General features: G+C 30.6%; 3 protein-coding genes across 3 annotated transcripts; 1 reads left to right on the forward strand and 2 right to left on the reverse strand.

Annotated features, from left to right (window-relative positions):
* Nucleotides 1-13297: 13297 nt before the first annotated feature.
* Nucleotides 13298-19339, reverse strand: LOC130954123 (meiosis-specific protein ASY1). The gene is made up of 22 exons (XM_057880861.1): nucleotides 19253-19339; nucleotides 19071-19127; nucleotides 18512-18608; nucleotides 18332-18400; nucleotides 18132-18224; nucleotides 17156-17282; nucleotides 16990-17059; nucleotides 16856-16897; nucleotides 16543-16671; nucleotides 16346-16456; nucleotides 16219-16261; nucleotides 16080-16121; nucleotides 15793-15917; nucleotides 15605-15617; nucleotides 15429-15505; nucleotides 15219-15314; nucleotides 14568-14718; nucleotides 14406-14485; nucleotides 14263-14320; nucleotides 14012-14175; nucleotides 13797-13922; nucleotides 13298-13670 (listed from the first exon to the last, which is right to left on the reverse strand). Exons 1-22 carry the CDS (start codon nucleotides 19253-19255, stop codon nucleotides 13617-13619), a joined length of 1827 nt encoding a protein of 608 aa, XP_057736844.1. The 5' UTR covers nucleotides 19256-19339; the 3' UTR covers nucleotides 13298-13616.
* An 8989-nt stretch (nucleotides 19340-28328) lies between these two features.
* Nucleotides 28329-33743, reverse strand: LOC130954125 (uncharacterized). Its single transcript, XM_057880862.1, has 7 exons — nucleotides 33447-33743; nucleotides 31989-32224; nucleotides 31521-31657; nucleotides 31002-31098; nucleotides 30380-30871; nucleotides 29046-29383; nucleotides 28329-28848 (listed from the first exon to the last, which is right to left on the reverse strand). Exons 2-7 carry the CDS (start codon nucleotides 32143-32145, stop codon nucleotides 28633-28635), a joined length of 1437 nt encoding a protein of 478 aa, XP_057736845.1. The 5' UTR covers nucleotides 32146-32224; nucleotides 33447-33743; the 3' UTR covers nucleotides 28329-28632.
* Nucleotides 33744-35490: 1747 nt separating this feature from the next.
* Nucleotides 35491-37984, forward strand: LOC130956704 (uncharacterized). Its single transcript, XM_057883713.1, has 4 exons — nucleotides 35491-36458; nucleotides 36644-37272; nucleotides 37362-37733; nucleotides 37830-37984. Exons 1-4 carry the CDS (start codon nucleotides 35491-35493, stop codon nucleotides 37982-37984), a joined length of 2124 nt encoding a protein of 707 aa, XP_057739696.1.
* Nucleotides 37985-72089: the final 34105 nt, after the last annotated feature.

Here is a 72089-nt window from a genome sequence, read left to right on the forward strand (position 1 = left end):
ATTCCCCCGAGCTCTATGGTGTGAACTTCCTTGCTCTTTCCTCGGAGGTTCAAGCTTTTATTGTAGCATTTCCTTGCCAACTTCTGATCTCCCCGTACCGTTGCTATTCCCTTAAGTGTTGGGAATTTCATGCAAAGGTGGGGGTTGACACCACCGCTCCGAGTTGATTTAGTGTAGTCCTGCCGATCAAGGCGTTATACGCCGACCCGACATCGATGACGATAAAGTCGATGCTCAGAGTTTTGGAATTTTCTCCCTTTTCGAAGGTCATGTGGAGGGGGATGTATCCCAGTGGCCTAATTGGCATATCTCATAGCCCATACAGGGTGTCCGGGTAAGCTTTTACCTCCCTTTCATCCAACCCTAACTTGTCTAATGCGGGCTTAAAGAGTATATCAGCCAAACTCCCTTGGTCCACCAAGGTCCGTGGAGGTTGGAATTTGCCAAGATTATGGTTATCACCACCGGATCGTCATGCCCGAGCATGATCCCTTGTCCATCCTCTTTGGTGAATGAGATGGTTGGGAGATCGGGGGATTCGTTCCCGACTTGGTATACTCGCTTTAGGTGTCGTTTGCGAGATGATTTAGTGAGTCCTTCTCCCGCGAATCCTCCAGAGATCATATGTATATGTCTCTAGGGGGTTTGTGGTGGTGGGTCTCTTCTGTCCTCATCATCTCGCTTTCTTTTTCCATGATTGTCCGACATTTCTACGAGATATCTATCAAGTCGGCCTTCCCTGGCCAACCTTTCTATCACATTTTTAAGGTCGTAGCAATCATTTGTTGAGTGGCCATACATCTTATGGTACTCGCAGTAGTCGCCGCGGCTTCCTCCCTTTTTATTTTTGATAGGTCTAGGGGGCGGCAATCTTTCAGTATTACAGATTTCTCTATATACGTCTACTATGAAAACTTTTAGAGGAGTATAGGAGTGATATCTCCTCGGCCTATCGGGACCGACTTCCTCTTTTTTCTTGGGCTCCCTCTTTTTCTCTTTCGCTGAGTGAGGGGGCCCCTGTCGCCAGCTTGGCTCCCGTAATCTGGCATTTTTCTCCATGTTGATGTACTTTTCTGCTCTCTCTTATACATTGCTCAAAGAGGTGGGTGCCTTTTCGATATGGACTGCGAGAAAGGGCCTTCTCTGAGTCCATTGACCAGCCCCATAATGACTGCCTCTGTGGGCAGGTCTTGAATCTCCAAGCACGCTTTGTTGAACATTTCCATGTAGTCTCGTAGGGGTTCTCCGACCTCCTGTTTAACTCCCAAGAGACTCGGTGCATACTTTACTTTATCCTTCTGGATGGAAAACCTCATTAAGAACTTTTTTGAGAGGTCCTCAAAGCTGGTAACCGACCTTGGAGGGAGGCTATCGAACCACTTCATTGCTGCTTTTGACAGGGTGGTCGGGAAAGTTTTGCAGCCAGTTGCATCAGAAGCATCAGCCAGATACATCCAACTTTTGAAATTGCTTAAATGATGTTTCGAGTCTGTGGTTCCGTCATAGAGGTTCATATCAGGTCTTTTGAAGTTTCTCGGGACTTTCGCCCTCATTATGTCCTCGCTGAACGGATCCTCTCCTCCTAGGGGTGACTCTTCTCGGTCGCCACAGGAGTTTCGACTTCTAAGGGAGGATTCCAGATTCAAGAGTTTTTCTTCTAACTCTTTTCATCGCTCTATCTCTTCCATGAGATTTCGCTCTGCCTCTCGTTGTCCTTCTAATTCTTGTTCCAGCTGTTCCAAACGACCTTGATGACCATGGACCAACCCCATTAGCTCGGCTGCATGGGGTGGCCCTTCCTTTCCTGATTTTCGTCCTTCCGAGGAGTTTACCTTTGGGTTTTTGAACCAGAGGTGCCTTCTCTATGCTGGTCATTGGCCTCCTGGTGAAGGGCCAGGTCCGCGTTGTTTCCGGTATCTAGATTTTCTTGTTCGGAATCAGACGCTGAATGACCATCCTGGGGTGAGTTATCCGCCATTAATGGTTGATCTCTCGGGTCCCCGGCAACGGCGCCAATATTACGATGGGTAACCGGAGATTAATGGGCTAGATTCGTTTGGTTGGCCCAATCGTCTGAGGAGGGAAGCCTTCGAGTGGGTTCGCACCTTTGCGGCCTCCGTCCGACTTGTAAGCGTGAGTGAATGGGGGGTGGTACCTGCAAAGACACTCCGATGCCTAAGTCAGCAAGGGTATGAGCAGGTCTAGAGAGTATTGGGACTTAGAGATACTTGAGGGGTGTCAGTGTATTTATAGTGGTGAACCAATAACCACCGTTGGAGTAGTTTCACCTTTTAAGGTGGATAACCGTCCCTTTATCTTAGGGAGGTTGCGATATGCCTCCTTGAAGTGGGTTGAGAGATTTTAGGGGCAGTTATTATCTGGCAGCTAATCTTCGCTTCCGACTTTCTTAGAGCAAGTCGTGGGGAGCACCGACTTCTTAGGGGAAGGTCGGTATACTGTAAGGCTCAACCCTGTGGGTTGGAACTGTCGTTTGGACCTGGGCCTTAGCGTTGGGCCAGGGTATGAACATGAGGTATTTAGAGAATTATTTTTAGTATATTTTAAATATAAATGACTTTAAATATTATAATTGATTTTTAGTTTAAAATTTTTTATTTGATTGAGATAAATTATATCAGTTGTATTTTAAAAAAGAAAAGTTCTGCAATCAACCAAAATATTTAATCAACTCCAACTAAATTGTTATACTTTTTATTAGTTACTTGTGCTATTGCTCTTTTTTCTTATTTTTCTCTTTCGTTATCATCGTCGTGGTCGTCACCACCACCTTATCTTCTTTCTTCTCCTTCTTTTTTCATTTAATTAATTCTTTCTCCTCCTTCATTTTCCTCATCATCATCATCAACATGATTATTGTTATTATTATCGTCGTCTTCTACTTATACGTAAATAATATTGTTCATTCTTTTTCGAATATTTGTACTTGTTCTGGTTAATTTTACTGCATTATCTACAGTTTTTTTCATTTATTTTCTTTTCTATTAATATTTGTAAATCTGCAACTCAAACCTTCACGAAATAAATTTTGAATTTCATCACATCATTAGTTAAAAATTTCAATAATAGAGTAAAGATATTTTGGTGTCATTTTTTAGAAACGTAAATGTCATGATTCATTCTCTTTCGAATTTTTGTATTTATTCTGTTTAATTTTGCTACATTATCTACAAATTTTTTTCTTATTCTCTTTTCTGTTAAAATTTGTGAATCTGTAACTCAAATTTTTGTGAAATAAGTTCTTAGTTCTATCATATCATTTAGTTAGAAATCGATGATAGAGTGAAGATATTTTAATGTTATTTTTTAGAAATTTATGTGTTGTTTTATATATGAGATAAGTATTCAATTCATTGAATGTATAATTTTTTTATAAAGATTTAATATTTTTTGTGTCGTATTACTGAATTTCTAGTGCAAATTTTAAGTAATTTTGGTACTATCTTATTTCATATTGTAGAGTCAATATGTTCTTTTAGTTCGATTTACTTTCCAAATTTTTTAACATTGTATTTAAATTTTGATTCACTTTAAACAAATTCTAGTGTTATTTTTGTTTTTGAAAAGAATTCAATCCAATAAGTATTCATTTATTCAACTAAATAAAATTGCAATATAATACATACATGGTTATTCAAGTCTAATATGAGAAATAATATATACTACTAGAAAAAAGAAATAAGAACAACAGCAATAGGGGAGGTAGAAGACTACTTCTACTAAAACCTCTAGAATAGGAATGTCTTTTGCTTCTACCATAAGCAAAACACACGTTTAGAGGAAAATTTTCTTTAGATTTCATTCTATTGTGTTTTATTGCCTCAATAGTGTCAGATGTTCTCTTTAAGAGTTTAGAAAAAATATTTATGTTGTTCATGAAAAAATAAAAAAAAAAGTATAGAGTATCAATATATTATCTATTAATTTATTACCAACAATAATTAATTATTATATTTTAAACACATATATAAAGAGACATATCCAGAAAATATATATAAAGACACTTTCATTAGACATAATCATAAAAATGATATTTTTATTAAACACATTCACAAAGACACTTCCATTAAATATAATTATAAACAAGAGTTGATAAAAGTTGACAGATATGCTATTAATAACGTAGCAGGATTGAAAAATAAGTGTGTGACCTTTATTCTTTATTCTACGTATATAATACATTTATACACCAATTGAAATTCTGTCCATACAAAGTAAGACTAGATCTCTATATCTTTTGATAAATACCATCAATTATTTTTCGTGCTTCTATTTCACTCTTACTAAGTTCATGACATGCATGGAAGGTTCCTCCTACAGAAAATACTTGTATAATTCTGTCACCAATTACTTCTAAATATTAATGCTATTGGTCTTTAGTTTGATATATTAGGTAAACACTCTTTTCATCAATGACTTTGAGGATTTCCGGATATTGAGTTCCTAATGGTTTCTGAACACCTCAGATCATCCAGTACCGATAGGATGTGTTTTTTTTTTACATTTTTTTGTACTATCAAACTTGCGAAAGATAGGTAATTGATACCGTAAAGGATACGATTTTATCAAAATATGATGTTCAAATAGTGAGTTTATCTTTTAAGTGGGTTTATTTGCTTCTTCTTTGTCTTTTAGAATGCATTGTAATTTCTTGCAAGTGACAAGAGTGTTTTCGTCTTCTTTCGTATGTGTACATCAGAATCTAGTAAAATTAACTACTAATATAAAATATATATTAAAATATTAAATATAAAATCTAAATAAAGAGATAGAAAATATGTAAAAAATAAGTTGTTCAACTTGTTTTTTCATTAATCATGAATATATATATATATATATATATATATATATATATATATATATAGTTTTATATCTTTTGATATAAAATTATATTGAATCTTTCTTATTTTAAAAGGTATAATTTATTATCCTAATAAATTAGAATGTATAATTTTCTTTCATAATAATAAATATACACGAGAGTACTCCTTGAGTACTGTATCTATATTTAATTATAGAAATATTATTGATATAATATTTTCATTAATAATAAAAATAGTATTTTATTTTATTCTTGTTTAATTCTAAATAAAAAATAATTATGATTTATTTTATTTAGCATTTATAACAATAAATAAAATTACCATTATATAAGTCATTTAATTTAAAATAACATAATTTATAATTATAATTAATTTATATATAATTCACAAATAAATTAAAAAATTAAATAATTTTTCAACAATGACCCCATTTCATGCATTATATAATTGATGTAGGCACATTTGGCACTTCAAAGTCACCAGAAGTTTGATTTTATGCAATATATTGAAAGAATTTTGGAAGAACTTTGGAAGAGGACTTCAAAGTTGTTCGTAGATATTAGCTTAATGTGATGATTACTAGATGTATTTTATCAATTAGTTATCAATACATTAATCAAGTGAATTTATAAGCAAGTGTTTTTGTTTTATTTCCAACTATTTGTTGGTCCAGTCCTTCAATTTGGTTCATCACAGTGTTGTTTCTCCTCTTTCACAGGCATGTAAGCCAATACAATAATAATACTACATCTTATTATAACTAATCAAAGCACACATATATTATATGTAACTCTACATTTATGCATGAACCTTATCACAGGTGGTACTCTTATTTGTGCATGTCTTTTGTTCCTTTGATTGTAAGCACATATTTTGTAATTATGATTTATTTAACAACAATGCTAGGGACCAAAAAACCAGCCAAATATCTCTAGGTGAATTTAAAATTTCTACGTGGATAGTGCTTATATTAGCCATTAGGATGTTTCTTCTACTAAATATCAGAGAGTTTTTTTTTTATACTAAATAAATATTCTTTTATATAAATTTTTTTATATACTAAGAATTGGAATTGTTGAAAGCAGAGTTCCGTGATTCTCGTCCCTAGTTCTCTAACGTATCATTCAAAATTTTAATTTAAAGTGAGAAGCAATTAATATCAAATATTATAAATTAAAAACAAATAAAATTAATTAAATATAATTATAAATTAATTAAGTTGTTTACTTTTTGGTTGATCACCTCTTGATTCCACATACTTTTCCTTTATTTAAAACATACATGTAACAATGTAAGGGGGAAAATTAATGAAATGAAATAAAATGCAGATAATTGTAGTAGTTGGAAGCAAGTTATAAGTGATAGTAACCAAGATGGATCTTAAAATTGAAGAGGACAGATAGTAAAAAACACATCTGTAGTGCAACCGATGATGACCTCTTTTGGTTTAAGAAGCCTCAATTTATGCTCTACTTCATCAATTTTGTATTCTTTCAGGTACTTATATACATACATATTTACTATATGTCAATTATTTTTTATCACCAATGTTTCTTTCTTTTTGATAATGTGTTTTTTTTTTTCATTTAAATTTGACTCTAGCTTGTATATGTTTAAATGAAATTTTATGAGAAAAAGGTAATTTTTGGCATAATGGTAAAGTACAAAAGACTTGTTTGGATGAATTTTAAAAAAATCTATTTTTAAATTATTTTTTTTAAAAGATTTTATAGAAAAATAAAAGTAATTTATGTTTAGATATCTCATGTAAAAATATCTTTTTATCTATCAATTATGTTTGGGTATAACAATATAAAAGTACTTTTTTGTTTATTTATTATATGAAAAATATTTTTTTAAGAAAAAAAAAAGATTTTATAAAAAAAGATGTAAATTACAATTTTTCAAAAAAGATGTTTTTTATTTTTCTAGTACTTTTACTTTTACTACTAGAAATTCGTCAAACACGTTAAAAAATTAAAAAAAAATCTTTTTTCATTGAAAAATATCTTTTTTATCAAGATAATGACGCTCCAATAATCACAAAGTCTTTAGTTTTAAATGAAAAAATATATATATATATATATATATTGTTCAAATTCATCATGAGAAAAATATGTATTTTATTTATTTATGTTTATTATTTATTTAATTTGATAACTTAACAAGTATATTAATTGACACTTGAAACACCTTTCTATATACATACAATATATATTATTAGCTTATTCTCCCAATATTGATTAAATTAAATTTAAATATTTAAATATTGTTAGTGTCTTCCGATATCATATAAATATAAGAAATGTAAAAAAAAATATTGTTTTAGATATAAAAAAAGAAAATCTAAGAAAATTCAATAAGGTGTTATTTTATGTATTAGAAAAAGACAATCACAAATAAACTTAGATAAATATTGTTTTACTTATATGAAAAGAAATTAGAAAAAACTTATACAAGTGATATGAAAAGGCAACTTAAAAAAATTTGAACAAGTGTTGCTTTATGTATTAAAAAATACAATTTATAAAAAGTGTTTCCATAGTCTTTATTAGTTGTGCTTGAATCCTCTAAAGCAACCTTTACATGAAGTTGCTTTTTTTAGTAGAAAAGACAACATTTTTTAAAAATTATCACACAAAGAATTTCCTTTGATACAAAAAAGTGTTATCTTAGTCAAAAAATGTTATTTTTTATCAAAAGCAATATTTTTTTTAATTATAGATAACATTTTTAAAAAATTGTCTCAACCTAAATTTGTTATAGTTATATATATTAAAAATAAATTAAATAATATATATATTTATGTAAAATACATAAATACAAAATGATTAATTTGTTGTATATATAATATTTTTGTAAGGACTAAGGAATTCAATAGAAAGATATCATATGTCATGAAAATAAGGAAAAGAGAAAAGAATTAAAACAACCATAATCAAACAAATTACACTATACCAAACACGATTGTTGCAAAATTTCTAAGGTTAAGATAAGATAGATTCAAGAAGTAATGTCACAAATTATAATGATGAACGCTTAAATTGTAGTTTAATTTGGTGATTGCTATATACTACTTAAAAAGATGGTACCTAATTTATTAAAATAAATTAAAAATTAATATTTAATTTAAAATGCATAAAAATAAATAATTTTTAAAAATTTAGAATTTATTATAAAATATAAATTAGAACTCCGCCTATGTTACACTTGCGGTACATAGCCGGTCCCAAGCCCGGATAAAGGAGGAGGGTTGTGTTAGGTCTTCGGCAACCAACATAAAAACATAGCCGAACCCCCATGACATGAACCAAAGACATTATTGCGTTAAAGCTAGGTCGTTGCCCGGAAGCAACGCGTCGTATGGCTCGAGTACGGTGTCAAAGCAAGAGCCGCTGCATCGGTGCCCGGATGTAGTGTTAAATGAGCAAGGGTTCTCGCGTTTTCGTGAACGGACGAGAGTAAATAAGCTAGTTCACAAAGTAAAAGGTAAAGGTCGAAGCGACAGAAGGTTGAGATTTGGGACATGGAACATAGGCACTCTAACAGGAAAGTCCATGGAGGTGGTAGACACCATGACAAGGAGGAAGATTAACATTATGTGCCTACAAGAAACGAAATGGGTTGGTGCAAAGGCTAGGGAGTTGGATACTTCTGGTTTCAAACTTTGGTATACAGGAAAGGTGAAGAATAGGAATGGGGTTGGAATAATTGTGGATAAGCAGTGGAAGAGGGACGTAGTGGATGTCAAGAGGGTGGGAGATCGGATCATCTCTATCAAACTTGTGGTGGAGGGAGGTGCTTTCCATGTGATTAGCGCCTATGCAACGCAAGTGGGTTCGGACGAACAACACAAGATACGGTTTTGGGAGGAACTAGAGAGTTTGGTTCAAGGCATACCTTTGGGAGATAAGATTTTCTTAGGAGGAGATTTAAATGGCCATGTTGGGAGAGAAGTGACTGGATATGGGAGTATTCACGGAGGCCATGGTTTCGGGGTGATCAATGCCGAGGGTAAAACTATTTTGGACTTTTCTTCAACCTTTGATCTTCTCATCGCAAATACATGTTTTAAAAAGAGAGACGAACATCTTATAACCTATAAGAGTGGCATGAAAAGCTCTCAAATCGACTTCTTCTTGTTGAGGAGAGTCGACCGGAAATTTTGCATTAACTGTAAAATCATTCCGGGAGAGAGTTTGACAACACAACATAGGGTGCTCGTCATGGATTTTCGCGTTGAGCAAAAGCTGAGGAAAAGACATTATACGAAGAACCCAAGGACGAGGTGGTGGCGGATGAAAGGTGAGGAACAGAGAAACTTCCTAAGACGGGTAGGAGAAGAGGCAAAGTGGGAGGGGAACGGAAGCGCAGAAGAGATGTGGAGGGAGATGGCAGAAGTTATTAGAAGAACAGCAAAAGAAAGTTTTGGTGAATCTAAAGGAATAGGACCAAGAGACAAGGAGTCCTGGTGGTGGAATGCGAGTATACAAGAAAAGATAAAGATAAAAAGGGAATGCTTTAAAGAGTGGTCTTTATGCCGCAATGCAGATAATTGGGAAAAATATAAGGCGGCTAAGAAAGAGACAAAAGTGGCTGTAAGTGAAGCAAAAACAAGAGCATATGAGGGTCTCTACCAGTCTTTGGGCACAAAAGAAGGAGAAAAAGGTATATATAGAATCGCAAAGAGTCGGGAAAGAAGAACGAGAGATTTGGATCAGGTTAAGTGCATAAAGGATAAGGATGGAGAGGTGTTGGCTCAAGAGGAGAAGATTAATGAAAGGTGGAAGAGTTACTTCTACGAGTTATTTAATGAGGGACAGAAGACTCTTCCGAGCCTTGGTCGATTATGCACAAGGGAAGAAGATCAAAACTTTGACTACTATCGAAGGATTCGAGACTTCGAGGTAAAAGAGGCTTTAAAGCAGATGAAAAATGGCAGGATAGTAGGACCTGATAATATCCCGATTGAGGTTTGGAAAGGTCTTGGAGAAAAAGGCATCAACTGGTTAACCAAGCTTTTTAATGAGATTTTAAGGTCAAAGAAGATGCCTGATGAGTGGAGAACGAGCACATTGGTACCTATCTACAAGAATAAAGGGGATATACAAAGTTGCGGAAATTATAGAGGGATTAAGCTTATGAGTCATACTATGAAGTTATGGGAAAGGGTGATAGAAAGGAGGTTGAGAAAAGAGACACAAGTAACAGAGAATCAATTTGGATTTATGCCAGGAAGATCTACCACTGAAACGATATACCTATTAAGAAGGATGATGGAGAGGTATCGTAGTAGTAAAAGGGACTTACATATGGTGTTTATTGATTTGGAAAAAGCGTATGATAGGGTACCAAGGGAGGTCTTATGGAAGGTTTTAGAAAAGAGGAGAGTAAGGATCGCATATATTCGGGCAATTAAGGACATGTATGATGGGGCCATAACTAGTGTGAAGACTCAAGGTGGTGTGACAGAAGAATTCCCTATTGGTATAGGATTACACCAGGGATCATCCTTAAGCCCATACCTTTTTACATTAGTCCTGGAAGTACTCACAGAGCACATCCAAGAGCCTGTGCCATGGTGCATGCTTTTTGCCGATGATATCGTCCTTATGGGAGAGACAAGGGAAGGCCTAAATAAGAAGTTGGAATTATGGAGAGAAGCTTTAGAAGTGTATGGTCTGCGCATAAGCCGTAGCAAAACGGCATATATGGAATGTAAGTTCAGTTCGGGAAGGGAAAACCCCAATATAGAGGTGAAGGTTGGAGAAAACATCCTAGAAAAGGTTAAAAGTTTTAAGTATCTTGGGTGCATCATACAGGATAATGGATAGATTGAACAGGATGTAAATCATAGGATCCAAGCAGGTTGGTCAAAATGGCGGAGTGCATCTGGTTTTATATGCGACAAAAAAGTGCCTTTAAAACTTAAAGGTAAATTCTATCGCAACGCTATAAGACCGGCTATGCTGTATGGTACGGAGTGTTGGGCGGCTAAAGGGGAGCACGAACATAAGCTGAGTGTGGCAGAGATGAAGATGTTGAGATGGATGAGTGGTCACACGTGATTGGATAAAATAAGGAATGAAGATATAAGGGAGAGAGTTGGAGTAGTACCCATTGTGGAAAAGATTGTTGAATCGCGTCTCAGGTGGTTTGGACATGTGAGAAGAAGACCGATAGAACATCCAGTCAGGAGGGTGGATGAGATGGAAGATGGACAAAGGGCGAAAGGCAGAGGAAGACCTAAGAAGACTATCCATGAGGTGGTCAAACGAGATCTACATGTAAACGGTCTCTCTGTAGACATGATACATGACAGAGCACAATGGCGTCATTTGATTCATGTAACCGACCCCACTTAGTGGGACAAGGCTTTGTTGTTGTTGTTATTGTTGTTGTTGTTGTATAAAATATAAATTAGACAAAATTTAGACATTAATTCATAGACTCTATAAAATTAGTCTTGTAGTTAATTCAAGTGTAGTATTATAGAAATAGATTAAGTGTAGGTAAATTTAGAAGAAAAATACTTTTATTAGTAACAAATAAGCAATATAAGAAATAAATATGAGAAATAATTGTAGAAAACAAATGTTGAAATTTTTATTAATATTACAAAAGAATGAATGAGCTCTTTTAAAGTGGACAAAAATTAAGTAGAATTTGTTGTTGTGTGTTCTAGAAAAATACCTTTTGCTAATTGTATAAATCTTTGTTTGAAGTTAATTGATAAAATGAAGAATAATGAGAAGAATTAGAAGACAGCAAAGGAAAGAGATGATCTTCAAAGTTTCAGAAAAAATCTCTCTTGAGATTAGTGGGTTGAAGTCCTTTTATAGTCTCAAACTATTTTGAAGGACAAGTACATTGTCTAATGGTTACAATGCTATATTCACTCTACCTTTTTTATTCCAAAGCTTGTCACTAAATAGGATAATTAACAAAAGGTGTTTTTGGATGTTTTTATTATTTTAAGACTTTTTTTAACTAAAAATGGGTATAAGAAGAAGAGAGCCACTCAGATAAAGATGCTTAAAATATCTTTTTTTTAAAGATGTTATTTAATAATTAAAATTCAATACATATAACTAATTAAACTATGTTATTTTTGTCAAAATTATATCAGACAAATTAATTTGGCCTAAAAATTGGTGAATCAAATCTCTAACCAGTCTAAATTTATTTTTTAATAAAAAATTACTATAATACCCTTATTATAGAAAATGAATAAAATACTCTTATATATATAACCATATATCCTACCCATTCTCTTCTTTCTGTGCCGTCTTAGGGTTAAGATTTACGATTCTCAATATATATATATATATATATAATAGGAGTATTTTAGTTACTTTTTATAATAGGAATATTGTAGTTATTTTCTATAAAAAAGAATATTAATTTAGACCGATTTAAGATTTGGTCCATCAATTTTTCGGCTAAATCGATTTGTCTGATCTAATTATGACAGAAATAACACGGTTTAATCGATTACATATGTTAAATTTAATTGTTAGAAAACATCTTTAAAAAAAGACGTTTTAGGTGTCTTTATATGAGTGACTCCTTAGAAAAAAACTAATCTCCACAAATTAAAATTGCTGACACTGCTCTGAGTATTTGTATCAAAGAGGTGTCCGAATAAAAGAGTGTTCGTGATAGATAATATTAATAAAGAGACATCTAATTTGGTTCGTTTCTAACTAGATGATAATTTCTATACTTTAAATCAACAAAACTAACCAACATACTTCTACCAATTTAATTCCCACTTAAAAAATAAGTTCAACTCTTTAAAGTGTTTTTTTTTTTTTTGGATTTCATCAATTTGGCCCAACACCTATAGAAGAAACTTTATTCTCTTTTTTTATCATATTTTAGATTATTTTAAAATTAGGATAAAATATATTTTTTATCCTTAAAGTTTGTAAAAAATTTTAAAAATATTCCTAATTTTTATTTTATTTTAATATTGTCTTAAAAATTTTCAATTTACATAAAATACCGTGACACCTAAAATTTAAGAGTAATCCAATAATAGTGCATGAAAAATATCTCTAATTTACTTGTATTGATAGTTGTTCTTATAAAGATATTAATGAATTGATCTTAAATTTTTTTAAAAATTAGCTGTTAAAAATATATTTGATGCAATCAAAAATTTTTTAAACAAAATTAAAATAAAATAAAATTTAAATATATTTTAAAAATTTTTAACAAATTTTAAGGATAACAAATATACTATACCTTTAAAATTATTCATACACAAAATTACAATTTTAGTCTACAATAGTAGTTTATAGTTTATAATATTAACATAGGGGTAGTCAATTCTATGCTATCCTTTCGTTGTTGTCGGGTCTTCTATGCAATCATACCTTTCTAAGATTCCACCCTATCTAAATTTTTATTTAGTTATTTTCTGTTTTGTTCTACAATAAACAAGACACGATGATAGCATGTGCTAAAGTATGTTGCCTGTGAGGAAAGATGGCACCACATAATGAAAAGTTATATGAACTCCACAGTCCACAAGGACTCACTTAAGGCCCATGTATTGAACTTCATCAACTGAATGTAACGCATAAACTAGGAAATATAAACTTGACCAAATTAAAAGAAGTTCGCAAATGTAATACTTAGCCCAAATACAAATAACAGATTCTACCTAGTGCATCGTCTTAAGTGTCACTACTGCCTTTTGTCAAATGTTTACTTTGTATGCTATGTGTAGATGTCAGAATTTGACACACAGATCCCAAATTCAAAGGTTCAAATGGCCTGAGATCTAAGACGCTTCATGTTTTGATAGATAGGCTCCTTGACCTGCAAAGGATGTAAAAGAAGGAAAAGTGTCGAAAAGTTGCCTCAGACTCGGTACAAAAATGCTCCAAATCAAACAGAAATAGTGTAATGTAAGTAAAAAGGATAAGTCATAGACTCATAGTATACCGCGCTTGATTTCCTGGGTCGCTTTTCCTGGGAGGGCTTACTGCAGATATTTGTATCACCTTCGTCGTTTCCATTTGCTCTGCTGTTCTCTTTGCCTGCCGCAAAACTCTCTCTTGAAGCAACTGGCTGTAAAAATTACAGCATCAGTTATGTGACAAGAAACAAAAATAGGGAACCAGTTCTATTGGATAATTTTAAAAAAGATATGAACATGCCTCAACCCTGCTTGTGGGTGTGCTTCCAGGCTCTTTGGCCTTTAAGATATTGTGTCCACTCCTCACTGAGTCATTGCCATTTGTATCGGATGTCACTTTCATTCTTGTTAAATCTGATCCAATGGAGTGCAGAACACCACATGTAGACACATCGTAGTTGTTCCCTGATGATCACGGAGGTAACTTCTAATTATGAAAAGCTAAACATTAGATAGGATGAAAGAATGTTCGTAATGGACTTAATCTATTACCATTGGTTAGAATTCCAGCTGGTTTGAACTTGCTATTTGGTTCACCGTTATTAACATCCTGTTAAAGTTTAAAACGAGAAAATGATGAAAACACAATAATGGGTGATGATATATAAACATCGAATACTAGGCAGCCATTGTACCATAGGGTCGGTAGCACCTAGAACTTTCTGGACTTCAATGAACTTCCTCTCAGTCAACTCAGAATGTATCACACGTTTTCCTGATGCCGCATACACAAAAATGTAAGGAGGCAACAACAAAAGCAAAAGAGAAGGACTATGCTGTGATATTCAATTCGACACCTAATCTCTTGTTGCCTTTGGGTTCAAGAAAACCGTCCCGGGTCATTTTATCAATAATCTTCCGTGCTCCTGTCTGGTTTATTTCACCATTGAGAAATGTTTGAAGCTTTGGTGCTGACACGTATGTCATTGGAAGAGCATGATAGAGAGCCTGAAGACATTAGTCATACCTAAGTTAATATATTGCGGCAGAAATTAATCCCAAAGCAGATACAAAATAACTCCTAATCTCCTATGAAAAAGGTAGTCTAAGAGATCCGTGATAATATGAAAAATTCAAACACGGGAAAAAATATATTAAGTGATAAATAACTTAATTTTAAAAAGTGTATGCAAATTTGATCTTTAGATATTTTTTTTAAATAATGTTTTGTCATTTACAAAAAAAATTAAAAAAATGATATAAAATCATCAAATTTTTAAATAAAAAGTCTCTTTTGATTAATTTTAGTTAAAAAAATCAAAATTTGATTTTAAAAATTAATTTTGAGAATAGATATCTATTTTTTTTATTAATATTAACACGTCACAATATATTCACTGATTCCGTTGACACTTTTCGCCCTTGTTGAGATTAGTAGTAGGTGACTGATCTTTGGCCAAAGAAACATCATCATACATACCACATGGAAAGTAAGAATTAACACTCACTCTCATGTACATGTGATCTTCATCCTGCAAAGCTCTGTCACCCTGAGGAATCTGGCCATCAATTTCTTCTTTGACAATGAACTCATATTCTGATTTCTGACAATACAATTCCATCGGATTTAAAATTAAAAAAGAAAATGAGAAGGGAAAACAAAAAGATACTGACAAAAACAAATAAAGTAGCTAAGATCAGTTAGGAGATAAATCAACCTTGTCTTTGTTAATGGCGTAGGTGTCATTTCCTGTTTTTGAAAGCACCCCATTCTGAACAAGCTTATCCATGATCTCTAAAGAACATAAAATCAGACAAGAGCAACCGAGTGTTCTGTTTCTTTAACATATTGATGATATTTGAAGCAAGGATTGAACATAGTTAACCTTCATACCTTCAATTAGAACCTGCAGTGAAATAAAATATATAATTCAAATTCCATCTGAATCAGACATAACACAAGGAGGGAAAAAGAAACTAAAATTGCCGTTAAGCCATAATCTAAGAAAGGCTCAAGAAAAAGCATCATCTTGATAGCCATTAACAGAATAAATAAATATAAAAGATTAAGAAATAAGGTACCATTGAGATGTCTGGAAAATTTGATAAAACGTCATTAAGGTCAATAGTGCCAAGGTGCCAACAGTTGATCCACTCCTTGACCCGGGTCAGCTGTTGCTCATCTTCCATAGGATCTTGGGTATTGTCTGAATATAATATATATTCTTAGTTTAGTTCTGGTATTGGATTAACAAATATTTAAAGTCAAGCTCTAAAAGAATACTGAAGACATTTATCCTTTGAATTATTGTATGCATATATCCACGTACACACAGTTTTCTGCAAGAAAGCAGAAAGAGCTAGTTTACCTTCATCAACCATAGAATTATCTTCCTTTTCTTGCTGCTTCTCTGTCATTTTGTACTTATTAAAAGTTAACAGTGGATTAAAAGAAACATAAAAAAAGATGTAAATTTGCACAGCAATAAGAAAAATATTCCAAATTACCTATTGGAGCAACTACATATCGATCCCCTTCAGCGTAATCAACCTGGAAAGTTAAAACGCGAAATTTAAGAAACACAGTTCCGGTAATTGCTCAAGTTTCAGTTACAAAAGCAACATCCTCCATCACCTCACTGTCCGTATCATAATATTCATTATTTTGCTTCGAATCTTCACCGGTGATCATATCATCTTGGATGCCCTCATTATCATCTTCACAAGGGTCGAGCACACTCCTCACCTTTACAATGAAGGAAGAATTTATTGGCAAAAACATCGGCAATAGACTTAAAAAGGTAAAATGGGAGTGTAATATCTTTCCTTTACCTTCAGAGCTAGTACAAAATGCTTGCTGTTTACATTACCAACTTCCATTTTCAGTGGGTTTTTCACCCAGGGATGGTAAGCTTCTACTTCTGAGCAGCCTCTGAAGAAAGGAGGCTCATAATCAGCAGGCTGCAATAAAAAGAAAACTATACTATTAATCACTCTGTATATAATAAGTCAGCACTTTGTGATTAAACATCAACCTCTTCGAAAAATATTTCAAGTTCGGGCAATGCAGGAAATCATAAAGCAAAAAAATTTCACGAACAATTTAAAAGGATCGAGATTTGTTATTGCATACTAAAGAACATACCGTCACATCATCATAATAGAGTAGCTTCATTAGAATGGTGCGCTGAGACAGGAGTAGAAGTTAGTTTTCGCAATGTAAGAATAATGAAGCATGTATAATGTCATTTTATAAAGCTTAGAACTTAAATTTATTACCTCATCTGGCATCTTCTCCAGAGTTCTCATCAACTGAACTAGCGTTCTAATCATTTTACATGCAGAACTCCTAATGATTACAATGCATATGAATAATATTAGTTTAGTTAGTGAGTCATCTTGATAATGACAACTATCTAAATCATATTTTCATTCCTGAATCCACCTCATCTGTTGGGGAGTTATCTCTGTCGTGGAGTTGCACTTGAAGGTCCCACCCTGCTTCTTGTTTCCAGTGCGGTTGATATTCATGGAAACCTCTTGCTTTTCCGAATCGGAATAGCTAAAGGAAACTACATCCCAAAGTTACTCTAAATTAATTTCTCGGTTCTCGGTTCCTTTAATCCCCCCCCCCCCCCCCCCCAAAAACACACAAAAATGTTGGTAAATAAAAAACTGATGATTTTTATTTTTTGAATAATGCCGTTGTTGATTTTTACTTAAAAGTTATAACGACTTTTTGCAAAGCTTGGTAATTACTTGATCAATTGCATTATTTTGTTAGAGAGAAATGCTAAAAGCTCTTAGAATTTATTGTTTTTTAGTCACCCATCCGTTAGTTATTAATATTTAAAAATATAAAATCAATCTCATTATGTTACTAATAGCATTTCTGTCAACTCTTATTTATGATTGTATTTAATTGAAGTGTCTTTGTGAATGTATCTAATAAAAATATATCTTTTATAACTGTATCTAATGAAATTGTCTTTATATATATATTTTTTTGTCTCTTTATACATATGTTTAAAATATAATAATTAATTATTATTAGTAATAAATTGATAGATAATATATTAATACTCTATATTTTTTTATATAAAATAAAATAAGTTATTTAATTATTAAACTAAAAAAATTAAAAAAAAATAATTATTAAATAATGACAAAAAATAATAAATTCTGAATTCTTAACATTTTTCTTTTGTTAAATTTGTACTTATAACTCACTTGAAAGGACAAACAACTATTAAACTATAGACATATATAAGTGAACGAAAATGTAGGGACTAATTTATTTATCTGACAATAAATTAAATTTCGGTGAGACCCCACTTCCCGCTAGCATATAGCACATTTATCCAAATTCCATCTACCAAATTCTACTAATCAAAATTGAGATACGTTTCTCAAGGCCTTACATGCATATTCCTCAATCATCGGTCCATCTACTGTTTCACACACACAGAACAGAAGCGTCTTCAGGTATTTCTTCTGTAAGGCATCGTATACACCTGCAAAATGAACAGAACGAAACAAAAGTTAAAAATAAACAAATCACGCCTATAATCAATTTAAAATCGCATTCTAGAAGTTTAATTAGGTGATGTCGTAAACGTGCCTTTCTCCATCCAATCGATCAGTCTGCGAGACTCTGCATCCAGTGGCATAAGCTTCTTGATCTTCATCTCTGGAATTTCAAGCAATGTTCCAGATGAGATTCAACAACAAACATTGTAAGATTTGATATAAGAAAAATTAAAACAAAGTGAACACTCAAGACTAGAGAGGTTTTAACTACCTAAAGCTGGAACAGACTTATCATTGAAGTACTTCTCAGGAAACAGGCCTCTGATATAACTGATGTTAAATATCGCAATTCGGAGCAGGTTCCTCGTCTAGCACATGAAATTTCAAATTAGGTAACGAACAAGAAGATCTGATACAATGTATTCATAATACGTAGAGAGAGAGAGAGAGAGAGAGAGAGAGAGAGAGAGAGTACATTTTATCAAACAGAATCAGAGCAACCAGATACTAAAATTAAAGACTGGAAGAAATGGCGTAAGCTAAACATAAATTCCTTAGTAAAATGAACTACCGAATTTCTCCATGTAGAACTCAATACCAAAAGAAACAGCATAAGCGTGATTTTGAAACTGAAGTTTAATATAGAGAAGAAACATCAAATTCATACAAAGCGAATAAAAGTTATCGAATGAAAATACAGCAGTGATTGAAATAGAGAAAACTCAGAAGTAAGCACAAGAGAATCTCAGATCCATACGTATTTTGCAGGAAAACCTAACAAAAATATAGAAAATATGAAACGTAAATGAAGCTAAATTGTAGCTAAGAACCAGAAGCAGCGAATCCTGCTCGGTGATTTCAGCTTCCTTCACTTTCTGTGCAACCACCTGAAGAAACGAAACTGAAAATCAGAGAGAGAGAGAGAGAGAGAGAGAGAGAGAGAGAGAGAGAGAGAGAGAGAGAGAGGAATACGAAGGAATGAAAGATGTATGCAAACAATTTCAGGTCTCACCATTGTTTCTGCAGTTAGTTGAAATTCGAGAGTAACAGCGAAGAAGAGGGAGAAGATGTTTCTGTAGGATTATTATTTGAATGAGAGAAATGTAGCGGGAGTGAACGAAAGCAAAGGAGCATGGTGTTATTTATAGGCTGAATCAGATGCACTACCCAGTACCCAAGTTCGCACCACCGTAACCGTTTCTGTGTTGGAGGTTCAGTCGATGTTGCTAATTTGAAAGATGCTATTGAATTCGGCTGTGTCTCGTCACACGAGTTTAGTGAGTGAGTTGGCGCCAAAAGCAGGGTAGATAAATTTTGTTTGGGCTCGTGGTTTTTTTGGGACTTGGGCTTATTTTTGGTATAATAGAAATTCAAGCCAACATGGACCAATTGGATATTTAGATCCAAAACATGAACCGCACGGAGTGTTATAGCATCGTCTACTTTGTTGGATTCAACTCAACCCTGAACCAATGTGAGATGAACCTTCAAATTACAAGTTAAATCTTAAAGTGGTCCCTAAAATTACACTTGTGTTTTATAGTAGTTTTTGAATTTAATAGTTACCTATATTTATTCTTTAAATTGCATTTAAGGATTCAGACTCGTCATTCCGACATATTCCGCCCATCTAGCGCCACCAAAAAACTAATCTAGACTAGAAGATAACACGCTGACAAAATTTTCAAGCAATCTTCATATTCTATTCTTCATTGTTAATTGAAGGACTTGTTCTACCATCACATGTTATTACATCTTCTTTTAGAATTTTATCTATCCACAGAAACAACCCATATCACCTCTTACCTAGAATCTGCACCTAAAAAAGTGAATCAGCCAAGTTTATAACCAGAAATACAGTAAACAACAATAACAATCACTTATATTGTAGTTTGGACAATCGAAGAATGGTTTCCATGGATTATAATCCGTCTCTGACCATCGCAATACTAGTCTCGACCTGCACCCACACCACTTTGACAAACGCAAATCTCTGTTTCTGATTATTCGAGCTCCCAAATACGTTCCTCGCGCTAGTCATTATAGTTTGGCTTTGAAAATGTTGAAGCCAACACAAGAGAATTCAAGAAAAAAGATGAGAAGAGAAGAGAGTCGACACTGCAGATTGATCTTTAAATTTGGGAATTAGGATTTTTAACTTCAATTTAGGGACCAAATTGAATCAACAAAGTTTACTCATCCATGTCAGTTAGCCTTTAACTTCGCCAGCGTGTCACCCTCTAGTCCAGATTAACTTTCTAGTGGCGCCAGATGGGTGGAATATACCGGAAGGACGAGTCTGAGTCCTAGAGTGTAATTTTTGGGACAAATATGAGTAACTATTAGAGCAACTCCAATGGGAGTAACTTTTAGAATTTCATTTTCTCTTTTTCTGACATTATATAGGATCAACGGTTGGAGAGAAGGAAAATTGAGTTCCTGCTCACATTACGAGGAAAGGAGTCCCTCCTCAGAGGGACTTGTGAATGCCAATGATAACTTGCCACATGGCAAATTATCTTTAAAATAAATAATTATATTAATTATAATTAATTAAATAATTATATTAAATAATTAAATTATAATTAATTAATTAATTATAATTTAATTATTTAATTAATTATTATAAAAAAATATTTATATAAAATCATAATTAATTAAAAAATTATATTAAATAATTAAATTATAATTAATTTATTAATAATTATAATAATTTATTATATTAAATAATTATATATCTATTTAATTAATTATTTATATTAATCATTTAATAATTAGTTATAATAAATTAAAATTAATATAAATAATTATATTTAATCAATATCAAATATTATTTATACTGTTATGTTAAATTATAATTAATTAAATTTATTGATTGAACACATATAGCAATTTCACAATATTTATCGTTAACTATAAAGTTTAATTATGTTTTTATATTAAATAATTTTACAAATTAGTGTCATCTCGAATTATGAATTATATATTGTGTATTAATTTTATATATAATTTTTTTAATATTAATATTTTTTAACAATGAATTATTTTTTAATTTATAAATGTAAATAATATTATTGTAATATATGAATTATATATTTCGTATTATTGTTATATATGAATTTATTTAATATCAATATCTTTTAATAGTGAATTATTTTTAAATTTATAAATTTAAATAATATTATTGAAAAAATTCAATTACATTAATTTTAAGTATTTTAATTAATTAATTAAGTGGGGCCACAACAAAGACTAAAGTTAGTTCCTCTTAATGGAAAAGAAAGAGATGCTTTGAGTTCCTATTTACTGTTTATGACGCAAAAACTGATGTGAAGTTACTTTTTATGACACAAGAACTACTATGAAACACAAGTGTAACTTCAGGGACCAATTTAAAACTTAGCTCTCAAATTACCTCCACATTACACAGAAATGATTTTTTCACTGGACCAATTTCGTCTTTATTATTTCCTAACAAGAGTAAGACATAAATATAAGGATGGCAATGGGACGGGTAGAATAGGTTTTTATCTTATCTGATTTGTCCCGTCTTATAATAATTCACACAGAACTAGCCCCATTTTTATATACAAATAGTAAAAAGTTGAACTATAACCTGTCTTATTCCTATTTGTCTTTATAATTATTAAAATTCAATAAATAAAAATAAATTTTAAAATTTATATAACCGTCATCAAATACATAACATAAATTAAAATAAAAATTTAAATATGATACAATACTATTAATTATTTTACAATATATATATATATATATATATATATATATATATATATATATATTATTTAAACGGGAAGAGGTGGGTATTATCTAAACCCAGACTCGATCAATCTAAAATATTGTCCTACAAAAAATTTGCTCAAAACGAAGTGATTACTCACAAATTGGAGTAGTGTTACCACCCCTATATAAATACACCACAAAAATTTAAACCAAAAACACAAAATAAAAAGGTACCAACAATTTAAAATTACAACCAGAGACTATTAATTCATTAAGTCATTAACGAATAAGTAGGAGTCAGTAAATTTAATTAAATAATTTTGAATATGTAAAATAGGCGACAAAATTGATAAAAGCCTAAAATTAGAGAAACTATGAAAAATAAGTATTTTTGGGAGAGAAGGTAAATGAACCTTACGAGGTTGTGAACGACGACGTGAAGTGAGGATAATGAAACACAAACAGTGACTAAACACGAAACCAGGTGAAAGAAAGAGGGGGTATTTGCCCCCACAAATTTTTTGATAAAAAAAATCTAATAACTATATATAAATATTAATATTTATCTATTTGTTATATTGTGTTATCTCTAAAATAAATAAATAAATAAATTAAAAAAATAGTGATAATTAGTTTCATGATACTAGTTCAATAGTTACAAATAAAAAGTGGAAAAAGAAGAAACAAAAGAATAATATATTTGAGTGAATTTTATGATGTAGAATGTAATTTTTTTCTACACATAGAATTTAGGTGGAAATTTTTAAAAATTGACATTTTTTTTGGTGACTTAAAAGAAAATAAACAAAAACTAAAAGAGAGAAAAAAAACAAGAAACTACTTAAGAAAGGCAGTCCCGCTGAATACTATTTTCAAATTCCTTCCAAGGCAACGGAAGCTCCACTTGGGGAGAAAGGGTCCTCATTGCGGTCTTTGCCATGATGTCTGCTACTGTATTTGCATCTCTCAAGATCAACCGAAGATCAGCACGCCATTTCCAAGACATGATATCTCGGATTTTTAACACCAAAGGATCAATAAACCCAAAGCAATCTTGTAAATTATTGACAATAGTAAAAGCCTCCACACAATCTGTCTCACATATAATGTCTCTTTGTCCCGAGTCTATGCTAAAAGAAAGCCTCTCCAAATAACAAACAACTCTCCTTGCAAAATGCTACGACTCTCAATTGTTCCCAGACAGCCTCGTTGCCACCTTCCCTTCCAATCTCTGCTAACACAAGCAAAACCAACTCGAGCACCACTGCCAGGATAGCTAGCATCACAATTAATCTTAAAGGTACCCACTAAGGGGGGAATCCAAGAGCCACTAATGGTTGAGGGGATAGACAGTCGTTGCAACTCAAAAATATTTCGGAACTCCTTTTTCAAGGACAAAGTCATACCAATCACCTTGTCTGTGGTCCAATGCTCGTGAGGATGAAAGATCTCGTTATTCCTCGAACGTCAAATCCACCAGAGACCAGAAAAAAAATCTAAAGGGGCGTTGTTTGCTATTATGTAAGAACCAACTCATCAAATCCACTGGTTGATCGGAGATCCCTAAAACTTGCCAAACAAGTTGGGTTTTTGAACAATCCCAAATACAATGTAATACCGATTCCTGACCTGAGAAACATCGTGGACAGCTATCCGTGTGCGAAATGCCCCTTCTAAAATGAAATGCATCAGTAGGAAGAGCCTCTCGAAGACATAACCAGGCCAAAATTTGTGCTTTTCCGGTACATGTTGACGCCAAAACCAAAGCCAATTACCCCTATCCTCCCAACTAAACATCTTCTTACTGAGCCACAAATAATCACTATGAGCATCATAAACCTTTGAAGCCGCACCAGTCCAACACCAACCGACCTTTGAACCAGCTTGAACATCTGGGTTGTAAGAGTTAATGTTGCTCTGCAGAGACTGATTCAGAGGAGAATAGATATTCTCAAGGTTCCACAGTCCAGATGACCAAAGGTCCAAGATCCTGAGATCCGAATCAGAAATGTGAACATAATCCATCTCCTGACACAATCGTCCCTCTCTTCTCCATTTAGAAAACCAAAAGTTCTGTTCCAAATCCCAATGCACCAAATAAAACCTTCCTTCAGAATATCCCAAACTCGACACATACTCTTCCAAATATAAGATCCCCTTTTTCGAGACCGACTAAGACAATTATCCTTAGAAGAATGGTATTTCTCCGTCAACAGCTGAACCCATAGCTTATCGGGATGGTGAAAAAGTTGCCAAACTAGTTTTTCAAGAAGAGCAATATTGACACAAAAAAGATCTCTAATTCCCAGACCTCCAAACTTCTTAGGGGTGACCAACACTTTTCAGTTAACTAGATTCAGGTCTCTACCATCAGCTTGACCCTTCCATAGAAAGTTTTGCATCATGAATTTTATCTTATTAGTTACCCCTTTAGGGAAGAGAGATACTTGCATGCGATAAGTAGGAATCGCAGTCACTACCGAATTGAGCAAACAGAGTCTACCTGCCTTATTAAGCAATCTCCCTTTCCAGCTGGCTAGCCTTCCCCGAATCTTGTCCAGAACATCGTTGAAAGTTGTGCGTGTCACCCGAGAGTGATTAAGGTTCACCCCTAAATACTTGCCCAAGTTCTGGACGAATCTGATGGAGGAGACTCCAGTGAAAATCTCTTTTCTTGTCGCTGAAACATTCCTAGAGCATAGCGCTTTAGATTTCTCCACATTAACCTTCATCCCATAGGCTCTGCAGAAATTTTCCAAAACTACCATTACAGTTTGAACTTGCTATTTTTCAGCTTTACAGAAAAGAAGCAAATCATCGGCAAATATCAAATGAAAAATTCTTGGACCCCCTCTAGAAATCGCAACCGGCTTACATAAGCCCTTATCAACTTGCTGATTAATAGAACAAGACAATCTCTCCATACGCAACACAAACAGATACGATGATATTGGACATTTATTATACCGTACTTTGTGTCTAATCAGGTAATATAATTTCTTCGCTAATCAATAGAATAATTTGCCGTGATTGTCTCTTTATACTAAGTATTAACTGAAATTAATTTTTGAATAAAAGTGTTAATTAGGTGGATAAATTTTTTTGTAATAGACCAATTAAAAATTTAGACCATACTTAAATTTGGACTTAAATAAGTCCTGCTTTTCATTGTTGGAGTTAATTAATTATTATAGTTTGTTATTTATAACTTTATCAATTGTTCATGACAAAAAAAAAATATCAATAATCACAAGTGATTATTTTAATCAAAGACAGAATAAAATAAAATATTAAAAAAATAAAAATATAATATTAGAAGATAAATTACGAGTTATTTTTGGATAAAACTTTTCTTGTTGTACTTTTTCCTCTTATATTATAAATATTATATATGTTATCATTATTTAAAATTTTAAATATTATTTTAGATCTTTTTCAGAAAAAATAAAATCGTACAATAGAAAATATTCATTTAAAAACTAAAATAAAATATTTCTAACATTTGATTTTAGTATACCGTATTTTTTTTGTTGGTTAACAATTATACCGTATATTAAAAGATCTAAAATGATTATTTTGGCATGGTCCAATTTTTAATTGGCCTGTTAAAAAAAATCTAACCCACCTAATTAACACTTTTATTTAAAAATTAATCTCAATTAATATTTAATATAAAAAGATAAATTACTGTAAATTATCCTATTAATAAACTAAAAGACTGCAAGATTTGATTAGACATAAAGAGCAGTGTAACAGATGTTTATTTTTAAAAATTTTCACCTAAATTTTATATGTGTAGAAAAAAATTACATTTTATACCAAAGAATTCACCATATATTTGTTCTTGTTCTTCCTAACTATTCTTTCCACTTTGTCACATTCAAGTTTTACCTTTCCATTATTGGGTTGTAATGAGTAAATGTGCATAATAATTTTATTAAAATTTAATAAATAAAATTAAATTTTAAAATTTATATAACCACCATTAAATATTAAAATTAAATTTTAAATATATAATATAAATTAGAGTAAAAATTTAAATATAATATAATATTATTAATTATTTTACTAATTATTTTATATGTATATATTATATATTAAACTTTTATTTATATATATATATATATATTGAGACGGATAAAAGCGGTATTACTTAAACTCGATACGACCCGCCGAAAATCTTATTTCTGCAAAAAATTCGCTCGGGACAGAGTGAGTATCGCGAGTTCAGAAAATATTGTCATTCCTACATAAATACACCACAGAAACTTATGAGAGAAGTCATCTTGTTAAATTTTTCTATAAATTTTTAAATAGTTTCTTAAAAAATCGCAATCTGATTTTAAAAATTGTATCAAACATTAATGCTACTACTTTTCATAAATTAAAAATAAAAAAAAAAGTTACTTTTCAAGATTCCTATATGGACTTGTCATGCATGTATATATATCCAAATAACTGACTAGTTGGTGGGTGAAAAACATCTAAAAGCAACTTTATATTATTAAGTCAGAAATCAGAATTGAACATGTTCTAGATAACGAATAAATTGACCAACTTTATAATATTTTATGTCATAGAGTACTTAACATTTTGATTAATTTTAAAGTTAGTTTCTAACGATCGAGGCATCGTATTTTTGTTTTAAATATCTTACTGTCTTTATAATTTTTCATCAAAATTAAACTATTATTTTATAAATGTACCTATTTTCCCCGTTATCATATTCTTTTAGGTAGAGGCAACATAATTGTGATGGCATATTTTGTTTTACCCATTTTCTCATAAAAGACAAAAGTGAAATTGTCTCACAAATTGGATTTCTTAATATTGATTCACACTTAATGATCGTTAGAAAAAACTTAGTTCAATGTCCATCAAGCTGATATTGAATACAAATATTCAAATTTGATGTTGTTCTTAGATTGAGTGTTCCATAGTTGTTTCAATAATATTATTCGTACCCTAATCCAAGGATAAAGTTATGTTTAAATAAATAAAAGTCCAACAAAAACATCTCATTTTGTCTACACCTATCCGATTTTGATAAAAGTCGGGCGCGGTGACATGAGTCCAATTTTATCTATTCAAATAAGTAATTAACTCTTCAAAATCTCTCCTACTTATTTAAAAGGGAGATCTCAACAATTTTTCTAAGAAAGAAGAACGGCATTTTATTATCAAAGGTGGAACTACTCTAAAATGTGGTTATCTACTCTAGTATAAATACACTGACACCCACAGGTATATTCAGGACCCAATCTACTAAAAAGCTGCTTAAACCCTGGCTAACTTAAGCATCGGAGTCCCTTGTAAGTATCACCCCCCACCTCCTCACGAGAAATTCGGATAACGGCACCTCGACACCAATAGAAATCGAACGCTATCCCTAAAGGAGCTTGGACCTCACGTTCAGACTCAAAAGCAACTAATTTCAAGTAACTCTCCGAATAAATATTATAAATAAATTTTTTTTAATATAAAACAGGAATTCCTGGAATACAAAAAACTATTAACTATCAAATATTTTTCCAATTAAATAATATGGATACAAGAAAAATAAATGAGAGCATGATATATCATCTATGAAACACTGATATTTCTGTGATTTGCCGTGTTCGCATGTCGGATAGATTTTGAACACGACACTCATCAATATTTGTCCGACACGCGTGTCTTCTGTGTTCAAACCGTGTCTTGATAAAAATTAAAAGATTCTTCTCCAGACATGCTTGAATACACCTAAATACCATTACGTGTCAATATGTCATACCTTATTATTAACATGTATTCTTAAAATAAGTTTAGAAATAGTATATATTATTGATCGAATTATATTTATTTTCAATACTATTTGTCAATATTAGTGTTGAAAAATCGTCCCCCGCCTTTCGGCCGTGCCGCCAAAACGATATATATAAATTAAAACCCTTATTTAATGGCCGTGATTCTTCCCAAAAATCAAATTAGATAACAACCATTTCTTTTGGAAAGTCACTTTTATCTTTTTTTTCAACAATGTCTTTATCATTTGATCTTAAAACAAAAAATATTTTAAATATTTTATATAATTAAAAAATAATTAAAATAATTAAAATTTTTATTTTTATTTTTATATCAATAAAATACTAAAATATTATTGTAATTTTTCAAAAATTTTATATTCGCATATCTAGATATTCAATTTCGTGTCCGTGCATCACAGTACATCATACAGGTAGCAGCAGGCTGTAGCACCAGTCAAGGCAAATAAATTACAATCAACCCACAATTCGAGCACAAAATAGGAAAATTACTAATTCCAAATAAAGAAATTGAAATCTGGTACGAGACTAACACACTGGTAAAACCAAACAAGCTCCAAATAGGTTTTATAAATTAAATAATTGGGGAACTTTTATTATCCGAACCAACCAAGCATCCTCACTAGACGTATATAGGGTTTATACTCGAAAAACATGCTACGCTATTATGTTTTTCTCCCATCAATTTTTCTTTCTTTTTTCTTTTTTTTTTCCTGGTTCAAAGTGTGATCATTACAACTTCCACAACAAAGAAAATGGTATTGTTAATATCATAATAACCCTAATATTGTTACAACATACAGAAATGCTTTCATTTTTCTCTATATTGTATATAACCCACAATTCATTCCGATAAAAACTCTCTCCTGTTTGTATTTAGCGGAAGGGCAGCCGCAGCAATTTTCTCCCGGAGATTGAACTTCTTCGCGATTAATGGCCGTACATCATCAACTCCAACCAGGCTCTCTAAGAATGGAAGTAATAAAAGCAATTCTTGATCTGAACGATCATCAAACCAACTCTCGATCGGTATTCCATTGTCCACCTGGAACCCAAATGCCTGGGAAGCCAACAAATCAAACAAAGAAAAGGTATTACGATGTAACACTAAACTTCGCATTTTTCGTTATCCAAAAGGATTTCTTCTATATTAAAAAAGCTCTTGGTCATAACCCAATTTTATTAGATAACTATGGGGAAATATAGTAAGCCATGATGACTGCAGTAATGATCTAAAATTAGTATTAATAACTATACCTGAGGGGAGTTGTCAATTATTATAACACGAGCTAAATCACGACCAAGCACTGTTAAATCCTTGAGGTAATTACCCTCCACATAAACACAGGATTCACGGTATACACGGTGGCGAAATATCTTCCTCTTTGGATCAAGCACGTTTAGAAGTTGCTCGGCATAAATGCTTTGACTAGCTGTAAATATAATTATCTCGAAAAGGCTAGAAACTCTGTTGAGGAAATCTCTGAGGTGAGGGCGGCAACGTACGTATACAATGTGCTCTTCGGAATTGAAATTAACAGGAAAAGTGAAGTCGACATCCTCACAAGGCTCAAGGGTAGAATGTACCAAAGTTTCTGCCAAACAGAAAATTATAGTCAATATACAGGGTATAAAAATCTATATATTAGGATGAAAAGGAATAAAAATATGAGCATTTCATGTAATTGTTAGCTATGCAAAAATGAGATCATATTAATCTAAAATAACAGCTCGGAATAACAAAAGCCCTTTTCACGACTACAGAATCCCCTCACAGCTCGGAAGGAAAAAGCCTTTTTCACTTCAAAAAGTTTTTGTTTACCTATGGCAAACATTTCACAAATCAAATACAACATCATCACTACAGAATACACATGGATAAAATTATGTCTTTCCATCCTATTAATTTAACACATTAGGATAACACCCCCTTTAGTTAAAGGAAGCCCAGTCAGGAGCAGAAAGGTATCGTGACTGACTAGTGTCCACCACTTCAAAGCCCCAATGAAGCAGCTTTAGTACCAAAGTTTAGTCCACATTACCACTTTAATAAGTTCAAAAAATCATAATTGCATAGAAGTGATAACAGCAAATTATATCATTAGCAATATAACAGAATTTGGACCAATGATGATAAGGGCAGAGTAAGAAACAGAAATCCATATAAATGGAACACCAATTAGAATCATAGGGAAAAGAGGGTTAACTACCGAAATGGACCCCAACAGTCTAGCGCTAACAAAACAGACCTCAAAAGAAAGAAATGACAAAACAGTCCCTAAAAGGTTCAAGAGTTTACCAAAATGGTCCAGCCATGAGTAAATTTATTGAACAGCTGCTTTGAACTTACTCATAATTGGACTATTTTGGCAAGCGTCCAATATATTTTGGTAAGCACTAGAATTTTTTGAGGTCCATTTTGGTGGTTAAGTTGGAAAAGAGATAAGCAATGACACCCAAAGAGAAGGAAATTACATGGAATGAAGTCAAGAACTAAAATGATCATAACAACTCGGTTACAGCATAAAAAAAGAGATATGAATAAAATGTGTTAGATGCGTTCTACAGCAAGGCAAACAAATTATTCCTACCATCCAAGTCCAGGACAAGAGTAGTAGGAGGACAGCTCCGTGTCTGCTTAGGTAGCAACAATCGTCTAAAGGTAGGAACCACCGTTGACAAGTCAGGTAAGGTCTTTATGAATAAGTAAGGATCAAAGTCATCAAAATCCTCAAATTCATCATCCTCTGGGCATACATCTGCTGACATAGACTCCTGACCAGGTTCATCATTGCATTCCAGCTTTGAGTTTTTCATGGCAAGATATATGGCAGAAACTTCCAAGGAAACATTTTCATCAAAATCAGAATTGCAAACATTCACATCATTTGTGCTTAAATCCAGCATTGGATCACCGCATCTGCGTTGGTCATAGTTGGATGAATTATTTATGTCTACTTCCATTGCAGTGCCACATCCTCGACTATCAGGATCATCTATGGCATCCACCAGTGACAAATCTGTTCCTTGGTCAGAACAAATTCTATTTTGGTCCTCATGCTGAAAAATTTTGACAAAATCAACTAGAAAAAAAAAAAGAGAAACATATGTCAATGAAATCTTTAATAAACACTGCAACTAGTAAGATTACATAGGCAACCAGAAATAATAATTCAAAGCTGATGATTGTAAGAACAAAGTTATGTCATTTACCTCTGTCAACAACTTTTCCTCCAGAACCTTTGGATAAGTGAAATCCAGGAGAAAATATAGTTCCAGACTCCACATGAGCAGCTTGCTTGTTGTAGCCCTAAACCAATAAAGTGAATTTGTAACAAGTATGCAAGACAATCTGCAAAGTTTAATAAAAGCAAGCCCCTTCAAAGAGACATTTCACAACTTATTTGTATTTAATTTTCTTAGCATAAGTCAGAATCTGCTGAAATTAATTACATCAGAAGGATAATAAGTACGCTACTTTGACAAATGAGGTTCACTCCTCATCCAGTTGGAGTCTAGAAGTTTTCAAAACCATCTTTCAAGCAAAAGACAAATTAACTAACTAGGAAATTACTTTGACAAGGCTCACTCCTTGTGCAGTTGAGGTCTAGAAGTTTCAAAAATTCAAAACAAAAGAAAAACTTTGTAGTAGCATCCATGCACAACACCCATATACAAAGAAACAGCCATTCTAAAATAACACAACTAAAATGATGGGGCTAGTTGAATTACCAAAACATCTACTGAAGTACCATTAACAGCATCATTTTGCAACCAAGCATTGGAAGTCCCATGGTCCACAAAGTCATACTGATTACTCAAATCTGTTGAAGGAATTGACTCTCCAGCTTTATTCTCAAGTGCAGTCACTGAGGTTACACCAACAGGGTTACCAGAAAAAATTAAGTTAATCATCATTTAGCATTCAGATTGTTTTAAAATGAATAATTTGTCCAACTAATATAGAATGCTTGTTTACTTTCTATCCAAAGATATATTGTTTTGGTATAATAAAGGTAGACAAGGAACTTTAAGAACAAAAATTATTAGGGTCATATGAAGAACGAAAATGGTTATGAATCAGGCAGGCTTGAAATTAGATAAGGTGAAATTTAAATATGTACCAGGAGTCACAAGCAAAAAGCCAACCAATAACCAATAATATCTACATAATAGAACAAACTATTACTGCCTACTTACAAGATTTATTTTTTCTGCATGATGATGTAATTAAGTCAGCAACTTTCCTTTCAACTGCTTGCCCATTTTCAGATACCTTCCTCTGTGTTCTTGAAACTCGAGGACTACCGTGCTGTTGAGGAGCATTTCGTCTGGAGCCCTTTTTCTTGGTTTGCATGTTTACTTTTGAGAAGAATGTCAAACCTTCCTGGTTGTGTTCTGCAGCAGAAAGCAAAAGAAATTCCACAACTACTCCCCTGTTTCCAACATAAGATACATTTATCAATATATGATAAAGGAAGCTTGCCAATTGGAGATGTGAAGATATCTTACTAGACCTACCAACAACTAAGATATTAAACTCTAGTTTGTATTTGAATAAGCTTATAAAGCATCTTATAATCAAAAGCCTCTTGAAATAACTCAAAAAATTATAACAGTAAAAATAAACAAGCTATTATTTCTCCAAAATACACTCTCATCAAACATACCATCACAGAAATATCCAATCGGAACTTGATAAATCAAACTACACTTTTCTCATGACTTGCCTTGCCCTAATTCATAAGCAAGGAAGCATGTTCATGATTTCATTTCTAACTGCTAATAGGTTGCCAAATACCCATTAGCTTGATAGTATGGGATTATATCCAAATCTTGCACCATTAATTAATTCATAATTAATATCTATAAAAGTGCATGTTCAATCTTCAATTTGACAAATCACAACAAGCATACTCACATTTCCAATTTAATAATTTAGTTTTTCACCCACATAGAACAAGAAACACATCATACACAAAGCCATTCAAAACTTCAAATCAGAAATGACACAGAATTTTTAAGCTTTTTCAAGCTTCTAAGCAGTTCTCAATAATGAAGAAAGAATATTTAATGAATGGTTCAAGCTTTATGTATATGTATGTGTGTGCGCGCGTACAAGATGATATGAATAATGGACGTTCGGTTTTTTTGGCTTGATTTTAATCATGCATCAATACCACGTTCATATCCAACAATTTTCAGTATTCGGTGCATCACTAGTATGTCCATATCATATCATGTACTGTGCGCATTCAACAAATTCAAGAAAAATTAAAATCACAAAAAAAAAAACGGTGAATTTCAAGAAATGACGTATTTGCACTCAAGGGTTATTCATATATCAATGACATCATTGAATCTTCACAAGGAAAAAAAGATTACATTGAATCATCAGAACTCCATAGTCCAGTTACTCCACAGCATCTCAAAATTAACAAGCAAGCCCACCATAGTAAAGCATCCAGCATTAATTAACATTTCAACAAACCAAATTTTGAGCACCAAAATGAACAAGGAACAGCCAAAACCAAAACCTCAACAAGGAAATCAGATTAAAACCCTAAAAGCACAACAGAGCCCAAAAAACACAGAACATCTATAAAATGACAAAACAAATAAGCTAAAGCAACAAATTTCAGCTGAAATCACAGATACCTGATGGGAAAAATTAAAAGCGATTAGCTCTCAGCAATGTTTCTTCTTTCGATCGAAAGTCAAAATAGTAAAATGGAATAAGTAAATTGCTAAAAGCAGCTGAAGAGTAACTAAGCAAAGAAGAAAAATGACTAATTCTAAAACCCTAGATTTGTATTCCAACACTTCCTTTCCGCAGAAATTTTTGGATGTTTTTCCCTCCAATGAGAAAGTGAGAGGGAAAACAAAACATTGACGAACGGAAAAATTATTTTCTTTGAAAGAAAGGGATGAGTCGATAAATAATATAAATGGTTATGCTTATGCATCTGAAATTTTGATTAAATTTAATGAAATTATAAAAACTTTATTTATTGTCCACCGAAATTTGAAGCTGAGACTATTTTTTAGTAGTTTCTTACAGGTTTGAAGAGTAGACGCGAGGGTGTTAGTCGTCGTCACGCGCTTGTGGATGAACCGGCACGTGTGTTGAGTGTTGTCCTTAGTTTTGTCCTTTGCGAGGAGAGTGAGATGCACGCGTCAAAGTCATGTGTAATAACCTATCTCTTCTTGGTTGCGATTTTGAATTTCAAAACCCGACTCCGTACTCATCACTACGACACTACTCAACAGTGCTGTCAATGGTGGCAAAACTCTCGTTAATTTATTTTGAATGCTCCTATTTCCTGGATTTTGCTGACGAGGGCCTGAATTATTTGTGATGTTTGTTGAATGAATTTCCAAAGCAACTAGAGTAGAAGTTTCTTTCAACAGGTCTATACGGATTAGATTAGATTTGATTTGCACAAATTCATCATTTAATCCACACAATTTTCGGATGGAATATTGATTTTTTTGTCTAGTAATTTGATTCAATACACTAAAATTATGAAATATGGATGAAATAAAATATCCACCAGCGTTGATCTAATGTGTCACATTTTTCGCATACGATGTTTGTGTAATGCAAAATTTGCAATATCTATTAATATTAATATTAATATAATAATATATATAATAGGAGAGTAGTAAGGAGCATGGTTTTGAAAATCGGACCGGACTGATTGGTTTAACTGGAAAAAACGGGAACCGGTTACCTAACCAATCCGGATAACCTCAAAAACCGAATGGTAAAGAATCGGTGGAAAAATCAGTCGAATCGGCGGTTAATTGGCGAATCGGAAGAACCGTCCGGTTTTTTAGCGGTTTAGTGGTTTGGAAATTCAGATGCCAAACGACGTCGTTTTGGCTTTTTTTTTTTTTAAAAAAAATAGAAACTGGCGTACGCGTTAACCTAACCCTAATCACTAATCAGCCACCCTCACCCACCAAGGCCACCATTGCCACCACACACCAAGCTCCAGATTCCAAAGCGCTCCTCATTTGCCACCCAGTAGCGCTCCTCATTCGCCACCCAAACCAATCCACAGTAGCCGCGACCACCACCGCGTTGAGCCCGCCTCCTCGTCGTCGAATCTCGCCGAGCCAACCTCTCATTCGCCGGTAAGACTGATTTTCTTGTCTTCTTGATTTTGAACATGCTTCCTTCTGAATTCTGAGCTCGCCTGTTCTGTTTGAAAAAAAAATAACAGGACATCTGAGTTAAAAAAAAATAACATATGAATCCAGTTAAATATGCTTCAGGTTCAATCTGTTTTTCAAGTCGTGTTGAGTCTCGAACACTTTTGTTGCTTCTGTTTGCTGCTTCATGAATCTGTTTTTTATTCTCTGTTTTTGCTGCTTCATGAATCTTCAATCTGTTTTTGCTGCTTCATGAATCTTCAATCTGTTTTTGCTGCTTCTATTTGCTGTTTCATGAATATGTTCTGATCTTAATTTTTGTTTTTGATTCTCTATGCTGCCTGTTCTGTTTGCTGCTTCTCTTTGCTGGTTCATGAATATTTTTGTTGCTTCTGAATGGAAATAGTTTTAAATTTTTATTTTACCTTAATCAGTTGATTTCTGTGACTGTCAATTCTCTATGCTGCTTGTTCTGTTTGCTGCTTCATTATTTTCATGGTTTTCTGAAGTTGATTTCTTGTCTTTGATTTTCTGATTGTTATAGATGGAACAATCACAAAGTAACTCACAGCCACAAGATAATGTTGTTCAAAATTCTCAAACTGGTTCATCCAGAGGTAAATCTGATCCAGCTTGGCAGTATTTTACAGTGAAGTATGACAAAAATAACAAGGCTCAATATACATGTATTTTCTGCTTGAATACTTACAATGGAGGGGGGATATATAGAATGAAATATCATCTTGCAAAAATTCCTAGACAAATTAAAGTTTGTAACAAAGTAACAGATGATGTTGAACTTCAATTCAAAAGGCTTTTGGAGGAAAACAAAAAAAATAAGGCAGAAAAAAGAAAATTTACATCTGATTGTTATGATGTGGAAAGTGAAAGAGAAGCGGAAGAAGAGGGTGAAGCGCCTAATCCTGTACAACCTCCAGCTCCTGCAACAATGGGAGACAAAGGAAAGAGAAGAGCGATTGCTGCTACTCCAATTGGAAGTTATTTTAAGGAAAGGACTACGCCAGGCTCTCAACCAGCTTTGAAAAGTGTCTTGGCCAATAAACAAGTTAAACACAAGGTTAAGTTGGGGCTTGCAAGATGGATCATTGATGCACGGATTCCATTCAATGCAATTCAATCGCCTTACTTTCAACCTGCCTTGGACGGCGTTGCTGTAATTGGACCTGGTTTCAAGGGACCGTCGTATGACGAAATGAGAGTTCATTTGCTGGCCGATCTTAAGAAAGAGTGTCAGTTGCTTGTTGAAGGTTATAGGAGCTCGTGGAAAAGGACTGGTTGTACACTGATGGCAGATAGCTGGACTGATCAAAGGCAGCGTACATTAATTAATTTTCTAGTTTATTATCCTGCTGGTATGTCATTTGTTAAGTCTGTTGATGCTTCTGATATGATAAAAACTGCCGATACCTTGTTTAAATTGTTTGCTGAGGTTATTGAGTGGGTTGGGTCTAGTAACATGTGCATGTGGTTACTGATAATGCTGCGAATTATGTATCTGCTGGAAAACTCATTCATGAAAAGTATCCAAACATTTTTTGGTCTCCTTGTGCTGCTCATTGCATCAATCTTATCTTGAAAGACATAGCAAGTCTTCCTCACATAACTGACCTTGCCTCTCGTGCTTCAAAAGTGACTGTGTTTGTTTACAATCATATGATTTTCTTGTCATGGCTTAGAAAAAGAAAAGAGTGGAAAGAAATTGTTCGACCAGGAGTAACACATTTTGCTACTGTTTTCATTACTTTGAAAAGTATATATGTTCATAAAGAAGACTTGCAATCATTGGTGATTGACAAATATTTCACTTCTCATAAATTATCCAAGAGTGTCAATGGGAAGATGGTTAGTTCAATTATCTTGGATAGTAAGTTTTGGGAGGATTGTTTTACTACTGTTATGCTTGTTGGTCCTCTAATTAAGTTATTGAGACTTGTTGATGCTGATGAGAAACCTTCTCTGAGTATCGTGTATGCGGGCATGCAAAGAGCCAAAATTAATATCAAGACAATGTTTAGAAATAGGAAATCTGCATACACACCTTATACAAGTATCTTGAAAATGCGGTGGGATAAGCATTTGAAGCGTGACCTCCATGCAGCAGCATACTTTTTGAATCCAGATTACTTCTATAGTGAGGGGTTTGTTGAGAAGGCAAATATCTTAAGGCCTTTGCTTGATTTATTTGATATTGAAACTCTTTGCGATGACTCGGTTGCCGCAATGCAAGAGATACAGTTGTATCGAGATCGAAAAGAAAGTTTTGGAAGGGAAAGTGCATTAAAAGCAATTAAGAGACTTGAACCTGGTAAGTATTTATATTTCTATGTTCAATTTACTTTGAATGTTTTTTAAATATTGAATGAGAATTGATGGTTGAATTTCATATTCTGGTAGGTGAATGGTGGAGGCTACATGGTGGGAGTGCTCCTAACTTGCAAAAAATGGCAATTTGTCTTCTTCATCAAACATCTTCATCATCCGGCTGTGAGAGGAACTGGAGCCTCTTTGAACAAATCCATTCAAAGAGGAGGAACCGATTAGTGCATCAAAGGCTAAGTGACATTGTTTATGTCACTTATAATCTACGCCTTCAATCTAGAATGCATCGCAAGAAGAAGAATTATGATCCAATTGACATTCAAAGCATTGACACAGTAGATTTTTGGGTAATGCCGGATGAAGATGATCCTGAATTTACTAATGGAGACATCGAAGGCATTGAAAATTTAATTTATACGGATAATGCTATGCCTTCATATCCTACATGTGATTGAAATAGCAAAACTTGTTTCATTTCCTCTCAATATCTGATGTAAAGTTGTAACTTTAATTTTTTCTTGGTTTTCTATTTTATTTTATTAGATGGAGGAGATGTGGAACTTGATGTGAATTTCCCTAATGTTGCTGATTCTACAAATACAGCTTCTTTTGGTGGTACTTCTGATGATGGTGACTTTGGATTACCTGTTTATGATGGAGATGTTGGAACACTTAATGATAATTCTGATTTTTTATGAGTTGCACCTTTGATTAGTTGAAAACTTGCTAGTAATTGTATCTTTTGAATGTAGAACATTATGGGTTTGTCATTATGTATGTTTTATTTTTTGTTTAGTTATAAACTTTGATGTTTGAAATTGTTTGTGAACCTCTAATATTAAGTAATGGATAATTTATTATGTGAAATATTAAATTTTATTAAGTTATAAATTATTGAATTTATATACTTAAGATTATTTTAAGTTTTTTAATAATTTTATTTAATATTTAACTAAACCGGTTGAACCCCAGTCGAACCAGTGAACTATTGAATCAGTGACCTCACCGGTTTATTGACCGGTCCGGTTCTCGCAACCTTGGTAAGGAGGTCTGTGATAGACAAGTAGAGCGTTCCATGCTCGACATGTAAAGCTGTGTGTGGTTGACAACTGTTTGCTTTTAGAGTTGGACACCTGGCAATTTTGTTTCCTATTTTCTACAGAAAAAAACAGTCCATGTACAAATAAATAAAAATATCCTACAGATATAGATATAGACAAATGGTTTTGTGTTCACTCCCCATTCTCCTATTTTTTTGAGGTTGAATCTATGAGAAAGAAAAATCCTTTCTAGGTTCGTTAGTTAGAACAGAACACAGTATAATTGAATCGTATGATTTTGTTGAAGATGTAAATGCAAAAAAACTTGCATGGAGTTTTAAAGTTCATGTTGTTAGGATTTGGGAGGTTCCTAATAGATTCAACTTGAAGGAGCTTAATTCCATCTTTCAGATAGTAAGGCAAGTACATACAAACTAATGACTACTAGCTATTAATATATTTTGGTTATGAATATTTTGATTACAATGTGCATTCTTAATAATGTGCAGGGTGTAACACCCTACCACACAAAACCTTATCCTTAAGTCATAGAATAGAGGTGGCGAGGTATTACGACCTCTAAAAATAAAATTTAGTATATATAGTAGTGTGAAAAATGTTTATAACTAGGAGCCTTTGAAGAAAAAAGGGTAAAACAAAATCGTTAAATTGAAAAGCGCAACACTCCGATCGATAACGTAACGAAACAGATAAGGGATAAACTAATGCAAGTATATAAATAAGAGAGTGCCAAAGATACGAATATCAACACTTAAGACTCAGTTTGCGAAGATAACCGGTACGAGCATAGAAGCATACATACATATATATAAGTAAGGAATCCAAAAGACAAGTTACAGAACCTGTTCTCCAAAACAACCTCTAAGAGGAGTCAAAATAGTATATATGTATATAGTGGAGATAATAAGTATCTAAGTAAGTACATAAAACTAAAATAAAGTCCCAAGAGCTAAGGATCTTCGCTAATCCAGAAGTCTCCAGCATGCCTCAGCGAGGAGCCTCACGACCTGCATCTGAAAACTACAAAATCTGCATGGATGAGAACTGGAGGTTCTCAGTATGGTAACAATGCCCACATATCTAACATATAATGTCCTGGGAAAGCCGAAGGCAATCCTAGAACTTCCAACAGATAATTAAAGCTTATAAACAGACTAAACCATAAATGAAATAGGCAACTAGCTAAGGATGTTCAGTCTAACTAACACTCTCCTTTCTAAATCTTTCGAACCTCCCAATCGCCATCAGTAATTTGATATCGCAAACACAATTATATCAACAAGGAAATGCACAAATAGGAAGCAGATACAGCAATTAGACAATTAGCAAGTAATATGCAGTCAATTAGGCATTCCAAATAATTCACATATAATGCACATGATGTATGCCTGTCCTAGTGGCTGATGAGTCTCATCTGTCGGTTGTAAAGTCAACCCGACAAGTCCTGGTAGTTAACCATTGGAATGTTCCTCTGTCGTGCATCCCCAACTCGAGTTATTCTCAATCATAATTATCAATACATATACACAACACCGACACTGGTGTTTATCCACGGGGCCAAGCTCATCCAGAACTTTCACAGTGTCCGGCCACACTTACGACATAGGGTCAGCAGAGTATTGAGTCTCCACCTGGAGCACGTGGTGGCTAGCTACTGCTTTTACCCAAGAAAACTCATATATCAGATAGTGGAAGTGCAACATTCACATTTCATTCAATAAGCATATATGCAATCATACTCAGCTATAATTCAATAATAACTCAGCCATAATTCAGCAATAACTCAGCCATTCGACTCATAATACAATTCATAACCAGCCAATTTATTAACAATTACAGCCCTTCGGCTCATGGCATATAAAGCACTTCCACCATCACCATCAACAACCCATACAATTATCTTTAATCATAATTTACCATTAATTCTCCCCTTACTTCACCCACAAGTTACCACATTTCCTAACTTCTTCCCATCGCTAGGCATACTATAAGGATTTAGAACATATAAGGTGAGAACGGAGGCTAATTGGAGGTTAGGAGAAGGCATTAGTCGTCTAAGTCGAGCTGCTCATCAGTGCGTACTGTGCTCCCTCTTTCACTTTCGAACATCTAGTCAGGCCTAGCACTGAAGTCGAGTGCTACCACTGAGCTTTGAATGGGTCTCCCCCTTTTGATGAGCAACAATCTGACATAAAACTACTACTTTACTTAACCTGATCGTCAACCCTTAGAAGTCTGAAATTCGGTTTTGAAAACTAAAAAATCAGCTTTTTGGTGAAAATGGGGTCACGCGTGCACGTCGCCCATGCGCACGCATGGAAGGCAGAAAAAGTAGAGTGACGTGTGAGTGTCGCCCATGCGCACGCAAGGGAAGTAGAAAGATCAAGTGACGCGTGCGCGTCAGCCACGCGTACGCGTGGGTGCGTTTTATGCTCCTCGCACAAAACCAGCACAGCTCCAGCACAACTCTCTAGATTTTCTACTGGGCATTTGCATCAATACATCAACACGTACGCGTCGATCAGGCGCACGCATAGTTGTCAGAACCGAACCGTTGATCGAATCGGTGAAGTTACTGGGTCACTAGGTCACTGGGTCACTGGTTCAACCGGTGGGTCACTGGTCGAACCGGTTAACTCGGTGTAATTAAATAATTATATAAAATTTAATTTTTTGACTAGGTTAACTAAATATCATCTAGTGATTTTTAACTATCAACTTCATATAAAGACAAAAAATAAAATAATATATTAAAAAAATAATATTAATAAATATCATATAATCATAAAAAAATAAATTGTGATTAATTAAATTTTTTGTTTATCTTTTCCATTTGTATATATTTAATAAAATGTAATTGATTTAAAAATGAGTGACTTTGAAATTAAAATAAATTAAATATAAGTGAAAAAAATAATGCTATATGTATTATAATTTGTATATTAATTGATAAGAAACATTCCAGCTTTGTGGTAGAAGTATGCTTGCTTTATATATCATGTGTTGTTACTTGTTTGGTATCTATATCAATCCATGCTTAAAAAATAAAAAAAATTCGTTCATAGTATATTATATATTTAGATTTTGTCAAATATATTAATAAAAATCCAAATGGCTTAGTGGCATGGTGGAGCTATTCCACTAGGGGAGTGGACCTCCAATGGAAAAAAACTGGATGGTGTCCAGTGGAGGATCTCACCTTTCATTGTTCTCTCTCTCTCCTATTTAATTTTGGTCCCACTTATAGAATTAAAGGTGAGAGATCACACTTTATTCTCTCAAGTGTTAGAAAAAATGGAAAGGATCCATTTCCATTCCACTAGCGTTGTTCCGCGTTCGAACTTGACCTAGTTCACTTTTGGGCTTGTGGCTTTTGGGGGATCTTCTTCCATGGTTCAGCAGCGTGCGGTGTACCGTGGACCTGCGCGGGTTGATTCGGTTTGAAACGCAAACCGGCCAGTTTTCAACGGATTCGACCACCGTTGACTGGTTCAATTGCGACTTTGGTCTAATTCACCAACCGAACCGGCCAGACCACCGGTTCACCGGTTTTTCGGTCGAACCGGCCGGTCCGGTCCGGTTCTGATAATAGTGGGCGCACGCGTGGGGGAGTAAAAATCTGAGATTGACACATGCGTGTAAGCCACACGTGCGCGTGAGAACATGACTTGCCAAAAATGTCGAACTCGACATTTTTCACCCAAAATTTCGAAATTAAGGCTGAAATTTCAAAGGAAAAATCGTGGTTTACCTCAATAACAAAGTTGTGATTTTTCAGAGCTCAACACGGTGAACGCGTGGCCACAAACGGTGCGGCAATCGGAGCTTCGGATCAAAAGTTATGGTAATTTAAAGATCAAGTAAGGGTTAGAACTTTGGAAGAGTGTTCTTCCCCCTTTCCCTTGCAATTTCAGCTTTTTGAGGTTTAAGAGAGGAGAGATAGTGCTGAATAAGGGTTTTAGGTTGAGTTTGGTTGGGCCAAGGGCCCAATATGGGTCCGGTTGTTTCGATTTGACCCGTTCGGTCCAATCTTGGGCTGATTTCTTTAAAATTGGTGTCGAAATTCTCGTTTTAATTTTCTCTATTATATTAATCCATAAAAATCACATTTCTAAATTTTTAGAATAAATTTTAATTTATGGGTTAATTAGTCATTAATTAACCGAATTTTATACAGGGTGGTAGGATTCATTCAAGCTTCCATTCCAAAATTCTTGGTGAAGAAATGGAGGGGAGTGATTATTGAGTTCCAGATGTACACTATAAGCAACTTTATTGTAATTAAGGAAACCAATCCTATGAAGAGAGTCACACCAGGGACATGGGTCCTTACTTTCTCACATAGGACTACGGTTAATAATGTTGTGAATTCAAGTTTTTCACTTCAGCCTTTTCGCTTTAGGACGATTTCACAGCTCATTAATGTTGGAAGCTTGGTCGACAATGATCTTTTTGGTAAGTTAACTTAATATAGTTAATAATATTCATGCTATATGCAAGTCATTTTGTTTTAGCATTCTTTAATTTTTATTGTGGTGTCTTTATGATTTATAAATCTTATTGGCGAGATTGTTAGAAAGGAAGAGCCAAAAGATTTAATCACTAATAAAGGGAAAGAGACAAGACGTCTGGCAGTTGTGTTGCAAGATCTCGAGTACGTTCACTAATAATAATTATTTTTTAATGATGATCCTAACCAATAGATACGAACAAATGAAAATATCATTTATAATATATGTCAGGAATAATAATATTAACTGTGTGCTGTTTGGTGGCATGATGGACCAAATACTACCACATTTTGAGAAAGGAATGGTGGAACCACTTATTGTTGTGCTACAGTAGTTCAGATAAACCAGGTGGAATGGTATGTGTTTATTAATGTGCAAGGTTTCGTTTTTTATGAACAAATAAAAATACAATCAATAACAACAGTAAGAGCTAACTTGACAAGATATTAACAATTTATAACAGAAAAGATATCTATTCAAAGTCATTTCGATGTTTCCAAACTACACATAGATGACCAGCTAGCAGATGTTGAAGGTTTTATGCATTTTGATGACTTGCAGCGATTTATAACTGAGTTCTATTAGAATTTTATAAAGAAATTTGTGTTCTTGTGAGTTGTGAAAGTTGGTTGTTATTAAAAAATCTGATAGTAAAGTTTGATAAATTCTTTCTAATTTAGAAATTTGTTATTCAGTAAATTTAGGAATTTTGGAAAAAGTTTCATATTCATTTCTCTTTATTTCTAATAAAGAAGTTCTATTGGAGATTTATTTCTTTCTTGCAAAATTGTTGTGAACATATTTGTCTGACTTACATATGTGAAAAGTCTTTTTGGTTTGAATAACAAGTCTCCCAACTGATTTTTTGTATTTTTTTTTATTTTTTGGCCACATGATAAAATGGTCAATAAAAAAAAATCTTTGGGCATTTTGACTTAGACTAGAAGGTAAAATCAGAATTTAGGATTGTGAAAATTTAAACTTATTAAAAAGTCTAGGAAAGAAGATTTGTGCTATTCTAGAGATATAGTCCATTTGAGTTTATTTGCATAATCTAAACAATCATATAGTTCATTGACAATTCAAACTTCAATTATGAGGAAATGCCCTATAAGCATATTTAAAATATTATATTAGTTGGAAAGTCTCTTAATTATAGCATAAAAGAACTATAGTCTTCTATACTCATAAAGTATATGGAGAGTGGTATTACGTAGTCTTTTAAAATACACCAGAATTCTAGTTTTATTTTTTTCTTTTGTGCTAGTCTTTCTTGTCTGGCATCATAATTTTGATGGAGAGTGGCTGGGAACTAAATTGTTTTGTTATATAAGTAAAATGATCGATCTGATTTATGATTTGAAAGTTTAGTTAGGGAAGAAGTTTAATAAACTAGTAAGGGAAGAAGCTTGATAATTCAATAGGCATTTATTCCGCGTATAATTTATTTGTTTTACTATTTATTATGTTGCAGATCTGTTCGTTGGTGAGAATTCGGAGGATGATGATTCGAGGTCGAAGGAGGAGTTTAGGTGCCCTTTTTGCGGTGAAATTCACGACACCATTGCACTTAGCTACCACGTTCATGATCAGTATCCTCCTTCCTTTGGATCCAGTTAAAAGATTTAGAAGTAAGTACTCTCCAAATTAATAATTAAAGAAAAAGACAAATAGATTCTTAATTTTTTAATTCAAAAACATATAAATTTTTAATTAATTAAAAATATAAAAACGTTTTTAATATTTTAAAATATGAAATATTTAAGTCTCTTGTCTAAAATATATAAAAACAAATTAATCTTCTAAAAAAATTTAAATGTATCGTGTTTTAGAAAATAAAAGATATTTTTATATCTTTAATTAGTCAAAAATTTATTTATCTTTAAGATAAAAAATTAAAAATATATTTATTATTTACTATAATAATTAAATTAGTAGTGATGGATTCTTGTTGTGGTAATAGGACAAAAAAAATGAGACTTGTACCATATATGTATATGATTGTGAATATGAATATCACTTTTTTTAGGTTCTTTCGAGAGTCATTTAGTTATTTAAATCAAATATTATGCTAACAAATAATATTTATATCATATTTTATAATTTATTTTTTTTATCTAATAGCAGACAATGTGAATGTAAATATTGCTAAAATATTTTTTTTTGCTAGTCAGAGAATGTGAAGTAAAAAGTATTATTTTTGATAGATATACCACATAAAACGAGTCTCATATGTACTTTAGTTATCTAATTAAATATAATATTTTATATTTTTTTAAAAAAAATTTCATGAAATTTTTTCGCGTATTACATGTAATGGATAATATAATATATTTTAATTTGTTGTTTGGATTAAAAACATATAGTATAAATTTTATAATTTAGGTGATTTGAATTTATATCTTTTTTTAAATTATTTTGAGATTAATTATCATAATTTTTGGATATGATTATGTTTTAAGAAAAATTAAATGTCACAATTTTGAATTGTCTAATAACTATGATTGTAGAGTTTAAAAAACAGGGACTATAGAGTATTAAAACTATAACCATAATTTACTCTATAATCACCATTTTTAAAGCAATGTGATCATAGAGTAAGCTATGGTTGGTAACAGTTTTTAAAGCAGAGTGACTATAGAATAAATTATGGTCACGATTTTAAAAGCATGATCATAGATTAAGCTTTGGTTACGGTTTAAAACTATTGTTACTATAGTTTTTTTTATAGTCACAATTTTAAAAAAATGTAATAATAAAGTAAGTAATGGTCACGGTTTAAAAAAGTGATTATAGATTAATCTATGATCATGGTTTAAAAATGTGACCACAGAGTAAGATATGATCAATAGAATAAGCTATAATCAAGTTTAAACCGTAACCATAGATAAATGTAACTGTAGATTAAGCTATGATCACCGTTTAAAATTAGGGTGACTATAAAATAAGCTATGATTACAGCATTAAAATAGCATAATTACAGAATAAATTATGATTACTCTTAAACTATAACTATAAATTAAGTTATGGTCACGGTTTAAAATAGTGTGACCATAGAATAAGTTATGGTCACAATTTTTACTCGTGATCACAGAATAAGTTATGATCACAATTAAAAATTGTGGCTTAAAATGTTTAGAAAGCACTATAACTATAACAAAAGAAAATTATAATAATAAATAAAAGACTGAATTATAAATTTATAATACGCTAGAATAAGTCGCAGTTGAAAAACCATGACCTAAAATAAAAAATGATAATCATAAATCTATGAACAGGTTTTTTATTAGCTAATCGTAAGTCTGTAACCATAGACAACAAATATTGTAATGAATAGTAGCTTAAAGCCATCATAATTTTTTCTAAATCTCATTGTTGTTAATATTGATTGCAATGTATTGTTACGTTTTTTTCATCAACCTATTCTTTTTTAAAAAAATTGCATAATTTTTACATTGACTAATTTACAAAATTGCATAACGATAGTGTTAAAAATAAAAAATATTTTAATTATTCTATTAATTTTTATAATTTTATTAAATTTGTAATTAATTTTATATATTTTTTTAATTAAATTTTTACATTATTTTTAATTTTATAATTAGATCATTCGTATAAAATATTAAAGTTAATTGAATATTTTTTTATAAATTAAAACTATTCATAATTAAAAAAGAAACTTAATTGTATTAGATCTTTGATGTATGTATTTTAAGAAAAATATTCTGTTAATTTTAATGTTTTTGACATAAAAATAATTTAATTATTAAATTATAAATAATATAAGAATTTAATTAAAAATATATAAAAATTTAATTAAAAATTTAATAAAATTATAAAAATCAACAAAATAATTAAATTGTTAAAAAAAATTCAAACTAAGCATAAAACCAATCATAATGTATCCTCATAAATGAAAAATCAAAATGCTTTACAAATATTATAGTCTTCGCTTTGTCAATTTATCATGATAATTTATCGTCGCGCTTCATGATCTGTTGACTCTTTATTGGTTGCCTGCTCTTTTTGAAGACCTACATCTTAATGACGATTTGTAGTGAATGACTGAATAATAAATAAAAATTAAATTGATAAATATCAATACAATAGTAAGTAAACAACAAATTTTAATTAACGAATTTAGTTATTCGCTCATATTTTATTAATTTTGATAAAGAAAATTGTATACTAATGCTCATTTAGTTTTCTTTTAATATAACGAATGAATTTATTTTTTTTCCACTCTTCAAATGGTTCGATTTGTTGCTTGCTAGTTTATGGCTTTTAATTAATCAATCTTGATAGATACTTCATATAAGTGATTAGCCCCGGATCGAAGATCAATTTCAACTGTGAGATTGGAAAAGAAGAAAAAGAATACAAGTCCAAAACTAAAATTAAAATAAATAAAAATAACAATAAGAATAGCAACAATTGCTCAAAAGCTCAAACTAGTAACATAGGAGAAATCCAAGTACAGTAATTCACCATAAACACGTGCAGACATATTAGATGTTAAATTTTAAATTAGTTTTTGTATTTGTAATCGAATTTCAAATTCGTTCCTGAATTTAAAATTATTCTAAATTTATTCTTAAACTTAATAATGGTCTTTGAAATATATTTCGGCGACAAATTGATGGCATGATTGAACGGAGTCGTCATTTCTTTTTTGGCTTTCAAATACAACTGAAAAGACGTTGTTTTCATTCCACTCGTTGCCACATTGTCACTACGAAAATCGACCAATTTCTCTTCAACGAGAGCACCAGATCTTGCCTCCATACATACTCCCATTTCCGCCGCCTCAAGTCCTCTCCCATCGACCGTTGATATCGTGTTATTAGCCTCTTCCACGCCGCTAAGCTGCTTTCTCTCTCTTTCGATGACCTTGGAAATGCCGAAAACCGTGGATCATCGATTATCTATAACAGTTTATTAGAAAAGATCCAGAATTCGACCATTTGCTCCACCTTCTTCTACTTTCACACTGGTCGCCTACCAGGCTACCACGAAGGTGATACTGCTCGAAGGGAGAGGAGAGCTTGCTATAGTGAGATTCGAGAAGAGAAAGAGGAAGAGATGACGGAAGCTGAAGAATTTTTCCAAATTCACCTTATTATTCAGTTTCAGAAAGGAAACGACAATGTTTACAAGTCTAACATGGTCTCTGTTCAGTCATGTCATCTGTTGTCGAAAAAATATCTTAGAGGCGACTGTTGTTAAGTTTAGAGATGAATTTGGGACAATTTTTAAATTCAGAGACAAATTTAAAACTCCTTTATATGTTTAGAAACTACTTAAAATTTAATTCCATATTAGACTTAAAATCAAAATAAATTGTAGAAACCAAAAAATAAGAACCAAACAAATGCATATTCAAACCCAAAGTACATAGAAACAACTATTCAATAAACAAGAGATTGTACCTTAGGATAGATGAACCAACAAAAGGTTTTTTCCACTCATCGACCGAAATTGCTATCCTGTTATTACTGCCTAACTAGTTTATCATCTTTCTCTATTCCATCAAAAACCAAAGCTACCACTAAGCACCACAGACAAAAACTTTTAATAATAAATTTATTTTAGATGGGTGCATAAGGCCCAATAAGTCTCACCTTATGGAACAACCCAAACCATACCCTAGTCAAACTTCCCTAATATTTTGGGAAGGTTTTTGCACACAAAACTGTAAATTTGAAAATCCCAAGGGTCGAAAAAATAAAAGGCCCTAAACACACTAACCGCTTATCTCAAAGGAAAAAAAAAAAAATTCAAAGTCTCTCTTGACTGCAGGTAAGGCCTAGTTCAACTGGTTAAATCATATACCTTTTGATATGCTGCGCATCCGGATTTAAACCTCTCGTCGGTCTTAAAGACAACTACATACTGCTCCAACGATGAAGGCATACCTTGTTTTCCGGATCCAAGTGAATCTTGTGCTCATGTGTTCGAGCTGAACATTGGCACTCTATGGGAGAATGAAGTGAGGAAAGCCACAAAGGACATGATGTCTCAAATTAGAGTTTCTCAACTCAGTCCTACCCCATCAACTACTGGTTTTGTGAAAAGTTAGATAGAATTATATTAATTAAATAAGTATAATTATCCATATCATGTATGTGAGAAGATTGAAATTATAATTTTAATTTTTTTAAATTAATTTAAATTATAATAATTTGATTAATAAAAAAGTAACATGTAATGTATTGTTTTTTTTTAATTTAGTATTAATTGGATTAACTCTAAAATAGTTATTAATCGAATTTAATAATCTACTTTTTTCAATAAATCAGACATATATATTGAATATGATCATAAATAATATAGTAATAGTTAAATCCACCAATATATATATTAGTTGTTATCACACTATAAAACAAATTAAATATAAAGGCTATTAGCACTTATAAATCTATAAAATCGCATTGTCTTTGATTCGTGTGCAATGATTTATTTATCAAATAAACTTAAAATATGAACAAAAAATATTTATAAATTGGACCTAGCATCACTTGAAAGAATAATGAAAAATAATCAACTTGAATTATATATATATTATGGTAGTTTTTCTTAATATATATACATATAAATAAATAATTCTATACATATACATAAATTAAAAATATATGAATTATATTTTATTAAACTCTATGTTATCGGTTATTAAAAACATTAAAATATGAACAAAAAATATTTATAAAATAGACCTAACATCACTTCAAAGAATCATGAAAAATAATAAACTTACCTTCATGAGAAACATTTTTATGTAAGCCATCTTGTTCTTGTCAAATTTGGATAGAACTTTTCATATCTTTATATATTAATTTTGTTAAATAATTATATATATATATATATATATATATATATATATATATATATATATTAAGGTAGTTTTTCTTAATATATACATATACATAAATAAAAAATATGTGAATTATATTTTGTTAAACTCTATGTTACCAGTTATTAAAAACATCTAAATCACATATATTAATTATTTTTATTATAATTATTTTATTTTATATATATATGATTATTTTTTATTCTACAATCGTGCAATAATTTTTTATTTTTTATATCTATATATATTCTTCAATTTCGGCTCCATTCATACGCATATTAACAATTTTTTTCTAATAGTGATATTTTAATTTTTTGTTTTCCTTTTTTCACATATCTTTCTTTTTTGTTAAATAGTGATGTTTTAATTTTTTTTCTTTTTTTTAAATATAATTTTTTAATAATTACATTACTAATCTGAAATATAATATGAAAAAAAAGTGATATATATCCAAGAAAGAAAATAAACTTAAAAATCAGGAAAAAAAAGAAATTTTATATTAAAAAATATAAAAATAATACATTCAAAAAAATAGTCGTAATTTATAAATTGAGTCAACAATTTAAATTTCTCTAAAACTAATTTAATCAAATACCAATATTAGAAATAAATTACTTAAATAATATTTAATCTATTTTAGTCTTTAGACACATATATATTAGAGTCATTCTCGTAGCGACAACGAACTGAAACAACGTCGTAAGTTCGAACATTTATAATTTGTGCAAATTCGGACCATTTTTTTTCTTTGAAAACCTTTTGTATCCCTGATAGAGTTAAATCGAAATTTCTTTTATGGAAAAAGAGTTATGGAGATGGCTTTGATGTGTTAGAGACTAAAATCCAAAAGTCAATATTTATATTTGAGTGTGACATGTATTAAATTTGAAAGACCAAATAAAATGGTATCTCTGGTTTTGTTCTCATTTAATTCTAAATCAAAAGTAATAATGACTTATTTAATTCAACATTTATGATAATAAATTAGATGACCATTATATAAGTCATTTAATGTAAAATAACTTAATTTACGATTATAATTAATATATGTATTGCCTATAAATAGATTAAGAAATAATAATTTTGTAACAAAATAATCATTCAATTTGAATTACAATAAATTGATTGATAGAAATTATAATAAATTGTGTGATATTTAAATAATTAACTAAATCAATTAGTTGATATAATTAATTTATTATAATAAAATGAATTTAATGAGTTAAAAGAAATAAATAAAAAAATACCATCAAAATCATATTACGAAAGTTTTATCATTAAGTGCAGAAATTTAATTTTTATATAATAAAATAGATATTTACATATTATTATATTAAACACAGACTAAAAAACACACTAAACAAAATAAAAGCATAAATGATAAAATATAACCTAAAAAATTACTTAAATTAAAAAAAAAACTGTGATGAATTATGATAAATCTATATAGATGTAAAAATAAAATAAACAATTAAAAAAAGTAAAAAGAGCAATTAAAAAAAGTAAAAGAAGATAGAAAAGATAATGTGTGAAGTAGATAAAAAATGTATTGCAATAGAAGATTAATATAATTAATTAATACAAAGGATGAAAGAGAAAAATCAAAATACGATCTTATTAAAAAAATTTAAAATTTTTTTTTAAAAAGAACCTATTAATAAACTTTTATAAAAATATTACAAAAAAATTAAATTAAATTTAAATAAAATAATAATACCCTTAAAAATTATTAATCAAAATAAATAAAATAAAATTAATATAAAAAAAATTATAGAAAAATATTAGCAAAATTAAGATAAAAAATAAAAATAAAAAATTATAAATATTTTACATGAAGTACAAAATAAAGAGGGAGAAAAGAGATATATAAAATAATAAGATAATAATTTAAATTAATTGAGTTTATTTATTTCATTGCTTTATATATTATTTATTAAATAATTTAATATTTGATCTCGATCATATTAAATAATAAATTAGTTATAATTAATTTGGTTTAATGAATCAAACAAAATTTAAAATAATTTGATACTTATTCTAATTAAATTAAATATTTGAAGTTATGATTAATGTAATTTAATGAATCAAATAAAATATTAAATGATGAAATATTTATCCTAATCAAATAAAATTACATAATTGATTAGTTATAATTAATACAATTGAATGAATCAAACACATTAAATTGAAAAATAATTTAGTTAATTTGTGTCTTAAGGACACATTTTAAAAATATTTATTTTTCAACAATTTTTATAAAAGATTTTTTATAATATTTTTAACCTATAGTCTAAAGGTACAGTTATAATAATCCATTAAAAAGTACTTAATTAGTTAATATAAATAATTAATATAATTGATTTAGTTCAATAAATTAAAAAAATAAATGTGAAAAGAAGAGATAAAGAGAAACTAAAATTATAAAAATGAATATCCATTAAAAGTAATAAAAAAAAGTCTCTTTTAGTTTTTATTTATTAATTATTAATTTATTATAATTATTTTCATAACATTCATTACACATTATTCATCTTATAAATTAATACAATCAATTTATTGATATCAATTATCGATAATTAATTATAATTGATATAACTCATTTTGCTATACTTTTTAAATAAATAATTAAAAATTCACGTCTCAAATTTTTGTTAAAGTAAAATAAAATAAAATATATAAATTGAGTACATATAAATTTGAAAATTATAAAATTTATTAACAATTCAAATAAATTAAAACCATAAAATTAAATTTAATGTCTATTTTAAAAATAATTACTGACTTTTTATTCTTTTAATTATTAATAATTTAAATAAAATAATACCCTATAACTTATTTTATTATTTATTTTAAGTAATTACTAACATAGTTGTTAATAATACCCAAGTGTATATTATCAACATAATTTTATCACGGGTATTTCAATCTTATCGTCATTACAATTTTATACCGTCTTATTTTTTTAATTGTTATTATGTTATTAGAATTGTTAAATAATATTAAAAAAAATTTAAAAATAGAAATAGCGATGGCATCTTGAATAATTAATTCAATAGAATTAAATTTAAATAAATAAGATGATTCAATCATTATATAAATAATAGCATATTTATAAATATTAATATTGAAAATAGTCTCACTAATGTAGATGATCAATATAATAATTATATTAAAAAATAATTAATTACATAATTGCATAATTTTAAAGATTCTATATAGTTGAATCTAACAGACAAATAAAAAAATATCTATATGATAATGTCCTAATATTTTAGCATACTTTAAATCATATTATAAATTTATATATCATATTATAATTTTAAGTCAACTCCTTAAACACATTATAACATAAATCATCTAAAAAGATACACCAAATTAACGAATATCACATGGATCACAACATACACTTTAAATTATCACAATATTTCAAATAAAAATAAAGAGCATCAATACAGAGAAATCAATGAATATATATAACTAAAATAAAGAGTAACAAAGAGACACAAAAAAATAAAATAAAGAAAACCAATAAAAATATTAACATATATATATAAATTAAAGTACACATAACAAAATAGAATATTACAAAACAAAATTATAATAAAATTATTTAAAAATAACATAAAAATGACACATTTTTTTGTTAATCAGAAGTTAAAAGAAAAAAAAGTGTGCGTCTAATAATAAACAATTAAAATAAACAAAATTTTTTAAAAAATATAAAAAAATAAAATGTATAAATAAAGATAAAAGAAACAAAAATTTAATAAATTACAAAAAAATGTACCTAAACACGAGAGAGATAGGAGGGAGAGAGGGAGGTAGGGAGAGAGAGAAAAGAAAACGAATGAATAAAAAATATTTGATCTGGTATAAATAGATGGTATTGAAAAAAATAAACTAATTAAATTAATTCATATATTTTGTTATCATATTTATTATTTATTAAATAATTTGATATTTACTCTAATCAAATCAAATAATTAATATAATTAACTAAATTAATTAATTGATATAATTAATTATAATTAATAAATTTATATAAATTATAATAAATAGTGAGATTTGAATATCTAATCAAATTAATTAATTGATATAATTAATTAATTATAATTAATTTGTTTTAACGAATTAACTAAAATAAATCAGAAAATACCTTAAGAGTATGCCGCATCAGTTCTGTTGTTAAGTGCAAAAATCTAATTTTTATATAATAGAATAGATAAATAATAAAGATATTTTTTAAATTAATATAATTGTGCATTATTCATTAAATATTAATTGTAATATTGTAATATAATTATAATAAAGATATTTTTCTAAAATAAATTTATTTAGAGAAATATAAATTGGTTATTAATAACCAATGCCATTATTATTATTATTATTATTATTATTATTATTATTATTATTATTATTATTATTATAATTATAATTAAAATGATTAAAAATATTTTTGATTGATAATTAAAAAGTAGTTTAATAATACATTAAATATTAATTTTATATAACTATAATAAAGATATTTTTCTAAATTAGTATAATTATGTATTATTACTTAAATTCTAATTATAATATAATTATAATAAAGATATTTTTATAAAATAAACTTTGAAGCGAAAATAGTGCATTAGTTTAATAATACATTAAATATTGATTTTATATAACTATAATAAAGATATTTTTCTAAATTAGTATAATTATGTATTATTACTTAAATTCTAATTATAGTATAATTATAATAAAGATATTTTTATAAAATAAACTTTGAAGCAAAAATAGTGCATTCATTTTGGCAGAAAAATAGATTCATGAGAAATCGATACCTCACTTCTATTAGTTGGGAGAAAATCGAGTTTTAGTATATTAAGTAGATAGATAAATAGATAGATAGAATTTTAATAATAATACACGGGTAATTGAAATAGTTTATATACGAATTTTTTAAGTTATTATTATTATTATTATTATTATTATTATTATTATTATTATTATTATTATTATTATTGGATAATGAATAAAAATTAGAATTATATCAATATTTTTAAAATTAATATAATTAAAATGACTAAAAATATTTAAAATTAATGTGCATTATTAATATCATAAAATTTGATCATTTTATGATTAGATTCAAATATTCTTATCATGATTACCACGATCGCTGCAATTATCATATATTATTATTATTATTATTATTATTATTATTATTATTATTATTATTATTATTATTATTATTATTATTATTAAAAGTATTTTTAATTGATAATTGATAAGTAGTTTAATAATGCATTAAATATTTATTTGATATAATTATAATAAAGATATGTTCTTAAATTAGTATAATTATATATTATTCATTAAATATTAATTATAATATAATTGTAATAAAGATAGTTTTTATAAAATAATTTAAAATAGAGAATAGAAAAGTTCATTTTGGAGGAAAATCGGAGTCACGAGGATCGACACTTCACCTTCATTAATTAGGGAAAAATCCAGTTTTAATATATTAAGTAGATAGATTATGTAAAAAGTTAGATAGAGTTATATTTAACTACTTCAATTATAATCAGTTAAAAATAATTATATGATTTAAATTAGGCCGTATCCTTAAATCAAGATAAAAAAAATTACTCTATATTAACAAGAGGTATTTTATCAAATATTTGATATGCATAAATGAAACTCAACATAGCAAGTAAATGAATTTTACATTTAAATTCACCAAATTAACAAAAAAAGTAAAAATCAACTCCAAGGATCATAAATTCAAAATAACTAAAAGAAACTCTATTTTTGACAAGTTTAGATTAATGGGCAAGTTGTATTTTTTTGTGTATATGGCCATAATTGGGTTTTGAGCTTAGGTCACCATTTTATGCAACTGTGTAAAAATAATTTTTTTTTTGGATAAAAATAAGTCAAAGATAGCATTAAAAAAGAAATGGGCTAATGTGTTTTTGGATTTGTTTGGATAATCTGATTTTTTAATTTCCAGAAAATGTGGCTAAACTTCTCTAACTTTTTTTTTTTTGTCATGGAATTCTCATAAAATGGAAGGGATTGTATATTGTTAAATGGATAAAAATGGTGTTCTTATGTGAGTGTCCACTTCTATACACAATAATATAGTAATTGTAAATATTAAAAATATTAATAAAAATAAGAACAATAACAAAAAAATAATATACAAACTAATATCTTTATTCGGATGAATAAAAATGTAAATAAAAAAGTATTAAATATCTTTATTTATTTATTTTTTTATTTTTTAACGCTTTTCACAAATATTATAATAAATTGCGTATTCATAAAGATTTGATTTACATTATTAATATGATATATGTAATGTTTAAAAAGAATTCTCTATTTTTATAGTTTAATGAAATTATCAAAATTTAAGCTATATAAATAATTACTAATAACAACATAATAAAGGATAACATTCAAAAAATAATAAAAATATTATTTTTCTGTCTTATTAGTAACATACATCACATATTTATTTATTTATGTTCTTAGGTTAAATATTAAAACAATGCACTGCATCCTTTTGTTTTTTTATCCATTTAACAATATACAATTCCTTCTATTTTATGAGAATACCATGACAAAAAAAAAAAGGTTAGAGAAGCTTAGCTACATTTCCTGAAAATTAAAAAATCAGATTACCCAAACAAATCTAAAAACACATTAGTCCATTTCCTTTTTAATGCTATCTTTGACTTATTTTTATCCACAAAAAAATTTATTTCTGCACAGTTGCATAAAAATAGTGACTCAAGCCCAAAACTCAATCATGACCACATACACAAAAAGAATACAACTTACCCATTAGCCCCAACTTGTCAAAAATAATTAGCATCTCATCACACTTATTAATTTTCCTACATTGTACAGTATATCTATAAAACCACTGCTACTCCCTTAAACTGAACATGTGAGAATAGACAACCAAAACGTGTTCATCGAATAAAGTGTCTACATAATATCTACAGATGTGGATGTTTAATGCAATCCACACCATAGAACTCCCCAAGTAACAAACATTCATTACATAACATGAAATTAAGCATAAAAAGAAAGTGCAACCAAAAAGAGTTTGAAGAAATTGAACTTGGAGTTGAATCTTGCAAGGGTTAATAAAAAATTAGAGTGAAAATAACTTAAACTACTCAAATTCTAAAAATCCTATAAAGAAAAAAAGCTTAAAAACTTCCTTACTATTAAATTACTCTTCTACCTCAGTCTATGACAACAATAAAGACGTCTCACGACCCACAAATTTAGTCCAACAGAATACACAAATTCAATTATAATTTTAGTCTTTATCTTATCCTATAGTTATCTTTATCTTTATCTCTATCTTATCTTTATCTTATCTTTTATCTTTCATAGACTAATGCTCTATATATACTTAGTTTTACCTTCATAGTGAACAATTCAATCAATCAACAATCAATAAAATTTCTTCATCTTTTCTTTTCTTTCATTATTATTCTTTCACAATTTTATTATCTTTATATACTCTTTCCGTTTTATTATGGTATCAGAGCTCCTCTTGAGCTCTGCTGACATCCATAGATCAAGGAGAAAGGGCACAACAACAACTTCATCCGGAGCCTCTTTTGGACCTTTCGTCAACCCAACACTTTTCTTTCATGGCACTTCCTTTCAATGAAGAAACTCGTCCTTCAAACCAACTTGAGCTTTTGCCAAGTCCAACTATTCATTATCTTTGTTCTTTCAATACTTTTTTTATTGTTAACAATTCTTCAAATCGAGATTCATTCTTGAATACTTGGATCATTGATTCTGGTGCCATAGATCACATTGCATCAAATTTGTCTTGGTTTATTTCTTACACACAAATTTCTCCTATTATTGTTCATTTACCAAATGGTTCTCAAGCTACTGTTTCTTATAAAGGCATCGTTCAATTTTCACCATCCTTGGTTCTTCATGATGTTCTTTATTTACCTCATTTCAACTTTAATATTATCTCTGTTTCAAAAATTACTTCAGCACTCACATGTGAACTCACTTTTTCATCTTCTTCTTGCACTTTACAAAGCAACAATTTGGGGACGATTGATTTGGCCAGAATGAGAAAGGGATTATATGTTTTTGAACCTAATTTCAATAAAAATTCATTCACTACACACTCCATAAATTTCATCCAATCTCCACCCATTACACCTTTCAATATATGGCATTTTCGTTTAGGACACCTTCTGGGCAAAGACTTAATCATTTACATAAACAATTTCCTTTTATCTCTATGCATCATGATGAGGTTTGTGACATTTGTCATCTTTCTAAGCAAAAAAAACTTTCATTTTCTCAAAGTTTTAACAAAGCCAATGCAAGTTTTGATTTATTACATTTTGATATTTGGGGTCCGTTTCGACAAAGTTCTATTCATAATCATAAATATTTTTTTACTATTGTTGATGATTTTAGCCGCTTTACATGGGTTACTTTATTAAAATCAAAAGGAGAAGTGCAAAATCAAATAAAAATTTTTATTACTTTAATTGAAACACAATTCAACTCTAAAGTCAAAACTATTCGTTCCGATAATGGACCAAAATTTATTTTACCTGATTTTTATGCTTCAAAGGGCATTATTTATCAACGTAGTTGTGTTGAAACTCCTCAACAAAATGGAAGGGTAGAACGCAAGCATCAACATATTTTGAATATAGCTCGTGCTCTTATGTTTCAATCTAATTTACCATCATCTTTTTGGTCTTATGCTGTTAGACATGCTGTTTATCTACTTAACAGAGTTCCATCATTCGCAATTAATTTTAAAACACCATTTGAGATTATATTCAATCATCCACCAAATTATCATGACCTTAAAGTTTTTGGATGCTTATGTTTTGTTTCTACCCTAATGGCAAATAGATCAAAATTTGATCCAAGAGCCAAAAAAGCTATATTTATTGGCTTTCAAAGTGTTTTTAAAGGATATATTGTTTATGTTTTAGAAGATAAAAGAATTGAAATTTCTAGAAACGTGATTTTTTATGAAATGATCTTGCCCTTAGTCACAAAAAATACCCAATTCCATACACCCATCCCAATATTGTCAAACACACCTTCTCAAAAACAAGATTCAGTTAGTCTTCCAGTTGAACCCTCACCTATACCTATTGACCCAACTCCACCTAGTTCTTTATTTTCTCCAACAACCTCTCCCTCTTCCTCACTATCGTTACCTAGCCAAGTTGAACCCATGACCACCGAATCACTTTCAACACAGACACCCATCTCTCCTTCCGCACTAGACACCAGTCCACCATCACCTTCTTATCCCCCGTCACCTTCTTCACCACCTGAGCAACCCCATCCTCGTCATTCCGACCGGCCTCACCAACCTCCAGCATATCTCTCTGATTACTTGTGTAATTCCTCTCTCATCTCTACAAATCAATCTCCCTCAAAGTGCAAGTATCCTTTATCTTCAGTCATGTCTTTTTCTTCTCTTTCATCTTCACATAAAAGGTTTCTTTTATCTCTACATTCTGACGTTGAGCTAAAGTCTTTTAAGGACGCCAATCAACACTTTAATTGGCGTAGTGCTATGAAAGATAAGTTGGATGCTCTTGAGCTGAACAAAACTTGGCGTCTTGTTGATTGTCCTGCAGAGGTTAAGCCGGTTGGCTGTAAATGGGTCTATCGCATCAAACGCAAGCCTGATGGTTCAGTTGATCGATATAAAGCACGCCTTGTGGCTAAAAGGTTCACTCAAACTGAAGGTGTTGATTTTTTAGAAACTTTCTCCCCTGTTGTCAAGCCTGCCACCATCAGATTAGTTTTGGCATTGGCCTCTATGAAGCGTTGGCCCATACATCAGTTGGATGTCAATAATGCTTTCTTACATGGGAATCTTTCTGAGGATGTTTATATGACTCTACCACCCGGATTTACATCTCCTCAACCGAATCAATGCTGTAAGCTACTAAAGTCACTGTATGGTTTACGACAATCTAGTCGTATGTGGTATGACAAACTTTCCCATCTTTTGCTATCTCATGGATATCAGCAGACCTCATCTGATTATAACCTATTTGTTAAATTCATTGGTGATCAAATTTCTATCCTTCTAGTTTATGTTGACGACATTGTTCTCACTGGTAATTCCATTTCTGAACTTGCTACCATTAAGTCTATTTTGTACCAACACTTCCGAATTAAAGACTTGGGCCCATTAAAATATTTTTTGGGTATTGAAGTTGTTCAATCAGAGAAGGGAATTTGCTTATCTCAAAGAAAATACTGTCTTGATCTTTTTAGAGGATTCTGGTTTATTAGGTGCTAAACCTGCTTCTGTTCCAATGAATAATACCACAAGACTATATCAAGACAAAAGTCCCCTGCTATCCGACCCTTTTGTATATCGCCGTTTGGTTGGCCGTCTTATCTATCTCACCACTACTCGACCGGACATCATGTATGCAACTCAACAATTAAGTCAATTCATGGCATCTCCTACTGAATCTCATCTTCAAGCTGCCAAGCATGTGTTACGATATCTGAAAACTAGTCCCGGCAAAGGACTTTTCTTTCCAAGGGAATCAGAAATTCAGCTTCTTGGCTTCAGTGACTCTGATTGAGCTGGATGTCCTGACACTCGACGATCTTTAACAGGTTATTGTTTCTTCTTAGGCAATTCTTCAGTCTCTTGGAAGACCAAGAAACAAATCACCGTTGCCCGATCATCCAAAGAAGCAGAATATCGTGCACTTGCCAACACAACTTGTGAACTTCAATGGATACTAAATGTGTTACAATTTTTACGCATCTCCCCTATCCGCCCACCAGTTTTATATTGTGATAATTAGAGTGCTCTTCATATTGCTGCTAACCCGGTTTTTCATGAACGAACCAAACATTTAAAAGTTGATTGTCACTTGGTTCGACAAAAAGCTCAAGCTGGAATGATGAAACTTCTCCCAATTTCCTCTTCTGGGCAACTAGCCGACATCTTCACCAAGCCTTTGTCTCCTCAACCTTTCCATCTTAATCTGAATAAGCTTAGTATTCTTGACATCTTTCATCCTCCAGCTTGCGGGGGCATATTAAATCACTCTTCTACCTCACCCCATGACAACAATAAAGACGTCTCACGGCCCACAAATTCAGCCCAACAGAATACACAAATTCAATTATAATTTTAGTCTTTATCTTATCCTATAGTTATCTTTATCTTTATCTCTATCTTATCTTTATTTTATCTTTTATCTTTCATAGACTAATGCTCTATATATACTTAGTTTTACCTTCATAGTGAACAATTCAATCAATCAACAATCAATAAAATTTCTTCATCTTTTCTTTTCTTTCATTATTATTCTTTCACAATTTTATTATCTTTGTATACTCTTTCCGTTTTATTACTTACAATATAATTGTAATCTAAAAATGACCTTACAAGAGAATGACTCCTCGTTTTTATCTCTTAACCCCTTTTTCCTTTAGCTACAACACTTAAATGGGTCAAAAAGTCTAAAAAACACTAATTCATGTGTCGAATTAATAAGACATACATAATTCATTGTGTACGCAGAATTTTTGTATATACAAAATTTTTATGATTTTGACATCTAAGACATTTTTGACACTGATCTTTGGTTATAAATTTTACCTAAAATCATTGAGAATTGAAAAATGTGATAAATTGTAAAACTTGGATTCGTTTTAGCGACTCCAAATTTGTTTCAATCCGATTACTATAACTCTTTGTGCTGTATCTTACATCAACTAATGTCCTGTAATTTAACACAAAAATTCAAATAAAATCTGTCACAAACACTATATGAAATCAAATTATCCTCAAATTAATTACAAAATCTATACAATATATCAATTATTACAATTGAAGGAAAAAATACAAAACCAATTAAAATTTCATGAACAATGAGAGAAATTGATTCAAAACCTAGCAAGTATATACAATTACTACTTAACAAATTGGATTTTATCAGTTTTTATTCAGTCACTATATCTTCTTGTGATGCATCTTGTCTTAATTAACTAATGCCATATATTTTAACATAAAAATTCAAATAAAATTTATCACGAATACCAATTGAATATCAAATCAAATATACACTAACGAAATACAAAATTCATATAATTTATCAATTATCACAATTGATGGAGAGAATACAAAATCAATTGAAATTGCATGAAAAATAGCAAAAATTGATTCAAAACCAAGTAAATGCATGCTTTTTCTACTCACCGAATTAGTTTTATTAATTAGTAGACTCATTTAACATGTTAAGAATGTGAAAACAGGAACAAAATTAACACGTGGCAGATATGCAACGGAGGAATTTTTCTCTAAATAGAGAATTTATCAATTGTAAAAACGTTAGAACTTTTATTCTCAGAATACACTTATAATAAACTTATGATTCTCAGAAATACAAAACGGTTTACAAGTTATTTGGCAAGAGTATGTTGTTGCCCTTTTCATCATTTCAATTTTATGTTTTACTTTCGTCTTATATCACAATTCATATTTGAGTTATTTTTGTAATTTTTGTGCATCTTACAGAAACAAAAGTAACCTTATTTATTCTTTGAATTCTTAAAGAATAAGTTTTGTCCTGAATAAATATATTATTTTGTCTAATTTTGGAACTCTGTAAAGTTTAAGACAAAATTCTAATAAATATAGTTTATTCTATTGTCATCATATTTGATATGTTTTTATTGATATGTACAGTATATTTCTATTTCCTTTTTTGATACACTTCTTTGACTGAGATTCTACAAGAAAAAATAATTCTGCTTTTAAATATTAGATTTTGAACATGTTAATTCTGCATGTAATCCAGTAGTATAAAAAGCGTGCTCTCTAGTCTGTTGTAACAATTCAATTCACTAAACAATGCAACATACTCAGATAACTAATTTTCCGTTTTTCTCTTTGCCTCCTCTGTCATCTCAGCTACCTTGATAAGGCTGCTTTCATCTAAAACATAATTATAAATATTGTTTTCAAAACAAAATAAACATAATCCAAAACATAATTATAAATATTGTCTCTAAAACAAAATAAACATAATCTAAAATACTCAATTTTTATCTTCATTCTCTTGTAAGTTGGGTTGGGAGAAGTTGAATTTTGGTAAAAAATTGTAAAAATATCCCCTTGCTAAAAAATACTAAACCCGACGAAAAAGCCTACCTCGCCCCGCCAAAGCCCGTAGTTTAAGCGGGCTTTTGCTATTTGGCGGTCTTAATTTGCCAGCCAAACCCGCCTTTTTTGGCGGGTTATGCGGGCCGGCCCGACGGGTTTAGCCCCGTTTACTACCCCTACTTTCAGTATCCAGTCACTTTATATTCTTGAAAGTAAATAATAATCCCTTAATCTCAATATAAAAAATCTTCTATAAATACTATGAATAAGTGATTATATATTTATATTATTTTATATTTTTTAATAAATAATTAATTATTCTTAGAATAATCAAATATTTTTATGGTACCATGATTAACAGGTTGTAAAGACTAAAAAATATTTATCACTGTATTTTTATATTTTTGTTTGTATTTCAAATTTCAATACATGTAAAGCTAGTTGATATATTATTTAATAAAATTTGATTACATGAAGTTTGATTATCAATGTGAATTTGTATTATTATATATTTTAGAATAATTATCCAAATTAGTCTTCGAAAATTTTAAAAGCAGATATTTTAGTCTTTAAAAAAAATTTATATATATATATATATATATATATATATATATATATATATATATCGATTTTTGTAATTTTTTTCTTTTGGCCAAAACAATTTCCAAACCAATTTCCGGCGTGACTCGCTACCGAAAAATGCTAAGTTGGCACATTAACTCGCACATGGGGCCGTTAAGTCTCTACATGTGCGAGGGGACAAATCAATCCCTAGCTTTCTTTATCCACTGCACTACCCTCTTCTTCTTCCTCCTCTCTTTTTCTTCTCCACTCTCTCGCTTTCTCACCCATTTTCTCCTCTCGACAAAACTCGCTCGGTGTTTCTTTACCACAACGAAAATCTCTCATGATCAATAACCCTATGTTGGTGAGGCAAAACCCTACAGCTACAGCATGCTTCAAGAAAATAGTTCAAACAACAAGAACTCTAATTAAGGACTCTCTCAACCACTACAAAAAAATATTAAATACTATTGGATTTATCATCAAATTTACCATCAGACATTAATGACAGGTGTATAAACAGATTTACCGACTCGTCGGGTAAAAAAATTACCATTAGATTTGATTTTTTGACGGTAAATTCACCGGTAATAATTAGAGGAAAAAAATTTGGCCCGATCATTAATCCATCGGTAATTCAAATTAGTGCAACGACGCGTTCTGGTCATTCGCAAACGCTACCGTCAAATTTATCCACTGGTAAATTCGACGGTAATAATCTTACTCTAATTTCGAATTGCAAATTTTCTCTCCTTCATTTTTGAACCCATCTCTCTCTCTCTCTCTCTCTCTCTCTCTCTCTCTCTCTCCCACAAACCACCTTCGGCAGCCCCTCCACCAACGTCGGCCACCACCAAGTGTTCAAATACTGCGTGGATTGCTTGTGTCGCGTTGCTCACTCTATTGCTGCCGTTTTCGTCGCTTCCGCCACTACTGCCATCGCTATTGTCGCTACTTCCTGTGTCGCCGGGAACTGCCTCCTTCCTCCCTCCAAGTATATTGTCCTTTTCATTCTTCCTATTATTTTTTTCAATTTATTTTAAAAACCCTAATGTAGCCCTGCTGGTTGGTCATTGTCGTGCCACTTCGCCGTCTGTGCTGCCACAATGCCAGAAAAGTCCTCTGCACTGCCACTGTCTCCAAGTAATCACTAATTAGTTTTGAGTAGTTAAACCCTAATTTATCTAATTTTAATTTGTTATGTATTAGAAAATTTGTAATTAGAATGTTTGTATTAGAGCTTTAACTGTTCTTCAGATTTAGTTCATGTATTAGTTTAAATTTAAAATTTTTTAATTCTGTTTTGATTTAGAACTTTTTTAATTCTGTTTTGATGATTCTGTATTTGAAATTTTGTTTTGAATTTTGTTTTTGACAATTCTGTGTTTATTATTATGATTTTTAATTCTATTTTTATGATTTTGTTTCAAATTCGGTGATAATTATGTAGTTTGATATCAGTTCAAGTGAGAACATTAGCGACACAGAAGCCAAGGAGCAATATGACCTAGTGTTGCTCATCCGAATGAATATGCAAGTATAAGATCTCTAACTGCATTGTTCTGATTTTTATTTTTGTGTTGTTTGAGTTAATTATTTTTTGAATTAATTAGTTGATTGTTGTTAACTGTCTGAGTTAATATTAACTTGTTTATTTTCTGAGTTAATTAGTTGATTGTTATTAATTGTTTGAGTTAATCTTAACTTATTTATTTTCTGAGTTAATTATTGACTTATTGTTGTTAATTTCTAAGTTTATTATTATCTAAGTTAATTATTTTCTGAATTAATTAGTTTATTATTATTATTAATTATCTGAGTTAATCTTAACTTATTTATTTTTTTGAGTTAATTATTGACTTATTATTTATTGTTGTTAATTTTTTAAGTTTATTATTTTCTGAGTTAATTAGTTGATTATTGTTAATTGTCTGAGTTAATCTTATCTTATTTATTTTTTGAGTTAATTATTGACTTATTGTTTATTATCGTTAATTTTCTAAGTTTATTATTATCTAAGTTAATTATTTTCTGAGTTAATTAGTTGATTGTTGTTAATTATTTGAGTTAATCTTAAGTTATTTATTTTTTCAGTTAATTATTGACTTATTATTTATTTTTGTTAATTTTTCAAGTTTATTATTATCCGAGTTAATTCTTTTTTGAGTTAATTAGTGTTGTATTTTCTTATTTATTAGTTTAGAAATGATTGAATTTAAATATTTAAAATTATATATTAATTTTTAAACAAATTAAGAAACATTAAAATTCAAGTTTACCATCGGATTTACCGTCGATTAAATATGTCAGTAGTTATTAATTTAATTATTAATTAATAATATATTATTGTCGGATTTAACGAGAAATAATCTGACGGTAAAAATTACCAGTGAAAAATTTTCAACAATAATTAGCGGTAGACAAAAACAACTACCAATAAATAATTACCGACGAGATTTATACTGTTGAATTTATTCCGACAGTAAACATATTACTGATGAATTTTTTCGGTAAATTCGCTGATAAATCTGACGGTATCCGATAAATTTTTTATAGTGAACAGAAAAAGCTTAGATCTTAGAATCTGAACATCGTTAAACTAATCGAGTTTTGAAATGTAATCAAGTTCTGAGTTAGAGGAAGGTGTAGAAGCCTGGGCCAATGGAGCCGCTCAAAGTAAGGATTGTCAAGCCACTTAGGGAGGCAGAAGCTATGATCAATGGGAACAAGATGAGCAACAACACCAGGAACGAAGCCACGATTCATAACGAGCATGTTGCTGGCGTGTCTATCAAGATTGAGAAGGCGAATGTCTAAGATTCTAATTTGGTGGACAGAGAAAGCAAAGTAGAGAGAAGGTCCCAACTCGTCAACATCGAAAGTGTGAATGATGAAACGACGTGATGAGTTTAGGTGCATCATTAGCGAAGAAAGAGGCGTGAAAGAATTTGACAAGGGCTGTTGGAGGTACAATAGTGAAGGAGTCGTGATCAAGGAGATATGTAGCAAGCTCACGGATAGCAGTATCGCCGATGCAAATTGAAGTCTTGAGACTCGACTGGCCCGATAGTTGGGAGCCCAAGTCCTTTGGGTTGTTTAAGGCTAAGGGCTCTTCGTCGACGGGATTTGCTACGACAATTTTTTTTCCACTGATTGGATTGAAGATCAGGTAGGCACCGCAAAGACCATTTGAGAGTGATTTTGGGTGAAGGCCGGAGGCCATGGCAATTGCGACCTCAACAACGAGAACGTGGATCGGAGCCCTGGTGTTGGGAATAATCTTGATTCTTGGATGCAAGGAGGAAGGGAGGTCTTCCCCGGATGATAAAGTGATTAAGGGGAGGCATGGAGTGGAGAAATTGCGATGGATGATGTCAGCTTCTTCAGATTCAAGAAGAAGGTAGTTGTCGAGTGGTGAAAAAGAGTGAGAAAGGGAGTGGGTTGAGAAGGAAAAGAGGAGGAGAAAGAAGAGGGTAGTGCGGTGGATGAAGAATATGGCTGTAAAGGAGAAGAGGAAAATTAAGGATTATTTTGTCTTCTTGCACATATGGACGTTGCACACATAGATATTTAACGGTCACGTGTGCGAGTTAACATGCGAACTCAGTATTTTCTGTTAGTAAGTCATGCCAAAAACTTATTTAGGGACTATTTTGGTCAACGAAAAAAAATTACAAAGATCAATATATGCATTAATTTTTTTTAAAAATTAAAATATCTGCTTTTAAAATTTTGGGAGACTAATTTAAATAATTACTCTATATTTTAATATATGTTCATATATGAACATTGATTGATGTCTGTTTTTTAGTATATATAATATTATGATTAATCTCATCAGTTATGCGAGATTAAAAAAAACAAAAAAAATTATTCCTAAGCAATAAACATTGAATATGTTAATTCTACGATTAGCACTTGGAATTGGAATCACCTTGAAAATCATATTCTAAGCAAGAAAGCAGACTTAATCACAATGCATTTATGAATATAAAATTTGATCAATTAACTTTGGATGACGCATAGTGGCCGCAATTACATATATAAGACAATTGTTTTGTGGGGCATTATTGCATTAACATATACGTTAACTTGTTAATTGGAATAATGAGTATGTTTTATATGCTTAAAAAAAAACACATAAAGGGCTTTGCCTTTCATCGTCTACGAGACTAAGAATAAAGGACATCAATTTGGATTAAAAAGCCAAAAACTTTGGGGACATACGTTAAATATCTTTACAATTATTATTGCTTTAGAGAACCTGGTTTTGTCAAAAACACACACAATGTTAATTAATTTAATGTAATCATGTTATAAATATGATATAGTTTCTATTGCGACACAACTTGAAGAATCTAATGACTCGATCGGGAAAAAAAAAAAAATACAGATCATGGGATTTCCAAAATTCCCACTAACTTGGGGGATACGCAAAAGAGAAATAAGTGGTTAGAAATCTAGTATCATCCGTTCAGATAGTTTCTTTTTTTTTTTTTTTTTTTTGAAGTTTTGAGTTCATTAATTTCTGTCACTAATAACCGTTTGGTTGTCGAAATATTCGTCGTGCCTGATGTGCAACTTGTATGCATGTAATAACTCATTGAATTTATGAAAAATTCTCAAGCTAAGGCTTTTTCCCCTCTCACAAATTGAATTAATTTAATTTATTCACACTCTAACCTTTTACTGTGCATCTTCTCTGATCTCTCGAGGTACCATTATCTTAGCTATTGGAAGTTGCTTTCTATCAAGAAGAATTTATATTAAACAAACCATTCCATTGATGAAGATAACCAAATAGAGCTATGTATTATAGAGATGTGCACATCTTTTATCCCTTTCTCCCTTTTTTTATGCAATTATCAAATGTGCACCTCAGCATCTTTAAAAAATAAAGACTTTAGATATTATATATATATATGTGTGAGGCATTGCCCCAAACCCTATAATTTTTAGTATATATTTGGAATTATGTTAGTGTCGTTCAATCTCATTCTAATATGATATTAGAATTTATTCGATCTAATGTTGTTCAGTCACTCACGCAATGTTTACACGATATCTTCTATCTATGAGCTAATTTTTGAGGATTAAGTTCGTTTATTTTATAAATGTGAGACATTTTTTACTCCTATAAATTAATTTTTTAAGTTTAAATTAGGTCTACTTAATTTCAATTTAAATATGGTGTTAGAACTTATTCAATCGATCTAATATCATTGAGTCATTCACCTACTAATATTCACGTGATATATCTTATCTCATGAACTAATTTTTGGAATTAAGTTAAGTTTATTTAATCTCAATTCTAATATAGAATTTTTTTTTTTGTGACTAATTCTAATATACCCTAAAAGGATTACGTAGAATGGTTATTCCATTTTGAAATGCTCATATATTCATTATCTTTTTTAATCATTTTAAAAAATTATTAAAGTCTTAGTTTTTGGTGATTGAAAATAAATTAAACAAAGAAAAACAAAACAAACAAAACAAGGAATTGTTTAAATAGAGGGACAGTCCTGTTTAAGACTACTCTTAAACTTCTCCCAAGGTGAAAGAAGCTCCACATGCAAAAGTTCTAACTTCATCGTCATCTTTGCCATAGTATCTGCCACCGTGTTTGCATATCTCATAATCAAACGAAAGTCAACACGCCAATTCCAACGCATGATATCTCTTATTTTGAGCACAATGAATCAATAAACCAAAAACCATCTTATTTAACCTAAAAAGTGTACTGTAGAAACACAATTTTTTTTATCATGCATATATACATGAAAATTTAAATACATAAAAATTATATGCACACTTATTTTATATACTATCATATATAATAGACCTCTAAAAAAATTATTTCAATAATAAATTCATACTTTCTATTAATACTGAAAAATAGAAAGTAAATACATAAACTTTATTGTTGAAATACTATAGTAAATTATTTCTTAATTTATTAGTTATTATCTAATGCAGCAAAAGCTTAACCTTAGTTTAGTGGCGGTGAGACATCATTGCTAACAAAGTGTAGATACCATGCATGATGTTGCTTTTAATTAATTTTTCTTTTTATTCGGCCCGAAACACTTTTCTATGTACACGTGGAGTATGATTTTGAGCCAATATAATATAGAGTAACGTGAGAGATACAATAATGCAAAGTTTTTTTTTTTGGGGGTAAAATAAACACGTAAACAAAACAAATGAAAGAATATTACATGAATGTCCTAAATATAATAACATTATATGATTATTTTATTTATATTTTTATATAAATCGAATCTAGTTAATTCGATTTACATATTGTCAAAGTAAAATTAAATGAATAAGATTTTTAATATGAAAATTAAAGTGATAAATCAAAATAACCAACTTCGATTTAGTAAGAAAAAACGTTGAAATAAGTTAGTTCATAGTAAATCAAAACAAGAAGCTTTAATTTAAGGTTTATAATAAATCGAAACAAATGAATTTGATTTACAATCCCTAGCAAATCGAATTTAATAACTTCGATTTATAGGAAACAAACATCAAAACTAAATCGAATGAAGCAGGTTCAATTTACTATAGTATTTATATATACAATTCAAATTTATTTGTTTCTAATTACATTTCACAACTTCTTCCCCCAACAACACTCACTGAAAAAAAAAAAAAGTGAAACCACAACACAACAAAAGATAAAACTACGGACATAGAAGACACATTAGACGAAATTGTCTATATTGCTTGTAGCATCAATAAAGAGGTTAGTGAATGAATTTTTTTTTCTTTTAAGATAGATCAGAAATATTAAAAATGTTAAGTCGCTTAGAGATTTTTTATTATAAGCCTTAGTTAGAATTTTTAAATTACAAATATTAGTTAAAGTAGTAATTAGTAGTTTGCTAGAATTTTAAAATTATAAATGTTACTTAGAGTAATGAATATAAATATTAGTTAGAGTAGTGTTTAAAAGTTATTTTTTTTAATTTATAAGTTATAAATGTTAGAATAATTAGTGAGTAAAAGCTCGTTTAAAATTAAATTCCAGTTAAAAAATGTCAATTTAGATAATGATTTAGGATTATAATATATGTTACATTAAACTTTTTTATTAGAATTTTTTTGTGTTATGTGATTTTAGATTTAGCTTGAATTTGATTTTTTCTTTTGAATTTATTGAATATATGTATATTTTAATATTATAATTTTGAGTATTTGTATTTTTTTCAAAAGGATATGCATAATTTAATATTAATGTATATTACTCTTAGAAAATTTTTTTAATTCATTATTCAGTTCAGCTTATGCATTACCAGCATGAGAAGGTAGCATAGTATGCTCTTAGACGATAAGATCATATCGTACTTACAAATGGTTAGCTTATACCATCTTGCGAGTCCTAACGATTACTAGTTTATGTTGGATGAGCCGCTAGTAAGTGAATTTGTGGAGAAGTGGCGTTCGGAGACGCATACCTTTCACATGCCACTCGAAAAATGTGCGATTACGATATAGGATGTGGTGTACTAGTTAAGCCTCCCGATCAAAGGTGAGTACGTTAGTGGATGTCTGACGGACTTTGAGATGTACATTGAGGGTGACCGACCTGCATGGACTTGGTTCGAGGAGCTATTGGGTGTCTTATCTCCTGCAGACTGTATCGACAAATTTGCTGTAAAGTGCACTTGGATGTAAGATACATTTAGTGAGCTTCCTCAGAGCATAGACAAGGATATAGTTAGGAAGTATGCAAAGGCGTACATCATGATGCTGTTATCGACTCAGCTCTTTGGTGACAAGTCAGGTACACTTCTTCACATTCGGTGGCTACCGTACGTAGTTAGGCTAGAGAACATGGGCAAATATAGCAAGGGATTTACTGCTCTTTCATGGTTATACCGATGCATGTATCGTATAGCCAACAGAAACATCATTAAGTTGGTCAGTCCATTACAGCTCCTTCAATCATTGATCTTCTAGCAATTTCTGGATTTCAGGTTTGATGAGTTTGACACCTTCCATTGGCCTTTGGTATCGAGGTACTTGATGTTTAAATATGTTATATTTGTTAATATATTTTCGGTATGTCACTACAAGAAAAAGCAATATTTGTAACAAAAAAAATTGTTACAAAAAATCGAAATTTTGAAACAAAAAGATTTTGTAACAAAAAAAGAGGCCATTGTAGTATGTCCCGTTACAAAAAAGTTTTTTAACAAAAAATGAAATTGTTACAATTCAAAGTGATATTTTGTAACAAATTTTTCTGATACAAAAAACCAGAAGTCGTTACAAAAGTGGTAACAAATTTTGATCTTCAAAGTATTTTTAGTGACAATCTATTTTTTCCTATCATAAAATTTTGTTACAAAATGTAGCTTGATTTTGTAACATTTTTTTTCTTTAGTTACAAAAGTAAAATAATTATTTTGTAACAATTTTTTTAATACAAATTGCATGCATAATTTATTAAAATATTTTTTAAATTAACTAATATATTAACTATTTTAATAAGCAAAGTCTACATTTATATAATATGCAAAAACATACATAATTCAAATATGTCTCATTTAGCTAAAATTATTTTAAAACAAAATAACCTTAGTGAGTACATTGATTAGTTCTACAAGTTATATGTCTTGCATAAGTTCAACAAAAAATGAA

The sequence above is a fragment of the Arachis stenosperma genome, chromosome 10 (assembly GCF_014773155.1).
Source record: "Arachis stenosperma cultivar V10309 chromosome 10, arast.V10309.gnm1.PFL2, whole genome shotgun sequence".
Classification (NCBI taxonomy): Eukaryota; Viridiplantae; Streptophyta; class Magnoliopsida; order Fabales; family Fabaceae; genus Arachis; species Arachis stenosperma.

Excerpts from the sequence above, each read along its gene's own strand:
- LOC130954125 (XM_057880862.1), bottom strand. The coding sequence starts at position 32,145 with ATGCAAACCAAGAAAAAGGGCTCCAGACGAAATGCTCCTCAACAGCAC. Across the intron at positions 30,872-31,001 it reads AGGAAAAGTTGTTGACAGAG|TTGATTTTGTCAAAATTTTT; the intron begins GTAAATGACATA and ends TTTTTTTTCTAG. Across the intron at positions 28,849-29,045 it reads TAATTGACAACTCCCCTCAG|GCATTTGGGTTCCAGGTGGA; the intron begins GTATAGTTATTA and ends TTGGCTTCCCAG.
- LOC130956704 (XM_057883713.1), top strand. The coding sequence starts at position 35,491 with ATGGAACAATCACAAAGTAACTCACAGCCACAAGATAATGTTGTTCAA. Across the intron at positions 37,273-37,361 it reads AATTAAGAGACTTGAACCTG|GTGAATGGTGGAGGCTACAT; the intron begins GTAAGTATTTAT and ends ATATTCTGGTAG. Across the intron at positions 37,734-37,829 it reads TATGCCTTCATATCCTACAT|ATGGAGGAGATGTGGAACTT; the intron begins GTGATTGAAATA and ends TTATTTTATTAG.
- LOC130954123 (XM_057880861.1), bottom strand. Across the intron at positions 15,918-16,079 it reads TAATTCTATGGTTGATGAAG|ACAATACCCAAGATCCTATG; the intron begins GTAAACTAGCTC and ends TATTATATTCAG. Across the intron at positions 14,486-14,567 it reads CAAAGGCAACAAGAGATTAG|GAAAACGTGTGATACATTCT; the intron begins GTGTCGAATTGA and ends ATGCGGCATCAG.